Source organism: Cannabis sativa, chromosome 2 (assembly GCF_029168945.1).
Source record: "Cannabis sativa cultivar Pink pepper isolate KNU-18-1 chromosome 2, ASM2916894v1, whole genome shotgun sequence".
Lineage (NCBI taxonomy): Eukaryota > Viridiplantae > Streptophyta > Magnoliopsida > Rosales > Cannabaceae > Cannabis > Cannabis sativa.
Window position 1 is genome coordinate 15,552,541 of NC_083602.1, and position 71,208 is coordinate 15,623,748.

Genomic DNA, 71,208 nt, shown 5'->3' on the forward strand with positions numbered 1-71,208 from the left:
GCTGAGAAGCCTGCTAGCTGAGATTCCTTTATGGGAAAAACATATTCCAGCTGTGTTGATCCATTGCGATAGTACCGCGGCTATTGCAAAAGTTCAGAATCGTTATTACAACGGTAAGAGACGACAAATACGTCGTAAGCACAGCACTGTTAGAGAGTTTCTCTCAACAAGAGCTGTTAGAGTGGATCATGTACGCACTGATGATAACTTGGCTGATCCTTTGACGAAAGGTTTAGCTAGAGAGAAAGTCCATAAAACATCGAAAGGAATGGGACTGTTGCCCTTAGATTGATGAATCACTCATAATGGAAACACGACCTATAGACTTGAGATCCCAAGAAATAGGTTCAATGGGTAATAACAAGTTATGAAGTGATAAAAGTAAGATCATGCTATAATTATACGAAAAGAGAAGCATGAATTCCTGAAGCGATTTAAGGCTGAGTTAATAGAAACTCTTAATGAGATCTATACTCCAAGTGGAGTGGAGTACCGAGCTACGGGAGTACTCTTGATAGACTCACCTATGTGAATGTGGGAGTGGGGTCGCTTCCTATGAAATTCTGGGCAAAATTTCTAGAGCGTTCACTATACTGGGATAGACGTGCATGGCCATTAACGCACGGGCTTTTGATTACACCCTTGAAAAGGTTGTTGCGTGGTACAATGTTAGAGATAGAGTTCAAGACTACGGGTCACTCTAGTAAAATCTAAATCGTATTCACTACGCAGAGGTTCAAATAGAAAGATACCTTTGTTTATGCTCAATCTTATTGTTGAATGATACTAGTAGATGGAAATATTTTTTTAAAAAAATTCAAGTGGGAGATTGTTGGAAATGTTGTGAATGTTTTAACAAAATATATAAGTGTCTTAGTGTGTGTGAGTTGGAAAGAGTCCCACATGGGATATGAACCCTCATTTACAAGGGTATAAAGAGTGCAACTTTGGCATTTGGGTTTGGGCTACAAGGATATGAACCCACCACACACGCGCGCTGTCCGTCCGAATCGGGCCGAGCCGGGTTGGTTGGTGTGGTGTGACACTATATTATTTTTTACAAAAAAAATTATTTAATAAAATAATTATTTTTTTATTATTTAATTTAATTAAGAAACGTGTTTAATTAAACTGATTACTTAGTCGTATCAGTTAACATGACACGTTCAAAACAAACTGATCACCCCACTTCAGAAAACGTTATTCTTCCTGTTATGTTTATTCAATCCATTCGCCTATATAATGCGATTGAACTGATGGGAAGAACACATCTCTTTCGTATCAGAAAAATACAGTTTTCATAAAATTAAAATTTCCATCTGCGATATCAACAATTTTCTGGGTGTATTCGACGGTGCTCTACAGTGCAGTGGGGTTCCGATACAGTGCGACGACTGGGCTATTTTATCCTTGGGACGACCGGCAATTTCTGACTGCTTGCACACTCCTGGGCAGTGCCGCGAACGTCTTAAGAGAGCGACATAGTCCGCGACTCAACTCAAAATTCCTCATTCGGTAATATCGTTCCTCTTTTATTTTGCTAGCAGTTTACTCAACAGAAAAAAAAGAAGTTTTTTAATGGTAATGTGTGATATAAAATCTAATCTCTTGCTCATGTCTCATTTTGTTAGACGAATATAATTATGGTACAACTGAGTTAATTTACACAACGAGTGATACTTTTTCTTCATTTTTATATTATCATTATCATATTTTGATGCATAGAAATTTTTTTTGGACTTTAGAGATCATAGTGATCTCTCTCGTTATCATTTATAAAACATTTCAATATTCTTTTTATTGTTATTAATATAAATATTCACTCCCAGGAATGTTTTTTATTGTTGAGAAAATTGGTAATAGTATTTTAATTATGGAATGAGGCCTTGCCGCTCTGGACTTACATTTCCTTGAATAATTTTCTCTCATTGGAAATGAATTTTCTTTTTAAAAAATAAATAAAAAAATAATATGTATATGTTCTGTGATTGGGAATCATCCTTTATATACAATTAATAACTATAAATGAGATAGCTTTTTTTTTCCCCATAAACTAATTAATGATCATATATGAGTACTATTAATGTAATAAATACATATATATAGTCATGATTACATTCAATACCTTGATTTGAACAATTTCAATAAGATCACGATTCATTATCTCAAACTAATCTAACAATAAAAAATATTAATTAACAATACGAAGTAATATAAGTATAGTATTAGTTAGTAGAGAGAGTATTAATATTAATTGAGGAGAGATAAAGAATATCATTGTTAACATTCTGTTAGTATTGATTTAATGTATGTCAGGTAATAAATAGATGATGCGTCATCAAATAAATATGATTATATGAGATATTTAGAATTGATTAGAGCAAAAAATATGGACTAGTCTCAGTCTAGTAGAGATATTTAGAATCCATTAATTAGAGCAAATGCTCAAATTTAAATAATATGAAGCCAAAACTGACTCCAAAAGAGATAATATATGCCAAGATCGATCGAAGCTTTATATATAGGATAACCTTAAGAACTAAAGATGTTCAAATCAACAAGACCCTGAACAGTTCATATATAGTTACGAATAAAAGATAAAACTCCCAAAGCAGAAGATAAAAAGGTAATAACCCAAAAAGTAACTAAAAACATAGCAAAGTTAAAGGAGCTCCCAATTAAACAGACTGAAACCCATGTCATCGTCACTCTCTTCCTTAAATTCAACACTAATTTTCTTTACACACTTAAGTTTCTAGTTTTGAATATATTAATTAATTAGGTTATAGTACTATTCGGTTTCCCTCTCCTCACTAGTTTTGAATTATTAATAAATTTCTTATCTACAATAAACCTATAAACCACTAAGTTTTGTCCAATTTTTAAGTAAAAAATATCTGAAAAACAATTAGTATATATAATTGCACAGAATACACTGAAATTAAAATCTCTACTGCTTATATATATTGGAATGAATGATCAACAATTACAATTGACCAAGGAAGATATTATTACAATGACCTAATTATATGTATATGAAAATTACCGGAGTTATATAACTAATTAAAAACAAATTATAAACCCTTACTCAAAAAAAAAAAAAAAAAAAAAACCCTAATCTGATCATAGCAATTAATAGAGAATAATAATACCAGAAGTTGATAAGAATACTGAAGAAGTTGATAAGAATACTAGTCAGAAAGAAGATATTCGGCAACTGACAAATCCAAGGCCACGGCAGTCCTTTTTCTCGTTTCTTCTAATTTCTTCTTCAGCGCCTCAAGCTCTTTCAAGTCGTTGCAGTTCTCAACGTCGAACTCCAGTAAATATCTCAACGAATCGTTAAGGTTGAACACGTCTTCACCTTGAGTCGTCGAAGTCTCCGTCTCCGTCATCGACGAGGTCATCTCATGAGTGGCTTCGGTAGTGGAAGTCGAGGGAGACGATGAGACGAAGGGAGCTATGAGAGACTCGAAGGAAGAGGGAGTGGGGGAGGCTTGAACGTAGGGACGACCGGTCTCGGACAAGATGATAACGGCGATTTGAGCGCCAGTGAGGTGAGAAAGTTGTTTGGCCTTATTGAAGAGACCGGATTTCCTCTTAGAAAAGGAAACCAATCTTCTTTGCTTATCGTCGATTTTCTCAATAGCAATTTTTCTCTTCATTTTTATTTCTTTGGTTTGAATTTGATCACTCTTTTTCTCGTGTGTTTTTCTTACAGAGCTGAACAAAAATATCTGAGGAGCCGTTATGACATATTACACTCTATTACCCTATTTATATGATACTTAGTGCTGAGCTGTCATTTATAATATTCACTGCTGATTGCTGATGTGTCATTTATATTATTATTTATTTGTCTGAGAAGAAAAAGAGAGAGAGAGAGAATGGGCTTATTTATGTGTCCTTCTACTTTGGGAAATTTACACCCACTACTCATTTTTCCCATTTTATTACATTTATACTGTGCCACGCTGGAAACAACATTTATACTGTTTTTTTTTTTTTTTGGCAGTTTACTACCTTGAAACTTTAACCGTGTAAGGGATTTATCATTGCCACTTGTCACGATAGGGTTTTGCCACGTTTATTTTTTTTAAAAAAAAAATATTTTTAATTGTTTGATTTGACGGTTATGTGTTCTGATCAAAAAGTATTGTATTTATGTATTTTTCTTTTATTTTTTTTTATTATTTTCGAATCTAAATTTTGTAATTGGTAATCTCTCTCACCTCAACTGTTCATCTTCTTCCCCATTTTCAGTTTTGTTATACGGTTGTAGTAGTGGGTGGTTTTTTCATTTTAAAAAATTTCAAATCCCATACCACTATCTTAAACTTCCCTCTCATTTTCCCTCCCATTTTTATTATTTTTGTCTATAAATACCTTCATAGTTCTTGATAATGGTCGTTACTCGTTCATCACCATCTCCGGCCAAAGTTACAAAACCCACAAAACAATCGCAGAAAACCAGACCCAAATCAAAAATGGGTAAAAAATGCGAAAGAGAACCCTCCTAGCCCCACTTCCCCTTCTGTTAAAAGAAAAACCATTGCTGGACCTTCGAAGAACACTCGAGGAAAAAGACCTCGAACTGTTGTTGAAAATTCAGACTCAGATTTTGAGTTGGATTCTGAATTTCTTAAGTCGCCTGTTTCTGTTAAGGTATTTTACTATTTATCTGTTGTTGTTTTTCAGGTTTTTTATTTTTTTTGTTAAATTCGATTTTTGAAGTTCATATATCTGGGTATTTGTTTGTTTTTGTTTATGTATTTGTAATTGTTTTATATATCTTGTTTGCTTTATTTATGTGTTTTTGTTAATTTTTTATTTGTTGTTTTGTTGGTGTTGTTTTGTTTTATTTTAGGGCAAGGGTAAATCCCCTGTAAAGGTGTTGCCATCATCAGGTGTTTCTGAAGAAATTCCTGTTAATAGGATTATTGAGGTTTGTCATGTTATGCATTCTGTTCCATGTTTTTTTATTGTTTTTTTGTTGTTGTTATTTTCGTAGTGTTTTATGGTGTTTTATCAGTGTTTTTATTGTTCTGTTTTTTAGGATTGGGAATGCAAGTACACCTGATCTCAATTCTATCATTCTAGAGTAGTAACATCTGGGTATTACTCTGTACTTGGTGACATTAAGAGAATTTTAACTGAAAGCCAATTGGAAATTTTTTCAAAATCTGTGTTTGGTTATTTTCTTCGAATTCCTGAGTACATAATTCATTACCAATTGCTTCATTGTTGCTGCTGAGGGAGGTTCAGCAGCCTAATGGGTTGGAGTTTTGGGTTTGTGTCCAAGGGAAATACCTTAGGTTTAGTATCGAAGAGTTTGCGTTGGTCACGGGGTTAGATTGTCATGTTGATTCTGATTTTTATCAGTTTAAGCAAGATGATAATGAATTGGTCAAACATTGTTTTAAGGGGTACAAAAAAATTACCAAGGGTGCTATTCAGACTGCTTTTATTGCTGACAATCTTAAGGATAACGACGATCTTGCAGTCAAGTTGGTTGTATTGTATTTTGTGCAGTGTTATTTGTTAGGTGGTCCCCCGGGTAAAGTTGTTTCGTCTGAGGAAATAGATGTTGTCGATAGTGGTCGATATAATGAATTTGGGTGGGGCAAGCATTGTTTTGATATCACTATGCATTCTTTGAAGGGTAAGATAGATTCTGGTTATAAGAGGGTAGTTCGTAGTGACGAGGATGGTGGGTATTACAGGTTATTGGGTTTTCCTTTGGCTATTCAATTCTGGTTTTTCGAGTGTTGCCCGTATGTTATTGGGAAACTGTCCTTGTACTCAAATGTTGGCATTCCAAGGATTTTGAATTGACCTAAATTACCCAAGGACAAGGAGGGTATGGTGAGAATGGATGTCATGAACACCCTCATTTTCGATCGGTCTTTGAAAGAGGTAATCCTGTTGTTTTTTATTATCTTTCCACTGTTGTTTTAATGTTGTTTTTGTATACATTATTTATACTTTATGTTTTTATTGTTGTTGTTATTTTATAATTTCAGTTTCATGTGCATATTGTTTTTTGTTGGTTTTTGTTGTTTCAGTTAAAATTAAGAAACATCACTCCAACTTCCGTTGAGAGATTGAGTTTGAGCCTCACTGATTTTTTCTCTGGTGAGACTACTCCCGAGGCTGTAAAATTCAAAATTAAAGGTGGTTCCAAGCCTGCTGGTCAACCTGGCTTGATGGGTTCTTCTTCATCATCTGCTCATGAGAATGTCTCCCGAGTTGAGTTTGAGGAATTTAAAAAGTGTTTATCTGTTGTTGTCGGCCCAGCAAGGGATTCTTATGAAATCTGTTGCTGAGATGAACAAGAAGCTGGACATTCTTATTGAGGTGTTTTTTTTTAATTGTCATTACTTTTTCTGTTATTTTTTTAGTAGTGTTTTTATGTTGTTTTATACAGTTAATTAATTTTTTAATTTTTTATTTTTGTTCTCAGTCATCCCAAGGTGGTCTTACTCACAATGGATCTCAGTCTGAAGATGCTCTTCGTACTTCAGAAAATGAGGATGATGAAGATTCCACTTCGGAGGAAGACGAGGATGATAAATTCGACGATGACAAAGGAGATGATCATCATGACGATGAAACTGATGATGATGATGATGATCTGGGTGGAGATGGTGTTGGTGCTGGTCAGGATGAGGCTCACACGGGCGATGTTCGTAACGATGAGGGTGTTGTTGTCCCCGAGGTTGTTTCGAGGGATGATGATACCGGCAAGGTGGATGATGCCAAGAATTCTGACCCTGTGGAACCTATTGCAGAGATCAAACAGGTGTATTTATTGTTTGGACATCATTTTTTTGTGATTTTTTGTGTGGATTTCTGTGTTTTGTGTTTGTTTTAATAGTTTTTTACTGTTTTTTTTGTTGTCAGCCTGAACAGTCTCAAGGTGGGGAGGACAACATTGATGTTGATGCAACAATTGCATCTGCTGTTAAAGCTGTGGAGAATTTGGTTTGTGTTTCTGTTTTTTTTTTTGTAATTTGTATTTATATGGTATTCTATTGTTGTTTTTATGGTGTTTTTATTGTACTGTTTGAAACTTAAAAAAAATCTTTTTTTTTTTTATCCTTTCTCTTTTTTAGATTGGTTCCTCAACTAATGCCCCTGCTCCTGTTGAGACTTATGAGAAGACTGATCTTGAAATGGTTGTTTTTCAAGAGACTCCTACTTTACGTCCTCAAAAGAGGGATCGGAAGAAAGGAGCTGTTTTGAAATCCCCATTCATTGAGCTTGCTTCTGGTGCATCTAAATCAGGTTCATCCTCAGTTTCTCCTGATGATTCTGTGTATAAGGTCGTTAAATATGTGCGTGGTTTGTGCCCGTTGGACAACAAGATTGGTGAACCTGTCGATCCGCAATTGGAAGCTGAGTTTGTCAAGTGGGTTGATACAGGTCTTAGAAAGCATAAATCTAAGTAAGTATTTTTGTAGGTGTTTTCAGTTATATATCTGTTATCGTTTTCCAGTTATTTTTTATTTTTTTATTTGTGTTTTGATATTTTTTTATTTGTTTTTTTTTAGCACAACAACTAATGTGTATTGTAAGGGTAAGGACACAATATTTCCGCCATTTCGTTTTGGTGTTGAGGACATCAGCAACAAGATGTGGTTTCACAACCTTGCCTACCCTAATTGTTTCCTTACCAATTCTGTAAGTTTTTATTTTATTATTATTATTATTTTACATATTGTTTTTTTGTTTATTTTTTTTAATGTTTTTAAGTGTTGTTCTGTTAGTTTTTTATAAGTTTGAATGTTTTTTTACTTACTTTTTTTTTCTTTTTGTTCAGCACATTGACATCATTTTCTATTATCTTCGTAAGAAAATAATGTACTCAGCCGAGCCGAAAATCAAAGTCACCACAATTGATTGCCTGTTTTGTTCTAGCATAACAACTTTGTATGAGAAGTTTGTTGAGAAAAACAACGATATATCGGTGTTGTCTCTTTCTCACAATGTGGCCCAGTACATTCAAGGTGGTAAGATATTATGTGTCACTCCTTGGCATTTGGTTGATCATGTTGTTATGCCTATCAATGTAAAATTACAGGATCATTGGATTTGTGGTCGTCTTAACATAGTTGACAGGCGCATATATCTGTACAATTCATTGCGTTCTGGGAGGTATATGACAGCTGCCAAAGAGGCTTGCAAGTCTTTCTCTGTTATTTTACCATATTACTTCTCTATGTTAGACTTCAAAGGCCTTCGCAACGAAGCTAAGTTTAGCACTATGGAACCTTTCCCTATTGTTGCTGTTGATGGTTTACCCGAGCAGGTCACAGCGTAAGTTTTATGTTTAGTGTTCAATGTTTTTCACTGGTTGTTTGTATTTTTATTTTTTTGTTATGTGACTTTGTTTTTTATCAGTGTTCTCATAGTGTCTTTTTTTGTGTTTTCTTGTTGTTTTTTTTTCCAGTGATTGTGGTGTTTTTGTTGCATCATTTGCTGAGTATTTCATTGATGGCAAACCCATCCCATCCTCTGATTTTGATGTGGAAATTCACCGCGATCGTTTGGCTGTGTTATTTTATCAATATGGGATGAAGAAGCAAACTGAGAACATTGAAAGTGAATCCAAGGCCCCTCCCAGCCTTCCCAAGAAGTGATTTGTTTTTTCAATCAGACTGTCATTGTTCTTATAGTTTTTTAATGTTGTTTTAATGTTTTTTATGCTGTTTTTCTTAAACAAACATTGGTGTTCTGTTGTGTTTCCTTACGTTTTGTGTGGACAACATGTAATCTTTTTATTTTTGTATGTTTTTTCTTATTATTTTTATGTACAAACAAGTTAGTATGTTAAAGTTGTTTGTTTTTTCATTTCACATCCCTTCTTTTTTTGTTTTTTTTTCTTATAGTTTCTCTGTTTTTTTGAATACAAATATTAATTTCAGTATTAAAAACACAAACTGTTTCAATAACAAACTTCATATATATATTCAATTTAGTATCCAACATCTTTTAATATCCAATCTAAAGTATCAACAATTCCCAATGTAATCAATGTTTTTCAAATAAAAAATGTATTCCCTTTGTATTTCAGAAATTTAAATTCCTCAATATCTAATTCTCAAAACGTATGTGTAGTTTTCTTTTATTTTTCCACTGTTGTTCTGTTGTTGTTTTTATTCCCTTCTACGTCTTCTGCTGCATGTTCTTTTGTTATGCCCCAGTTCACCACATTTGCTGCACTTGTTGTGTTGATCCTTTTCCCATCCAGCCTTCCTTCTTAATGTTTTTGGTCTTCCTGATTTTACTCTTTCATGTGGAGGCAAGACTATAATATTCTTCACTTCTTCCGGTACCTCCCATTCACTTTGGTGTCCTATTGGGTAAACTGTCCCTGAATAAGTTGCCAGCCAATTTTTTTTTTGTGTAGTAATCTGAACAGTAGGTGTACGGGTCCATGTTCATCTCCCTCATCACGGCCACTGTGTGCCCGCATGGCATTTCATCTATTTGGAACATGTTGCACGTGCATGTTCTTTTTTCTAGGTCTACTTCCCACGATTTTTTCATTCTTGTTACCTCAAACAAGTAATCTGTTGTTGCTTTAACCTGTTTTAAATTTTATTGAAAAAAAAAAAAATCAAACATAGCTGTAATTCCAACAACAACAATACAAAACTATTAAAACAACACTACAACAACAACTTTTACTTACTGTTTATTTTTTTTTTTTTTACAAAAAAAAAAAAGAAGCATAATTAATATTTTACCTCCAGATTCAATGAGTATGTGTAATTTTTCAACAGTATGTCTTCTCCAGTTGGTGATAGCTTAGTGAAGGTGTTGTGTGCTTTTGTCTTATTAGTATGCGTCCATTGTTGCACCAATGCTCTCAAGCATTCTAGCAGTGTTGTAATTGGTAGCTCCCTTGCTGCCAAATTTGCAGCGTTCAGTGATTCTGATATGTTTGAGGTCATTGTGGAATACCTCTTGTTTTGGCTATGAATTCTTGACCACTTTTCATACCCGATTTTTTTTAGGTAAGGTCTTATGCGTTTGTCCAATCCATCCAATTCAGCCATGTTGAACTCGAATTGCTTTTCTGTGTAGGCTTTGACTGCTCCAAAGAATGGCAGATTGTATTTGGCAGCATGTTGTTTGAAGCTTGTTTTAAGGTTGCTCAAAATGTGGTAACCGCAGTAACTGTATGTAATTTCTGGATAGATTTCTCTTGCTGCTTTGATGAGGCTTTCATTCCTGTCTGAAATTAGGCATTGGTGTTCCCGTACCCCATACGCTTCTTTAAATTTTTTGAAGAACCATTTCCAAGATTGGTCATTCTCAGAATCTGCAACACAAAACGCTAGTGGAAAAATATGACCTGCTGCATCTTGTGTGCATGCGCACAACAAAGTTCCCCCATAAGCTGCTTTGAGGAACGTTCCGTCCACAACAACTATCGGTCTGCATGCTCCCCACCCTTTTATGGATGCATCCAACGCCATGAAAACAAAGAGCAAGCTGTTGTCTTCTGCCGTTTTCAGATCGACAAATGATCCAGGGTTTGTTTTTTCCACCATGTGTAAGAAACTCGGTATTAGGCTGTATGAGTCACTAGCATTACCTCTCAAGTCGTTTACTGCATGCTCCTTACTTCTCCATGCTTTCATATAGTTCATTTTGATGCCAAATCTGTATTTCAACTCCCCTTTTATGTCCATCGCTGTTGCCTTGGTCTTTATGTTCAAGAACTTCGGTTTTATGCATTCCCCTATCAGTTTCGATGTTGCTTGCCTTTGGTCTTCATGCCTAATATTTATGGGGCATGTGTGCATATTTGAGAACCTATTGAAACAAAAAAACAACAAAAACAACATTAAAAAACTATTAAAACAAACCTGTTGCAGATACCAAACATGTGTATTTCAGTACAAATTGTGGAAACAGGGCATTTGTTAAGGCTGACAACAAAAACAACATTAAAAAACTATTAAAAAACCAACCTCCTGATTATGAATGTGTTTGTTGGGCCATTTCTCGATGCTCTTAGTGACCAATTGCAGCTTTCGTAAACACATTTCAGACTGTACTCTTGAGAGCAGGACTTCCACACTTTGTACTGAAAGTTGTTTTTGATTGCGTAGTAGCTGAGGACATTTTTTAGAGTTTCTTTGTCTTTGTATGCCTGTCCTTTTTCCACTTCGGGGTGTTGCTTGTCTGTTATTAACTTTGCATTGTTGATGTCGAATTCTGGATCCAGTTTTTTACTGGTGTTTTCAAGTTGTTCTACCATTTCTTCAAAGAACCGCATTTGCATAGTCAATTATGTCGAATTTGTCCTCCTCATCTTCTATTGTTTCTGACTTTTCCCCTTCTTCTGTTTGCTGTCCCGTTGTGTATGATTCTGTTGTTGTTATGTTGTTTTCAAGCGTTGTTGTGTTGTTTTCGATCATTGCCACATTATATTCATTCGGTGTTGTTGTGGATATCGAATTTGGTGTTGCAGCAGGTGTTGTGTTGTTGTTTTGCTGGTTGACACATAGTGGATATGTCGTGAAATCTGTTTCCTTCATTTTCAATTCCAAGTAAAAGTAGAGGCTTCGATCGTTGCATATTTTGATCGGTGGTATTCCTTCTTTAGCTTGGTACTGTATTTGTAGTGTTGTGCTGGTGTTTTCGCAACCCAATGAAGTAAGCAGTATTTGCAGTAGCTCTTCGTACTTGCATTTTGTTGGTATGAATTCTCCACTAGCCACATAGTTCACATAATTGTGATCTTCATTCCATTGTCCATTGCTCTTGATGAGTACTGGTAGACGTTCCATTACCTGTCATTCCAGGGTCTTATTTAATGTTAAAACAATAGTACAACAACAATAAAACAATAGCAAAACAACAAAAAAAAAATTAACAAAAAAAAAACAACAACGATAAAACAACACAAAAACAACCAAACAGAAATACCCATTATATTTTTTGTTAGTTTTTATTATTATATTTGTCTGATACATATATGTATGAATGTTTTTGTATTACTAACCGCAAAACAACATTAGAACAACCCTAATGTTGTGTTTGAATAATTGTACTATTTTATCAATTTTTTTTTTCGAAATCATTTTGTGTTACAAACGTCAAATTAACAATAGAACAACCCTCATTTATGTTTTTGCATCATAAATTAAAGAATATCACATTTGTGTTTTCGTTTTTTTTTTAAAACTTCAGATCTAAATCTTGTTTTTTTTATTTTTTATTTTTTTTTGGGTTTCTTAAGAATTAAATTATTTTTTGGGTTTTGTTGTGTTTACCTCTGTTATTTTGGGGGGACAGTTTTCTGTACGTCTTGTTCTTCAATTCTGATTCCTTTTCAAAAAACTCTTTTCAAAAAACTCTTCGCCGGATTTAATGGTTTTTTCTTGGTGATTTCCGTCTCCGGCGTCTCCCCACACACGAAGAAGGTTGTTTCCCGTGTGTTTTACTGTTCACATTATAAATGAAATGATGTTGGGCTTGGGCAGTACAAAAGTAATGAAATTGGGCTGGGGCAGTAAAAATGTTGTTTTTGCCGTGTCCCAGTATAATTGTAAAGTTTTGGTCCAAAAGCAGTATTTTTGTAAAATTCCCTCTACTTTTACAAAATACAATCAGACCTCCTATTTCAAATATTCCATATATGACCCCATTTTTACTAAAATAGTCCTTTGGACGATTTAAAGTCAAAAACATATTTTTAGCATGATAAAAATACCATCTTTCTGTAATATATATATATATATATATTTTAAAATAGTGTTATCAATATAAATTAGAAGAATTACTTTTAAGAACATGATATTTTACATTTAAAATAAGTAAGAAAAAAATATTACCAACTCACACTATTTTTTTTTTTTTTTCTGAATGCCCAACTCACTATTTTTAAAATGCCAAAATGAGGTTTATTTTAAAGCAATTTAATATTGCTTTGTTACACTTTTTTCTTAAAAAAAAAATCCATCAATGAAAGGAAAATCAAGTCTTGTGCTTGCTTGATGGGTAGCATTTTGAATCCATCATCCACCTATATTCACTAAATAAACAAACTAAGGTGGCATTTTGTAACACTTTTTTAATTAGTTTTCTGTTTTTAAAAGTACAAAAGTGAAAATATTTTTCAAAAACATGTTCTATAAAACTGTTTTTACTTTTCAATTTTATAATTAGAAATCAAAATTTTAAAAATAAAAAAAAAATCACTTTCAATATTTTTTTAAACAGTTTTTTTTCTTAATCAATCTTTTGAATTACAACCAGACTCGGACTCAAATCCCCTCCCCACAGCCCTGGCGCTGAACCCGGCTTCTGACTTGAACCCGAATCCGACCCCGAACTTAGACCCGACTTAAATAAAATCAAAAAATAAAAATAAAAATAAACTTTACAGAATACACTTTTATTTTCTGTTTTTAAAATTGAAAAACAAAAGTGGTTACAGAACGCATTTTTGTTTTTCAAAAATAAATTTTTTTAAAAACAAAAATTTTACTTTCATTTTGTGATTAAAAAATTAAAAAACAAAAGTGTTACCAAACGGCACCTAAAATAATGATTTTTTTTTTATATATATAAAAGTTAAAATATTTATTTTCTAAGTTTTCCAATTAGGAATTCTAAAAAAAAATATAGCAACAGCCCCTATGAGTTCTAAAAGGGAGTGTTATTAAAACCCAATGTTTATAATAGTGATCACATATTCTTATAACTTTATTTAAAGATTGGTGATGCAAGGTAAGTATTTCTTTAAGAACAATTCCTGTGTGGTCTTAAATAAAGTCTTATATATCCTAGTAGCATTTTTAAGGATGAAGGCTGAAAGTCCTTAGAGTTATATTTGTATTTTTTCAAAAAATAAACTTATATTTGTATAAAACTAAAATTATTATATTTTATAATTTAATATATATAATATCTAAATTACATTTTTTTTAAAAAAAAAGAAGAAGAAGAAAATATAATCAATTTTTTTTATATACACCAAATATTTTGTCAATGGAGTTAAATAGTTATTTAGGTTTATTTTAATGTTTTAGGTTAGTTGCCCATATAATGCTTACTTTTTTTTTTTTTTTTTTTTGACTTTGTAATTAAATGAAACCTTAATTTCTCTTCATTTTTTTTTATTTTTTATTCTTCTCTTCATAAATAATTATTATGGTATCAAAGCAAGATTTATAAGAGTGAATTTCTTAAGCGTAATCACAAGGAATTAAAATGTTAAAGTCAGAACTAGCTTCTCAGTTTGAGATGAAAGATTTGGGCTCTCAGCGTTATTTTTTGAATATTGAAGTTGCCTTTTTTCCAAAAGTTATCTTATTTCTCAGTCAAAGTACAATACTGGTATTATATATTGAGCGTGCTCGCCTATTGATACTAGAGTTGTTGACACTCTATCTGAGTTGAATGTTCAGTATTCTCCTTCTGATGGAACTCCTTTAGAAGATCTTACTTTGTATCGCACCATTGTTGGCAGTCCGGTAAATCTCACTATTACTCGTTTGGACATTGCATATGTTGTTCATATTGTTAGTTGTTGCTTTTCCTACTACTGTTCACTGGGCTATTGTTCTTTGCATTCTACGGTATCTTCGACGTACCATCTTTCAGAGCTACTGCTGCCTTCCACTTCCTCTCTGGAGTTACGAGCTTAGTACTGTAATGCAGATCATGATCGTGATCCCACAGATTGAAAATCTCATTGGTTTCTGTATCTTTTTGGGAGATTCTATTATTTCTTGGAAGAGCAAGAAGCAGCCTGTTGTTTCTCAATCTTTTAACGGAAGTTGAGTATTGTGTCATGACGTCTACCACTAAAGAGATTGTTTGGTTGAGATGGGTGTTACTCACTCTTGTCCTACTCGTATATAATGTGACAATCAAAGTGCCATTTAGATTGCTCACAATTCAATTTTTCATTAACGCACTAAGTATATTGAGATTGATTGCCATTTTACTCATCATCACACCATTACTTTACTTTTTGTTCCTTCATCGTTGCAGCTTGCTGGCTTTTTTACTAAGTCGCATACGCTTTCTTATTTTCGTGTGTTTTTTAAGCAAACTCTCAATCCTTTTTACAGCAACATCGTAAGTTTGAGAGAGAGTTGTGGAAATATGATCCTCTAAACCAACTTATTATCCAACTCATTTAAACCAACTAACTTAACTAACTTTCGGTTATGTTAGTTAGTTAGTTGGTGCTATTCTTGTTTGAGTTGGGGCCTATATATAAGTCTAGTCTTTTCATTTTAAAAGAGAGAGCAGAAGGTAGAAGAGAGAGAATAAGAGAGAGTTGCTTAGGGTTCTAAGCTGAGAGTTCTGTTCTTGAAGAGGGTCAAGAACAAGGGGTGTACTCAGGTTGGTAGAGAGAAAACTGTGACTGTTTTCTCTAGTGTGTGTCGAGGACCATCTGAGCTGTGATTGCTCTGGTTATTGTAATTGTATTGCTGCTCTCTTATTCACATATCAATGAAGAATTAGTGATGTTTCTCAGCTGGAGTATGGCCAGGGATCATGTTGATCTCTAGGACCGGAACCAGGATAAAATCTTGTGTTGTTTTTTGTTTGATTTCGGGTTTGATTCATTGTGTTGATTAATTGGTTTATGTTCATTATTACTGTTCAAGTGTTGAGATTATTGCAGGTTTATGATTGAATCCTCAAAGTTATTTCCGCTGAAATTACAACAAGGGTGTTAAATAATTATTTAGAATTATTTTAATCTTTTATATTAGTTGTCTATATAAGACCTTCTTATCAATTGTATTCTTTTAATTACTTTTAACTTTACAATTGAAAAATTCTAATTTCTCTAATCTCTTTTATTCTTTATTTGTTATTCTCCTCTTCACAAATAATTATCAAATAGAAACCAACAAAATAAAAAGATAATTAGACTTTTTTTATACGAAAAAATCATAAAGAAAAACAATTGAAAAAAACCTGAAATGTTACTCGATGTTTTCAGTAAAAGGTTTAGCCCAAATTTTGCAGTATTCCAATCTGTAAGCCATAATACTCAATGAAATCTAAAAGTAACCCATGTATATATCTGCAGGAACAATCCTTGTACATATCTACAAGAATAACGACAGAAAATTCATAGAACCATTATTATCAAAATAAACAATGGCCTGTAGAACTACACATCATTTTAGATAAAATTTGTCTATCTGATCAGTTTAATTGAAAGTGATTGTTGTGCTTGTGTTTTTATGCACAATCAACCACCATGAGAAAAGAAATAAAACTCCTTTAATTAACAATAAAATATAAGCAAACACCAAGATAGAACAAAAAATACATATCACTATATGAAGAGGCTTCAACAAAATAAAAAGCAATGAACTATAATGTTGTTTGATTGTAGATGTAAATATATAAGAGAACTTTATACTACATACTAGTGGAATTTTTTTCAAAAATACTATATTTTTTATGCATCTTTTCCAAAATAGATATCGCCTATAATGCATCTTTTCCAATATGGATATCGCCTCAAAAGCTATGGATGACATGCCACCATTTCAATTGACATTCTGCGTTGATAAAGATAACCAATTGTTCAATGAACCAATTCAGATCACTGCTGCTTGTTACTGTTTATTAAATGAATTGCGTGAACTCAGTAACAATTCAGAGGTCTCTACTGCTGTTTACTGTCAAATAATTCATAACTAGGAAAAACTTCTTATGTGAAACAAAACAAAACTTTTCCAGTGTTAGTAACTACGACAAAATGGTCAGTCCAAGTTTTAGTACTATGATTTATTCATGAAGCTTAACCGAACTAAAATGGGCCGATCATGAGCTGCTTCATTCATACGAGAGATTTTATCATGGATTCTATAAGAAGACTAAAAACTTAACCCCATTGATTAAACAGAGAAAACAGAGGAAATGACATGTTTAAAGCATAACTGCATAAGCATAGAAACTTGTTTCAATCTCCCTATTAAAAAATATTAAATTCACAGGACTAAAGAGCATATAAGTAATGACAAACACATCAATGTGACTTAATTCAACAATCCACCAACACCAAGTCAAAAAGTATAGAATGTACATTTCCACAAAAGTCACAAGACGTCATCTACATGGAGAAACTCCTACATATATTTATCTATATACATATATATCATTTAAATTTATCATATCTTTTGATTAAAGATGCCTCAACCAGAGAAAACAAATTCATTAAACCAGCATAAAGAATACAAACTAACTTTAGATATAAAACACAAAATAAGAAACAATCTTCACTTGGCTCTGTAATTAAGAAAATAAGAAACAATAAAACCAACATATAAATTGGTACATTACATTATACATTTCTGATTGCATTTTCTTTCTCTTTAAAATACTTTCTTTTTTCTTAATAAAAAATATAATCTTATGAAGAGGAAAGAAGACGAAGATTCATTACAGGTGGTAAAAGAGAAAAACTTGGACAGTGTATAGTATTGAATGAAAGTTTACAAGGGAAAAAAATAAAACAAAAATAACATACGTTGCTTCCAATTGGCTAGTGAGAAAATTATAATTCTTGGTATAAAAAATTTCTCCTTCTCGAAAGGTTATGACCTGATATGAGTTAAAAGAACAATACAATCTTAGCCAGGGATTTAAAAATAAATGAAATCCATATTCAAACCCATCTCATCTTGTGAAATCGCAATATGGGATGGGATCATATAGAATGTAAAAACAAGTGAGCTATGAAGCTATTTAAAACAGATGTCTTCTAGAAATATTAATTTTTTTTCTTCACAAAATGCAATTCAAAAAAAAAAAAACAGCAGTTTTGCTCGAGCAAAAAAAGAAATTCTAAGTCAAGCAAACATACATTTGGGCAATTATAAATAAGAAAATAATAATAATAAAAAAAATAAGACTACTAAGAATAGTCTCAGGGTTGAAATCAAATAGAATTTTCACCTTCAGAACGAGAAATCAGCGATTTTCAAGTCGTGTTATCGTATTTGACCCATTTTATCGGCCCTATAGAAAGGTCGCGTTATGTAGCTGATAGTGGTGTAAGTGGTTTGTTGTCCAGTGAATAACTAGGTGAGGATTGGAGACTTTGTGATGGTATAGATGTTCATTCCTGCAGTGCCACAATTTCCACAACAAACAAAGAAAAAACTAGAGATCTCTAGTGGATAAAAGATTAGAAACAAGATGTAAAATATCAAGAATAGATAACAGGTTATATTTAGTAGTATATTCATAAAAGGCGATTAGTTTCCATACCTTCTAGACATAAATTTTATTTATCAAAGGAAAAATTTGAACTATTTCATAAAAGATAAAGGCCAAAGAAATAATTCTTTAGGATTAAGAGTGAGAGGTCTTAGGTATGCTTTCGTATGCATTAGAATAGACACCTGCTGTTGAATAGGAGTAATGAGTAGGTATCAAATTAATCCAGAAAAGGAAGATTAGAAGACAATCAAATGAATCTTCAGATCAAGAAGATGAACTATATGTTAGTTGATAAGGGTGGTATTTTAATACTCTTAGACTACACCAAATCAGGTTTCTAAACTTGCCTTAGTGCTAGAAAGTCTACTGATGAGATAGTGATTACTTTGGGGGTGGAACAGTGATTTTGAAGAAGTGTAAAAACCTATCTAAAGTCTCTAACTCTACCAGTGAGACTGAATGTTAAAGTTACAAGAATGATACTTATTCAGCCTATAGAAAGTTCTATACAGTTTTTGGCATTGTACTAATAATTTGTTAACTACTAGTGTTACTTTCTGACGAACACAAAAATAGTTGCCAAAAAGTAAAGAATCCAGTATCCCTAGAGGAGTAGACATGTAGAGAGGAATTTCACAATATTAAGGATTTTGTGACTAAAGATATGTAATGGTGGAGAAAGTTTGTATTGAATACAACCTGTCAGATCCTATTACAAAGATAATACTACATACTACACTTGATCTGGATATCAATGTGTTGAGATTATTTGAAATGCACTTTTTGTTTTATATTAGTGCAAGTGGGAGTTTGTTGGATTTTGTGCCATAAATGAAACTCATTTCAATATAATACTAATTAATAAAGATCAAAAATCATTCTATGTTGCATGGTTCACATGATTTATTTCACGATTATGTTTAATGTATAAATTCTATTAAGTCCAGAACATATGTAAATATATACATATATATATTTGTTCATGATTATAGTGTCGCCAGCACAGTGAAATATAATCATGGTTATATGTTTAAAATTTTAATTCCCATCATTTGTCAGTTCACTGGATTTAGACTGACATGATAATTGGCGATAAGGTATACTTACACCTTGGATCTTGGATAAGTGTTATGTCCTTTCCAGGTCATTGGCAAAGTTTACCAGTATCGAATGTATGGAGTATACATTGGAAGGGACCGATATTGAACTTGGATAATATATCATAAACTTACCGTTATATCTTTCTAAGTCAATATCAATGGTTGATCTTAGGTCTATGGATCTTAATCCTGATATGGTTAGGTTCAACTTAGTTGTATTATTTATGTTCTTCAAGTTATTTGTGGATGCTAACAAATGGTTTTGGCGGATTTACATTTTGGGAACATGGTAGTTCAATTGAGTGGGAGCGCTGATCATAGATATGGAATCTATATCTTCTATAAGTATTTAGAAGTGAAACGATGATTTCTTTCGAGCTTGGCTGAATAGAGATAAATGATTGAGACCTCATTTAAGTAATTATATTAGTTTACTGAAATATCATTTACAGGTAGCTAAGTGTTTTAAGGATAAAATACATTGAAAGGTAGAACGGTAAATTTGTCCCTATTTAGTGTAGATCATCTATAGAGGATCTTTGACTATTAGGATTGTAACAATAGATAATCATAATGTATCTATAGCGTGGTACATGTAGAGAGTTCTATATAATTGAGAGTGCTATTCAATTCCAAATCTATAGTGGCGCAAGGCAGAATTAATAAGTTAGAAAATTTACTTGGTAAATTCTAGATCTACTTATTGAAAGCTCAGCTATATAGGTCCATGGTCCCCTCACTAGTTGAGATAATACTGCTTGCAGACTCAGTTAATTGATTTTAATAAATCAATTATAATTCTAAAATTAGACTATGTCTTATTTATGAATTTTCACTAAGCAAGGGTTTAATTGTGAAGAAAAGAGATTTTGGGGTCAATTTATCAATTAAGAGACTTTGTATGGTCTAATTAATAAATAATATAAATGCCAATTTTATTTGATAATTAATTATAATTATTAAATAGTTTTGGCATTTATAGGATTGAATTTGAAAATATGGTATTATTGAAAGAAGAATAAGTGGTTGAAATAAAGTGACAAAATTGTAACTAGAATGTGGTCCAATATGTGGCCAGCCTTAGAGTGTTTTTGCTCAATCTTTTATTCTTTTTTAATCCATATAATTCAGCCCTAAGCCCTAGTTGAAATACTATAAAAGGAGCATGATGCTCTCACTCATCCACTTGATGCCTTCAACCAAATCAAACCTAATTATCTCTGTCAGATAACTAGTAGATGAGAGAGTTCCTTCTACAGTGATCTCACCTACTTCATTGTTCTTCACCATATTTGAACCCTTAGTGAAAGAGTGTCATGCCCACATATAGCAAGTCAAGTACTCAATCATAGTGAGTAAGACGGTGATAACCAAACCCGAAGAAGAGAAAGAGATCCAGGCTCAGATCTTGATAATACTCTGCGACAGAAAGGAACAAAGGTTAGAGATCTGAGTGGAAGGAGTCATTATATTCTGCTGCAACCAATGTAAGGTTTTCTAAACTCTTATGTGTTTAATTTCATTGTTTTAGAGATATTCATATTTAGAACGTTAATCAACATACTTGTTAGTAAATCCAGGGGCGGACCCACTGCCCCCCCCCCCTGAAAAAAAAAATCGAGAAAAAAATGTATATGTATTTTAATTAGTTACAACATATATTTGTATTAAAAGATGATATTTATAGATATAATAGTAACCTTGGTGTAATGGTTAAGGTATTTGGTAAATAGGTTAGAGGGTAAAGGTTCAAACCCCACTAACTACAGTTTATATTTTCTTTTTAAATTTATTTACGCCCCCCCCCCCCCTCACTTTACATTCTGGGTCCGCGACTGAGTAAATCTAGATCCTGGTAAAATATTCCCAACATAAACATTGACCATCTATCCTTTGAACACCTTCGAATAATGTCAGCCATAGTTGGAATGTGTCATCTTGGTAAAAGCAAACTGCTTCTAGATAAGATCAAAAGACGATTGCCATCAGTTATTTTTTTTATCCACATGTTGTAGATGTGAAACATGAGGATTGTCCACGTTTCACGAGTATTTACTTAGATAAAATTAAAGAAGAATAACTGTCATCTTTAAAACCCCTATAAATAGAGACAGAACCTAAAGGGAAAGGGATCCTTCATTTTGGGAAGGAGAAATCCTGTGAGATTGAGTAAAATTCCATAGTTATTCCTTTGTATTCTAAGTATACTCTCAAGAAATATTCAGAAATAATATTGACTCGTGGAGTATGTAGATTTAACTACAAAACTACGTAAAAACTCTTTGTGTTCTACATATATTATTAATTATCAATATTAATTTAGGCTTCATTTATTGTTAGGGAAAATCTAAGTTAACATATAGTTTTAATTACATTTATATCTATTTTCAATAATAGCTACACACAATCATATAAAAATAATTATAGTTGTTGTAATTTGAATAATACTAATATTTTAATTAATAAATAAATATTTATCATTGTTATTATTATCAAATTATTGTACTTTTAATATGTCATGAATCTGTTCGTGCTTACGTGCCGTATTTTTGGGCTTGTCGTGTTGAATTCCATATTTTTTTGTGCTGTACTGTCTCATGCCTAAACACATATTTTTTCGTGCTAGGTCGTGCTTGTGCCGTGTCAAAAAATCCGGCCCATATTTCTAGCTAGGGGTGTTCTTTCAATCCGATCCGCACTATTTTGCTCATAGTGCATCCGATCTGCAGTAAGTGCAGATTTTATATTTTGGATCCAATTCAATCCACATAGTGACTCACATCCAATCCGCAAAAGTGTGGATTGGATCAGTTATTTTAGATTGATTATTTTTTAATATTAAATTATTTAATATTTATTAAAAAAATATTGTTTCACATAATTAACAACAAAATAAAATAAGTTATTAATTGTTGGTTTATGTCTCCAACAACAAATTATAATAAATAAAATAATAAATAACAAATTCAAAAGAAGAAAAAATAAAAATATATATATATATATATATATATATATATAAAATAAGAATAAAATATATATTTGATCTACTAAGTTTTAAAATATATTTGTATCATATGTATTAGATTTTAAAATTACTATTTTCTACATTAAAATATTAATTGTAATATTTTAATAATATCTTCATATGTGTCTATTTAACGGTTTTTGTTGGTTTAACAGAATATTTTAAAGATATAAATATATTCGATTAAATTTAACCGTGTTAGTAGGATTAGTTTTATAAATATATATAAATATTAATATTATTTATTTTAGATTAATTTAAATATATAAATATTAATATGATTTGTTTTAAGATAATTGAATTTATACTAATTTTAGATTACTCAAAATATATATAAATATTAATATATTATTTATAATATTTTTTTGGTTTTAAAAAAATATTATTTTTTTATTATTATTTTAATATTAGGAGTTTTATTTTTGTTTGATTTAATTATTAGAAGTTTTCACTACAATATTAATAAATATTGCTCAATATACAATTTTAATACATTTATTTTAATAAATTAATAAGTATATATTAATACATTTATTTTAATAAATCAATAAGTGGTTTTTTTTTTTTAATTTATAAAATTTTAAAAATAAACATAACAAAAATAATAATTTAAAATATAATTAAATATATGTGCAATACACGTAGTATTAATCTAGTATGTAAATATGTGTGGATTGAATTAAATCGATTATGTTTAATTATCATTCAACATCTAATCCACACAAGTACGAATTTTAAATTTTCTAATCGAATTCAATCCGTACAAATACAAATATTTACACTTTATAAATTGAATTAGACTAGATGGGACATATTAGATTAGATATTGTATAAACATCCCTATTTTTAACACTATATATGTGCATAAATGTCCATTCAAATATAATCATATTATATAAAACAATTTATTTAAATATAATTGACTGTGGATTATGTCATGAATAATTTTGAATGAAACTAAAATAAAATAATTACACAATCCAAATTTAGAAATTTCACAACAAATAAAGCAAACGAAGATTTTATTTTTAATTAGATTCTAGTTTTCATTCATATTAGGGAATTACTAAATAATAAAATCTCTTCATCAATTTTCTTTAATAAAAAGACAGCTTCGATATTTTGGAAAGAAAGAAAAAAAAAAAACAATAATTCAACTTGTTGGTGGACAGTGACATTTCAAATTAAAAATTTAATAACAGATGACCCTAAAAATTGGTCAAAATAATAATTATATTCTGTGTAAATAATTTCTAAAAAACGACGGCGTATCATCCTCACTTTCCAGAAATTGCAAGCCCCAAAGCTTCCAAGCAACGGGTTCTCATAGTTGTATGCTCCGTTCACTACATGCGCATTTTAGCACTCTACACAAACGCAGGAAGCGCGTCGAACAATTTCCGGCAGATCCGCCGCCCTCCTCCATTCTCCGGCAACGGTATCGTACACTAATACCAAGCCCTCCTTCATTCCACGGCCACCCCGTCCACTCCTCCTCAGCAGGTCATCGATGCAGCCGGAGACCTGAACCAACACAACCTTGTCTCCGACCCCGGCGCAGCAGAACCTCACTGTGCTGTCCACACTAATCTGCGCTGGCAATGGCGGACACTTTATCCTACACCACTCGCCGAAACCACCGCCTGAACCGGCTACGGCTTTTCGGCGTGCGTCGAATCTCCAAAACGTGAGCTCCACGGCGTGGCTGGCGAGTACGTAAATATGTCCTGCTGCAGCGCAAGCCGCTACTACGCATCCGCCACCAGGAACGGCTCGGCTTCTGAGCCACGCACGCGCTTCCACATCGTATAAATCCATTGAACTAGCATAGACGTGAGCTTCAATAGAAGCGGCGCGTAATTGATCGTTTCCCGATGCGCCCAATTTCAAACCCCCAATTACGTAGAACACTCCATCTACCGATGCCCCAATGCATCCGTAACGGCTCCTGGACGAGTGAGCAACCACGCGCCACTTATCTTCATCGGGATCGTACTCTTCCACAGCCGTCGTTCTCGGACCACCACCAGCGACGTAGATCTTACCCGAGACAAATTTCGCAATGGCGCGAATTTCTTCCGCGAGATCATCATCGGAGACCTGGCAGTGACCGTACCAGTCCACGTGTCGTAACGGAGAGTCGCATTCCGACCGACGATGTAAATTCTCGGTCCAACAGCGGAGAGGCGCGCGTGGGAGGGGAATCCTTGGTTACCAAGAGTCGAAACAACGTCATCGGGGAGAAAAGCAGAGACTTTCCATGGGCTTTCACTGTTGTTGTTGTCTGATTGGTCTGGGTGAAAACGTAACGTGGCAGCGAAGAGGGCGGAGTCGGCGGCGGAGAGAGCGAAGAGGGTGTGGCGAAGAAGGCCGTGATTGCGGCGGAGATCGGAGAATATAGGGGAGAGGAGGAGACGGGTCCAGCGGCGGCAGACGAGGGAGAGATTGGGTATGGAAGAGGGTGGGACACGAGAGAGGCAATCGATGAGGATGTCGTCTGGGAGTGAAGAGATATTGGAAGAGAGGCAGTTGTTGTTATTGTTGGTAATCGAAGATGAGGATTTTGGGGCGACGGCGTAAACGACAGTGGTGGAGTTGTCGTTTGGATTGGGGTAGCAAGATTTCATTAGCCATGAAAAGTGGCGAGAATTGCAGCTATCTGACATGGGGTTTCAGTTTGAGATTAGAGAGAGAGAGAGAGAGAGAGAGAGAGAGAGAGAGAGAGAGAGAGAGAGGGGTATCAGTGTTGGTACTGGGTTTAGTAACCTCTGTAGTTGGGTCTTAACTGTCCAATCATGATTTTTCTCAAAAAAAGAAAAAAAGAAAAAAAAAACTGTCCAACCATGTGACACTAAATTACAGCATGTGAATTGTTTAATAAAGTATTTCTTTTTTTTTTTTTACACGTTAATTGTTTAATATGAAAATAACTCTTTAATATATAAGATATAAGAATTTATTAAACTGTTCCTAAATATGGTTATTTAGGATTTTGGAAACTTTATGTATGTCAATGAATTTTTTAGCCCATTAAAAATATTTTTTAAATTATTTACAGTGTTTTGTAGTCATTCTGATAAATAAATTGATGATGTGAATGTTTAAACTATTGATCCATCAACACACATGTGTAATTAATTTTTCTATTAATTTAGTTTTATTCAATTTTTTTAATTATTAATTAATTTTTAATTTAATTATATTTTTAAAATACATACTTTTATTTTATTTGATTTTAAATTGTACATATAACGCCAAATTAATAATAATATAAATAGGTACATCTCATCACTTTATTTGTTATTTGCAACTTAATATGAGAGAAGCACTACATTACAACACTTTAAATTAATTAGTACTGGACAAATTCCTAAAAAATAAATGACTTTCAAGGATAATATTTAAAAGAAAAGAAAAATTATTATTTTTAATATCTGCATACTCTTGCTTTATGTAGCAATATAATCTCTACATATACTATTTAATATTTATCAAAGTAAGTGGGTGAGAGTTGATTTTCTTTTACGGTTGGGTAGCAAATAGCAATAGTATTATAATTAACTAGAGTTTAGGTACGTAAATTGAAGTGTACGCAATCAATAAAGATAAAGCAGTACACATTATTATTATTATTATTATTATTATTATTATTATTTATTTGTTTAGAGAATACAATGAAATACATGAAAAGGATAAAGAGGATCACGTGAGGACTAATTTAATCATATATATCCATATATACTGGATATGCAATATAATCTACCATAAAGAATTATATACTTCTTTACAAAGTAAGGCATTTGTATTATATATATATGCATCGTCGGCGTTCACCTTTCATTGTCTATAATTATTCTGCTTAAAAAAAATTATATAGCTTGTATTCTAAGGTCTTAAATTATGCTTTAAAAGCTACAAGAAAATTTTGACTACTTAAAATATTTTTAAGTTGTCAGAGTTTTCTTTTATTCTTTTTCTTTAAAAAAAAAATAAAATTGAAAAAAGTACATTCACATGCATGTATATTGTATTGGTGTAATTTGATTCGAATTAATTAATTTATTTATATTTATTAAGTTAATTTTTTTTGATAATTATTAATTGTGTAAAAGGAAAAATCTTGATAGCTAGTGCATGAATATCATAACTAAAAAAACTGTTTTTTTGTTTTTAAAAACAGAAAATTGTTTTTTGAAAACAATTTGACTTGTTTGGCCTTGTTTTTTTAAAACAGTTTTCAGAAAACAAAGTTACAAAAAAAATAAGAATTTTGAAAACAACAAATATTGTTTTCTGTTTTAAAAACCAATTTACTTTTGGTCAATATTGTTTTTAAAAAACACTAACCAAACATGACTTGTTTTTAAAAACTTCAAAAACTATTTTTTGTTCTCATTTCTAAAAATAATTTTTTGAAAACAAAAAACAGAAAATAATACCAAACATGCTCTTTTTTCCTAAAAATATATATTTTGTGTGTGGGTATGGTGTGTGTAGAGAGAAATAATGAATTGTGAAGAGAGAAATAAGTATGAATTTATTGTGTGGTAAAAATGAGAAAAAAAATAAATTAGAATTTAAGTAGAGAAATTAAGATAATGAGTATGTAATTTTAAAATAAAAGTGAAATATAATTTTTATTGTATAGGTTTGGTAATTTTACCAAACCAAGTTAAATTTCTTTACTTCACTGCGACCACATGTAATGCTGTTGGCATTTTGTTTAGGGAAACTTACAAAAATACTGTTTTTTTACCAAATGTTTTCAAAAATACTGGGACACGGCAAACTTTACATTTTTACTGTCCAAGCCCATTTTTATTTCTTTTATACTGCCAAGGCCCAATATATTTACTTTTATACTGTAAACAGAAACAAAACACAAACGACACCTGTCCTTCGTGGTTAGGGACAGACAAATCAACACTGGAATCATAGAAACATCAGAAAAAAAAAACATAAAATATGGTAAAGAGAAAAAATTACTAAATCAACAATAAATTACTGTTTTGTAGTGTTATTTTACTGTTGTTTTAATATGAAAAAAAGGCCACATAAATGAAATATTGTAAAACATGACAGGACATGGAATCTATACCAGTTCTCATAAAGAGCAATGGACAATGGGAAAAATAACATAATTATTTCAAGAGAATGTGACAATCCTATAAAAAAAATATAAGAAAACACTACTAAAACAACAAAAAAAAAATAAATAACATAAAAAACAAGCATAAAAAAACTCTGGAATGGTAGTATTCTGATCGGGTGTACTTGGATTCTCAATCCTATAAAAAAACATAAGAAAACACTACTAAAACAACACAAAAAAAAAAAATGAAGAACATAAAAAACAAGCGTAAAAAAACTCTGGAATGGTAGTATTCCAATCGGGTGTACTTGGATTCCCAATCCTATAAAAAAAAATATAAGAAAACACTACTAAAACAAAACTAAAACAACAAAAAAAAAATAAAGAACATAAAAAACAAGCATAAAAAAACATTAAAACTAAAATAATGAAATGACAAACCTCAACAATCCTTTTCCTAAGAGTTAACAAAATAAAACCAAAACAAGACACAAAGTCAAACAAATAGAAAACTATAAAATAGGACTAAACAAAAAAAAAACATGCAAAAAAAAAAAGGAAATATAATCAACTTGAAAAAAACCCTAAAACAACACAAGATCAATAGAAAAAAACCTTATCAGATTTGGGAGACTTTGGAACTTTGGCTCAAACTCAAAATCAGAGTCGGAGTTCTCCAACACAGATTGAGGGTATTTTCGATTTAGTGTTCTTTGAAGTACCAGAACCTATATTTGCAAGAACAGATCTAGAAAATCAAAATAAAAAAACCACTCTTTTATTTCCCTCCAAAAGTGTGACTAAAAATTAGAAAAACTAAAAAATGAGAAAAAGATGAAGAAGAAGAACTGAACAAGAAATAAAATAAAAAATTTATATGTTAATGGAGAGAGTAAGAGAACTTAAGAAGGAAGATAGCTAGAAAAAAGATGATAAGTGTATGGATTTTGAAAAAAAAAAAAAACAAACAAAAGAAAGAGACCCATGAAGAAGAAGAAGAACAGAAGAGGAGCAATTACTATTACATGACACCTTAGATGAGTCCACCCATCTTCTAAAAAGAACAAGTACTTCATGTTGTTCTTGTTCTGCAAAAATTTTAGAATAAAAGGTGTTTGATAAAATATTTGTAGATATTTGGGATAGGAGCTGGTGTGTTGTCACTTTCATGGAGTGTGGCTCACTTTCATCAAAAAGTAAAATGAAGACACGTTTTGACTCAAATCTTTATCATCTTTAATTTTAATTTAATAAAAATAAAAATAAACATGTAAAAGAAGGTTTGTTCAACTTTTATCATTATTTTTAATAAATAAATAAAAAAGCTGCCACAAAATTAATCACATCATAATTTTTACACTCATTAAAATAATAAAAAAGAATACAAATAATCCATGGGATAATAAACTTGAAAAAGAAAGTTTGTTCAGCCTTAATCAATCTAATCATAACTTTTACACTCATTAAAATAATAAAAATGAATATAAATAATCTATAGTATGACATGTATCAGTTAAAATGGAATAACAAATTGGTTTAGCAAAAAGTAAAGATACAGTAAAAATGTAATAAATAACGTTTAACAGTAAAAATGAAATAAAAGTAGAAAAGACAGTACCAGGCGTAAATTTCCCTTTTGTTTAATCATAGTGAAGAAAGGACGCCATATAATTTAGCAGTAATGTTAAAAAAAGGCACATGTGACTTACCATAGCAGAATAAAATTGAAAACAACACGAAAAGTAAATTTAAATAAATTGTGAAAGTTATTACTTGTAATAATATGGTCAGGTAATCAAGTGACACTACCTTGAAAATTAAATAATGTAATTTAGGGGCAAATGAAAAAGAAAAAAGAAAAAAAAAAAAGTGAAAGCTAGCTACTACTATTATAAAGATGGCCTTCTTGACTTTTAGGGAAGAAAAAATGGGTTATTATGTGGGTTGTCTTCCTTCTTCTGATAATTATGTAACTTTCTTTAACTGAATCATTTGGTTCCTTGCTTCACATTTACGTTTCATACTCCTATTGGATTGAAGGCAACAAGAATAATAAAATAAATGTAATTGTAGCATATAAAGTTGACATAGAGGCTGGTGTAGTCAATTTTTTTATTAATTAGTTATATTTATTTAAGGTTAATTAGATTTTTTTTTTCTCCGAATTTTAACATGTACCAAATCATGTTCTCTGAATTTTTTTAGTCGTTAAAAATTCCTACTGAAACTATTGAGATTGTTAGATTTATAGGCTTTTGTCTAATTTCATTCAATTTTACTGTTTCAGTGATTGTTTATGTACTAAACCATGCTCTCCAGACTTTGATATCTACCAAATCATGTCCCTCGAACTTTAATATGTACTAAATCATGCCCCCTAAACTTTCATCCATGTTAGAAATTTTTTACTAAAATTGGACAAAAATCCCTAAATTCAACAATCTCAATAGTTCAGGGGGTATTTTTAACGACCTTAAAAGTTTCGGGAACATAATTTGGTACATGTTAAAATTTGGGAGAAAAAAATCCTAATTAACCTTTATTTAAATCACACTTTGTTATAAATAATAGATATTTGTAGAAGTCTAAATCTTTTCAAATTTATGGATTTTGTATAAATAGAGATCACCCCATTAATGAGCATGTGTCTTTAACCAAGATATACTCATTTGACTGAAATACATTCGAGCTAATTACTTTTTTTTATTTTTTATTTTGTTATGAGTAATTATTTATACAAGATAAAGTTTGTACATTATTGATTTTGTAATTCTCAGCTCAAAAGGAGGCTGAGGGCAACATGTTCTATCTATATTCTGATAGGGTATTACAAACACCAATGATAAAGTGACAAGTGACTCTAATGTTGGTGCTAAGGGAACTGACACTAGCAGAAAAGAATAACACTGAAAAGAAAGAAATTAACCACATAATGACCACACCAATACAAAGAGATTAGTACTAAACAGAGTATTCGACTTTCTTAACACCACCCCTCAAATGAGAGGGTGAGTTCTTCACACTGAGTTTGCAAATTAAGTAGTGAAATCTAGAATGAGAGAGGCTTTGTCATACAGTTTGCAATTTGATCTACTAATGGAGTGTACCTGACTTCCAGTGTCTTGTTTAAAACTTTATCTCGAACAAAATGTATGTCCAGCACAATATGTTTAGTGTGTACATCATGTTGGGTTTGGTGCCCTAAATAAAACCCATTACAATCTGATTAGTTATCAATCTAAGAAATTTGACGTGATTTATGTTTGCATAAATTCTTCATGCTTATGGTTTAATATGTTTAATGCAGAAAATATGTTAAGTCCAGAACATATATTCACAATTACAGTATTGTCAACACAGTGGAATGTGATTGTGATTATATGATTCAAAAGACTAAGTCCCTGCTTCATCAGTATTTTGGATTTACACTGATGTGATAATCAGCGATGATGTGTACTTACACTTGGAGTAAGTGTTATGTTCTTTCCAGAACATTGGTAAAGTATACTGGTTTCGAATGTATGGAGTATACATTGGACTGGACCGATATTTAACTTACCGTTGTATATTTTCAAGTCAATATCAGTAGTTGATCTTAGATTAAAAGAATCTAAATCCTGATATGCTTAGGCTCAACTCAGGAGTATTATTCATGTTCTTTGATTTATTAGTTAAGCCTACTTTTGGGTCAGGGTGATACGTATATTTTGGGAACATGATAGTATGATTGAGTGGGAGCGCTGAACATAAATATGGAATCTATAGCTTCTACTGGTGTATAGAAGTCAAGTGATAGTTCCCTTCGAGCTTAGCTAAATAGAAGTAAATGGATGAGCTCTTGTTTCAGTGACTAATTCATAGATCACTAAAACACCATTTACAGGTAGCTAAGTGTTTTAAGGGGCCAAATACATTGAGGGGTGAAAACAGTAAACTTATCCCATCTCGATGTAAATCATCTAGATAGAGGATCTGTGATTACATTAAGATTATAACAATGGTTAAATGAGATAGCATATCTATATCGTGAAACATATAGTATGCTCTATATAAATCTGAGAGTGCAATTCTAAGTTCTAAGAGTGGATTCAATAAGGGATTAATAAGTAGGGATTTACTTAGTAAATTCGGTTCACTTATTGGAAGCTCAGCATATAGATCCATAGTCCCCATTCTAGTTGAGACTATACTGCTTGTAAGACTCAATAATTGATTTGTAATTAATCAAATATAATTCTAAAGTTAGACTATGTCTAATTTATGAATTTTCACTAAGCAGGGGTGAAATTGTAAAGAAAAGAGATTCTAGGTTTATTTATTAATTAAGAGACTCTATATGTCTAATTAATAATTATATTAAATGAAAATATTATTTAATAATCTATTTTAGTTATTAAATAATTAGTTTTGGCATTTAAATGGTTAGAATTGGAAAATTGGCGTTTTTTGAGAAAATAGAAATAAAAATTATGAAAACTGCAAAATCCAAGGCCCATTAACACCTATGGCCGGCCACTTGGGTAAGATTTTCCAATTAATATTTTCATTATTTTAATGCCAAATAATTACTAACCTAAACCTAGTAGTTGCCTATAAATAGAAAGTGATGGCTCAGTCAAACAATAAGTTTTTAATAAGTTTTCAACAAGTTTTCTTCAGATTGCTTTTTTCAAAAACTGAGCCTTCCACTTTCTCTCTCTATATCCGACCCTACCTCTCTCTCTTTTCCTCTTCACAATTTCGAAACCTTAGTGATAGAGTAGTGCCCACACACAGCAAGTGGTACCTCAATCATAGATTGGAAGACTGTGAAGGATCACACACAAAGAGAAGGACGTTCGGGCTCAGATCTTGATAATACTCTGCGACAGAAAGGATACAAAGGTTAGAGATCTGAGTGGAAGGAGACATTATTCCGCTGCCACCAATGTAAGGTTTTCTTAACTTTATATGTGTTTAATTATCGTTTTAGAAAGTTCATATTTAGGGTGTTAAACAACATACTTGTGAGTAGATCTAAGATCCTGGTAAAATAAATTCCAACACATCATACATTGGATTTGAGCCCAGAGCACTAGCACTCATATTATCACACTAAGTGACCAGAGTTGTTGGCAAAGGATACTTGATTTCATTGAGTAGTGATTCAATCCATGATATTTCAGCACTAACATAAGCAAGTGCTCTGTATTCAAATGCAGTGCTTGATTTGGATACCACTGCTTGCTTCTTGGAAGACCAGGACGCAAGTGAATCTCCAAGATACACACAATAGCCTCCTATAGACCTTCTATCATCAGCATTACTGGCCTAATCTGTTAGGTTTTATGCCCTAAATAAAACTCCATTTCAATGTAATTTATTTTATTCAACATCAATAAAGAAACAGAAGTATTTTTCATTCATTTGTGTATGTTTTGGTTCACTTTATCAATTGCTTGTCTAATTGATTTATAAATTCATCTTAAACCCTTTTCACATACTTGATCATGTTTATTGTGCTGTCATCACATTGGAAAGTAAACATGACTATTTGAATAAAGTTTCCTAGATTTATCAGACACAGGGTTTTACTGATATGATAATCTACAACAAGAGTTTACTTGTATTTGGAGAAATACTATGTTCTTTCCAGAACATTGGTTAAAGTAAAGCTCAGGTTGGATGCATGGAGTATGCATCGGAAGGGACCGATATTGAACTTTGATTTAGATTTAATTAAACTTACCGTAAAATCTATTCAAGTCAATATCGCCAAGTTGATCCTAGATCAAATGATCTTAATCCTGTTATGATTAGGCTCAATCTTTAAAGGCTATTCGTGTTCTTTGATTTGTTAGTTAAGCCTACTTTTAGGTCAGGGTGATACGTACATTTTGGGAACACGGTAGTGCAATTGAGTGGGAGCGCTAGCATAAACATGGAATCTATAGCTTCTATCTGGCAAATAGTAAGCAAAGGATGATCTCCTTCGAGCTTGACCAAACGAAAATAAATGGTGGAGATCTCATTTCACATAAGCTGAAATATCATTTATACGGGGTCAAGTGTTTTAAGGATAAAATACATAGTAGGGTGTTACGGTAATTTAATCCCTTTACTGTGTAGATCATTCATATAGAGGATCATTGATCAAATTAGGATTATAACAATGGATAACTAATGATGTGTCTATATGGTGGAACATATAGAGCATTCTATATACTGAGAGTGCAATTCTAAGTTCTATGCGTGGATTCAACGAAGAATTAATAAGTTAGTGAATTTTAGTGCTAAATTCTTAATCTACTTATCGGAAGCTCGGTTTTATAGACCCATGGTCCCCCCACTAGTTGAGATAATATTGCTTGTAAGACTCATGTAATTGGTTTTGACTAATCAATTATAATTCACGAATTAGACTATGTCTATTTGTGAAATTTTCACAAAGTAAGGGCGAAATTGTAAAGAAAGAGTTAATAGGGGCATATTTGTTAATTATGATACTTTGTATGGTTCAATTAATAAATATGATAAATGACAATATTATTTAATAATTATTTATAGTTATTAAATAGTTAGAATTGGCATTTAAATGATTGAATTAGGAAATTGGCATTTTTGAGAAAATCATATACAAAAGGTGTTAAAATTGTAAAAATCAAGGCCCAGTCGACCTAGCCATGGCCGGCCACCTTTATAGGTATTTTAAGTTGATTTTTTCATTATTTTAATGCCATATAATTCAAATCTAACCCTAGTGGAATGCTATAAATAGATAGTGAAGGCTTCAGGAAAATTACACTTTCTGAATCAGAAAAACCTGAGCCTCCACTCTCTCTTCTCTAGTCGCCACTCTCTCTCTTCCTTCTTCCTTTGAATTTCGAAATTACCTTAGTGATTAGAGTAGTGCCCACACACATCAAGCAATACCTCAATCATAGTGAGGAAGATCGTGAAGAAAGATCATCAGCAAAGGAGATTCAGCATCAAGGATTCAGAGAAAGAGATCCAGGTTCAGATCTTGATAATACTCTGCTACAGAAAGGAATCAAGGGTTAGAGATCTGAACGGAAGGAGTCATTTAATTCCGCTGCACCCAATGTAAGGTTTCTTGAACTTTATATGTGTTTAATTTATCGTTTTAGAAAGTTCTTATTTAGGATGTTAATAAACATACTTGTGAGTAGATCTAAGATCCTGGTAAAATAATTTCCAACATAATATGCATTTGAAAACCCAGTGAGATTAAGTTTGTCACTGCAGTAGAGATGAAGCCCTTTTGTGTTGGTTCTTTTTAAGTACCTTAAGATTCTTTTAGTTGCACTCCAATGTAAAGATGTTGGAGCTTTATGGAATTGACTAAGAGAATTAACAGCATAGCTGATATCAGGCCTTGTGTGATTCAAGTACTACAGAGCTCCAATAAGGCTTCTATATACTGTAAGATTATCCATCTATTTGACATCAGAAAGAGACAGTGATGCTAGTTGCTACTAGAGTTGGACAGAGATTTAGGTGCTACAAATTATTTTTCTACTTTGTTTGAGTAAGGTAAACTCCAGTTTCATTCCTTACAACTTCAATGCCAAAGAAGAAGTGAAGTGTGTTGGGCTTTGTGCCCTAAATTAAAATCTATTTCAATGTAATTTTTTCTATTCAATTATCAATAAAGAAACAGCTTTATTTTTCATTACTTATATAAGCACAAATATAAGGGGAGAAATTGGGTCCCCTTGCCTTAACCCCTGCTCACCTTTGAAAGAACCCTGAAACCTTCCATTCATTTGTAAGGAATAAGACGTATTTCTCACACAATTCATTATCCAACTAATAAACTTTGCAGGGAAACAATAAGCCACCAATAACTTTTCAAGGAAATCCCAATTGATCGTATCATAAGCTTTGCTAATGTCAATTTTAATGGTACACCTCGCAGAGCAATTCTTCCTTTTATAGTCCTTCTATATGTCCTGAAGAATTAGTATGTTGTAGGCAATAGACCGACCCTTTACAAATGCACCCTGGTTCTGATCCACTAAACGCGAGAGGACTTTATTCAATCAAGAACACAAGAGTTTAGAGGCACACTTGTAAAGAGTTGAACATCAAGCAATGGGCTGATAATCTATAGCTTGTGAATGGAAATCTATTTTTAGTATTAAAGATAGGGCTGTGTTGTGAAGTTCAGCAGGTCACAGATTGGATTAAAAGAAATGAGAAATAACTTTGTCTATATCTTTCCCCACCTCAAACCAAATAGATTTAAAAAAACCAGAATCAAATCCATCAGGACCTGGAGATTTAGTACTAGGAATACTAAACACCGCATCCCTAACTTCTTTAAGAGAGAAAGGTTTTAATAAATATACATGTTGGTCAAGGTTAAGTTTGGGGCCCATAGCAATGCAATTCTGTTGAATCTAAGGAAGTTGCTCTAGCTCTGCCCATAATGCTCCGGAAGTGATCAAGAAAAAATTAGACAACATCTGGAAAGTGATCATTCAAAGTGCCCTGATCAGTAACAAAAGAAACAATATTATTATCATCCTTTCTCTTCTTTAACATGGCATGGAAAAAGACTGTGTTGCTACCCCACTTTTGGATCCATTTTATTTTACTTCTTTGACTTAGGAAATTCAAGTACATCTTTTCTTGATTGTGGAAATGAACTGTCGCATTGTGCTCTCTATTAAGAAGAGGTCTATATAGGGGATGAGCTTGGCAAAAGAGCTAAGCTTCTTTAAATCGATCTTTAGCTTTCTCATAGGTTTCTCCTATATTTTAAATTGATTGACTATTGTAAGTCGTGAGTTTATGTTTGAGCCTCATGATCTTGAGATAAATCCCTTTTAACCCATGAAAATTCAAAGGTTTGCACCAACTTTTGAGAACAACCTGCTTATACTCAAAGTGGTCAGCCCAAAAATTAAAGAATCGAAACGGTTTGTAACCAATATTCTCTGTAACAACTGAGTGGACAATGCAAAAGTAATGGCCTGAACAAGTTTTCTACGAGAAATGAGCTGAGGTATTTAGAAAATCATCCATCCAAGTCTCATTGTGAAAAACATGATCAATACGAGAAAAAATTATGGCATCTTGCTTGTTAGTCTAAGTAAATGAAGAACCAGTTCATTTCATTGGCCCAACAAAAGCTAGAGCAACCCAACTTGTAGAATCAGCAAGATCAGTAGCACTAATAGGATTCCCCTAGCCTATCATCATGGTGAAGCACACCATTGAAGTCTCCAAGAATAATCCACGCCTTAGTTTCATTGATCATGGATAAGGCAGACCAAAGATCACATCTACCATCTATAGTGTTTGCTCCATAGATGAAAGTAGCATAATAATTTATTTTTTGCCCTATCATTTTAATATGACAATGAACATGTTATTTGGACTCCTCCATAACTTCCACCTGAGCATAGTTCTTTCTCCAAAGAACCAAAATATGCCCCTCAATATCATAACTACTATAGAACTCCAAACTAGTAAAACTACTAGCCATCATCCTCTGTAATTTTCCCCCTTTAACCTTAGTCTCTAAGAGAGCACCAGCTCTTACTTTATTAAGTCTCCAAATATCAGAACCGATTCTTGCTTCTCCCTCTTATTCAAACCCCTCACATTCCAACTACACATGTTGTAAAAATCCATCAACAAAAAGCAAGTAATGGACCCTCATCTCCTAATTCATCTCCCTGCTTCCTATTTAAAATTTCGAAAGAGTTTCGAAGCACTTGCTCTTAAGACTCATTAACCTTTTTATTGACCCAGCTCCTTTAGAAATTCTTGACTTGGGTGATTGCCAATCACTTGAGATAGGACTTAGATTGCTTGCTGAATTTCCCATAGTAACTATTTGAGAACCAAGCTGCTAATCCTTAGATATCTCAGTCAGTGACACTAACCTCTTCCACAACCTGATTCCCTGCAGATTTCAGATCAGCAGTATTACCTTTCTTTGCCTTCACTATCATCTTCACTGTCGAGGTTTCAGTAGGTTTCTCAACCCTTCTACAATTAGCCATAATGTGCTCAAAACCTCCACATTATTTACATTTTACAGGCAGCCACTCATACTCGATACCCTGTTCCACCAATTGGCCATACTCATTTACAAACCAGAAAGATCTATCAGGGTTGTCTGTGATCTCCATTTCGACAAGCACACGAGCAAATTGCACCCTTGTACGATCCTTTGTGTGTTTATCAACTATAATAGGCTTCCCTTAAGAGCACTCAAAGCTTTTTTCCCCCGATATTGAAGCCCTAGATTGTGGAGTCTGATCCAAAGAGGGATAGATTTCACCATTTTAATAGCATTCAAATTCGAAGTCCAAGGTCTAATAATAACAGGTTTCCTATCGAATTGTATCACTCCGTTTTCAAGAACCTCATCACGAGTTGCTTCATCATTAAACTTGACTATAATAAGACCTTTTGTCATTCTAGCAATCTGCATAATACCCAAATGTCCCCAGATTCTACGTATAAACCCTTTCAAAAATAACTGCTGGTACATTACTCCCATTACCATAAATATTACAGCCGACTTCCCATTGGCTTCCTTCAATTTTACCTCTTCCAAATCTATCTGAGCAATTTTCCTACCATCCCTAACTAAAGGTTCAGTAAAATTCAATTTAGCATCAAAATTTAGGCTCTTACCTTCCGTGAATTTCTTCCAGTGGTTTTGAGCTGTCGAACAATGGTTCTCCTCCACCTCCTCAGCCCAGCTCCGACTTTTTGCTGATTTCAGTGACTATTTCATTTCGAGCTTCCTCCTCAACAATTAGATTAGGGCAAAGATCCGCAGTATACAATGTTGCTTCAAATTCCTCACATGTTCTAGCATTGCTCACGATTTCTAATTGTTTCACCGGAGTCCCAATCGTAGCTCTAGTAATCGGCTATCGACCCACTTTCTTCTTCTTTGCCATGGAAGAGAAAGAGAATGAAAGCAAGAAGGATTTGTATACAATTTTAATTATTTTTAATTTTATTTTTTTTTACATTATTTATTTATGCCATATAAAAGTAAACTCTACTACATTTTTTCATATTTACCAAAAAAAAACTCCTAATTTTTTTTAATTGGTTCTTTTAAATCTCCTAACAAACAAGTTTGGGCCTTAAGAGAAAATTGGTTGCATGGCCCAATTATAAACGGATGGGAGCGCTTTGACTCGTCCCGGAAGCCAGTACCCAACGGCTAGAAAATCCCAAAGAAGGAAATCACCTAAGGAGGGTTAAAGCCGTTAGATTAAACATCATCAACGGCCATAATTCAATAAAAATTCGACCGTTGGGAGATGCATCGTTTCGGGCAGCTTCAACAGCAAGGTAAAGCCAACACCAACGGCTTCTTCTTATAAATCAAACATTTCGCAAAATTCCAATTCAAATTCCGCCAAAGAAATCGAACAAGAAGAAGAAGAAAAATACAGTAAGAGAAAATATAAGTGAAGAAGAAGAAAGAGGATTGATTTGGGAGGGAGTGTGCTGTTGAGTGAGATAATCCAAGGGCCGAAGGTGGCGATCGAAAACACCGACGTACAAGGAGGAGGAGGAGGAGGCAGCAGTCGTCTCCAGGTGTTCCTATCTTCGTTGTTTTCAAGCATCGGCGGAGTTTTCGGAAGCAGCGTTCAAGATCAAGATTCGGATATGGCTACCAAAGCTACTCTTGTTGTGCCTCACCAACAACTTCAAAGAGGTACATCAAAGCTACTGCTCTCTTTATTAATTGGGGTTTTCATGTTCTAATATCTATTTCTTTGATTTCTGCTTAATTTTTCGTAATGAGTTCTCTAATTTGATTTTTAATTTTTTTCTAGAGGGAATTAAGCAGAAGATTGTACCCCTTGAAGGAAGAAATAGGAAAGTTCTTAAAGATATTGGTAACTTAGTCAAAGATAGAGCTCCAGAGGGGAAAAACCAAGTAGAGAAGAAGAACAAGGTAGATATGTCTTTTCTGCAAAAATTCTTGTCTAAAACATCTGTTAGGGTAAAAAAATTCTGAATTTTTGAATAATATGATGGGAAATTTTTAATTTGCAGAAACCCATCATCGTTGAAGAAAATGTTGCCTCTAAAAAGGTTGAACAAAAGAATGGAGATGAAGTTGTCAAACCGGTCAGACGATTCAAGGAAGGGATTCCAATAAAGAAGACTTTTACATCCACCCTCAGTGCTCGAAGCAAGGTATTTTACTTCTTTTTTAAATGTTATTTCTCTTATATAATAAATAAACACTCAAAATTTGAATTATGTTAATAAATTCAGGCGGCTTGTGGAATTAATAACAAGCCTAAAGGTGAGATAGTGAATATTGATGCAAAAGATGGTGATAATGAGTTGGCTGTAGTTGAATACATTGATGAATTGTACAACTATTACAAGCAATCTGAGGTTAGTCCATCCTTAGCAGTTTTATTTTTGATTCTGCATATTTTTCTTTCAGCTGTGGTAATATTTATAAATTAATGCTCTCTTTTACAGGATGAAACCAAGGTGAATGACTACATGGGTTTACAGCCAGATATAAACGCTAAGATGAGATCAATCCTAATTGATTGGCTAATTGAAGTTCATCACAAATTTGAACTCATGCCTGAGACCCTCTACCTTACCATAAACATTGTAGACAGATTCCTTTCAATGAAGGTCGTTCCTAGGAGGGAGTTGCAGTTGGTTGGCATCAGCTCAATGCTTCTAGCAAGCAAATATGAAGAAATTTGGGCACCAGAGGTCAGACCATCGTCAACAACTGTTGGTTCAATTGTGGCTTTTCCCCCTTGTTTAATTTCCCTATACCGATTACTGATATTGGGCTCTAAAATTTGCAGGTTAATGACTTTGTTTGCATTTCTGACAATGCCTATGTGAAAGAACAGATTTTAGTGATGGAGAAGGCAATCTTGGTTAAGTTGGGATGGTACTTGACAGTTCCCACACCCTATGTCTTTCTTGTTAGATACATCAAAGCCTCAGTTCCTAATGTTGATGAGGAGGTAGAACCTTGTTATAATAAATCTAGAATTCTGGATTAAGTTTAATAAAGAAATTATTTGATTATTTTTTTTTTTCCTATGCAGTTGGAGAATATGGTGTTTTTCTTTGCTGAACTTGGTGTTATGCACTACTCTGCTGTAATTGCACATTGTGCTTCAACCATTGCTGCTTCAGCTGTTTATGCTGCAAGATGCACACTTAAGAGGAGTCCAGCTTGGACTGAAACTCTTGAGCATAATACTGGATATTCTGAAAATCAACTGATGTATGTAATTAAAATGAACATTGTGTTTTTCTCCTTCAACTACCTAGCTGAATACAAAATGGTAAATCTGATGTTTTTGTGTATATTTGAACAGTGATTGTGCAAAGCTGTTGGTGGGCTTTCATTCAGGTGCAGCAGAGAGTAAGCTGAAGGCAGTGTTCAAGAAATACTCGAGTATAAAGTCTGGTGCTGTTGCACTTTATTCTCCAGCCAAAGAACTTCTGGCTGAATCATCATCAGATCAGTAACAGAGTTGTGGCTATTTCTTTATATAGCTTGGCTTAGTTAGTAGTATTATTATCATGACCAATATTATTGTGGCCAATATTAGTGAGAGATTATTTTGCTGTTATGATCCGTAAAAGAGTTGTGGCTATTTTATTATAGCTTGGCTTCTTAGTAAGTAGTATTATTACCAGGACCAATATTATTGTGACCTATTTTGTTAAAAACAAAGAAATGACATCTATTGTTTGTTTTTGTTGTTGCATATTTGTTTGTGTATATAAAGTAATGACAACATTTTATCTTTCTCTCAACCTCACTTTTTCCCAAAAATACCAATAAATTGCTTATGATGATTTAAAAAGACAATAATTTATCAGCAAAGCCAGAAGAAATAAAAGGAAAGCCCAGTTTGCAGAAGCAGCACAGTTATTGCAGATTAACAAAAGAAATTTTTTCAACTTTTGAGCCCTTCTTATTAAAGAAAAAATAAAGGGAATTTCACCTACACTTTTTTCTTTCTCATATTCTATTAACCTCAACATCTTTAACAAAGCACCTCTTCTCATCATCATTTCCACTTTCATCAATAACCTTCACCTTAGCACCACAACACCCCTTCTTTCTCTCATGCCTATGAACCTCAACTTCTTTAACAGAACAGCTCCCATCATCCTCATTCCCAAACAATCTTCTTTCCAAGAACTCGGAATTCTCCTTCCAAACCTCTCCATTTGAATAAACCTCTTTCTTCCAAATAGGAACCGATGCCTTCACCTCATCAATCACATACTTACAAGCATCCAATGCATCTGCTCTGTGAACTGATGACACTGCAATGAAGACACTCGTTTCACCGACAGGAACTGGGCCAAGGCGATGAGCAACCGCCATGGAATGGAGATTCCAGGATGATCTTGCAGATGAGCATATAGTCTTGACACATTTCAGAGCCATTGGCACATATGCTTCATATCTCAGCTCCACAACATCTTTGCCATCAAAAGTGTCCCTTGTTGTACCAGAAAATGTTGCTATGGCACCAGCTTGTGGAGCACTGACATAATTAATGTATTTGGAGAAATCAATTGGGATGTGCTCCTCTAAGATCTCCACCAGAGTTTGCTCATCACCACCCATATCTGTCAACACAGATTACACAAATATACTAACATCAAAATTACTATTCCACCAGTTTTTGTGACTGACCCAATTGTTGGAATAGCTTGAAGAACATGGTTTAGTGGTCCAAAACTCTTCAAGAGTCCAAAATCATATCAACCATTTAAATTAAAAATTGTCAGTTTCGTAAAAGACTAACTATCTATCTATCTACTGGTCAAACCATTTTCGACTCTTGAAAATTGGAAGAGGCAAGTTACAATCAGTTTCAGCCTTAAAACATATAATCAAAGTATTAATGATGAACAAAAACTAAAATCAAATCTTATACAAAGTTTATACCCATTTCATGTGAAAAAAGTAATTGAGAAAGCAAAAGGAGATACCTTCGTGACCGATGAAGGAGATACTCTTTAAACAGATGGGACCAAAGAAGTCAAAGAAATAGAGATTGAGGGAGGCGGAGGGTGGAGATGGTGAAGGAATCTTGAGGAAGAGTAGAGTTATGGGGGGATTCAAAGAAGAAAGGACGAATCCTGTAAGCGTATAAAAAGGTATTTTAAGTACGTGTTAAACTTTGTCTACTTCCGCTTTGCGCTTTTCTTTTCTCTATTGGGTCAACCTCAACCACTCCACACAAGTCATCAAGTGGTTCGATAATTTTAAAGGGAAGTTACTAATTAGAGGTTCTATGCAGCTATGGGCATCTCTAGACTTCAAAAGACTAAATATAGTGTAGTTTCACAATATATTTATTTCAATAAGACATTAAAATTATTTTTGTCTACCGTGTCTCACCAAATTTAGTGGTGTACTATAAACCACACTATTTTTATTTTTTAAGTTTTTAATAATTAAATAAATACTTTTTAAGAGAAAAAACTAAATAATTATATATATTTACTATTAAAATAATTTTATTATTTAATAAAATTAGAAAATAATAAATAATATAAAATTTGGAGTAATTTTTAGTGTTGTGATTAGAATTGAAAAAAAAATTAGTGTTGAAATAGTAGTTTTTTTGTGTTGATTTTAACACCAAATTTAGATTTTACTATTAGGGCAACTCCAATGGAGAAACCTAAATTTAGTGTTAAATAAACACTAAAAGAATTTCAACATTAAATTTTTTTCCAATGCCAACCACAACACTAAAGATTACACTAAAAATATATATTCTTTATTATTATATTATTTTCTTAAATTATCTCACACTATAATATGTATATAAATATAAAAATTTAATCATAAACATATTATTTTAATGTTAAAAAAAGAAAAAGAAAAATTTAGTGTAATCTATAGTGTCCCACTAAAAATAGTGGGATACTATAGACTCCCATGTTAGACTATATATATAGTGTATGTAATATAGCATATACAATGATATGAAATGCGGAAAATAAACTTTAATCATATCAATAATATATGCAATGAAAGGATCGATGTACCTCCAGTCATTGATCTTTGAGCTTCAATCCCTGCGATAGCTTCGGTATTGGAGTTCGGGCTTCCTCGCTCTCTCAACTCTCTTTAGATGGAATTTGCTGAATGAATTCAGAATGAGTGAGGAGCTCGGGGACCGAGACCCTATATTTATAGGTGAGATACTCCATCAGTATCTGCACCACATTAATTGTCAGAATATTTTGACAATTAATTCAGGAAATCAAATCAGGTAATGAATATAGAAATCTGACCATATATAGAATATTACATAATTGATTTTGTTCAGATTCAATGAATATAAAATATTCATTTATCAGAAAATCAATTATTTATTTATTTCCTTAAATAGAAAATTATTTCCTTAATTAGAAAATAATTTCCATAAATAAAAATATTCTAATATTCTCCCACTTGGTCAGTATTTAAACTAAAATATTCAAACCCAACGTTCCTCATTATATAATAAACATACGAATCATAGCGACATGTCCTCATTATGAATCGAGTATTATCTTCCATGTATTACAATACATTTATTATATAACAATGTACTTTATGTGGCAATGTACTTAAGTGAATAAACCCTAAACCTTATGTTTATTCAGGTCCTCTGAAATTTTTCTCAAATGTAAAATTAAGATGCGCATAAATATGAGAAAATCAAAAATAAGAATTTCATTAATAATAACTTTATTTGTACAAATTACATAAGGGAACCAAGTCCCATGTTCTCTACATGATCCTTGAATTTATGAGGTGGCAAGCCTTTTGTCATAGGATCGGCAATCATCAATTCAGTGCTAATGTGTTGAATGACCACTTTATTTTCCTTAACACGTTCTCTAATAGCTAAGTACTTAATGTCGATGTGCTTGCTTCGACTTCCACTTTTGTTATTCTTAGCCATGAAAACAGCAGCTGAATTGTCACAGAACATCTTTAGCGGCCTTGCAATGGAATCAACCACTCTAAGGCCTGAAATGAAACTCTTTAGCCATACACCATGTGATGTAGCCTTGAAACAAGAAACAAACTCGCCATCCATAGTAGAAGTGGCGGTAAAAGTTTGTTTGTTACTCCTCCAGACACGGCTCCACCAAAGAGCATAAACACGTAACCGCATGTAGATTTACGTGAATCAACCGCAACCGGCGAAATGCGAGTCCGAGTAGCCAACTACTTCTAGATTGTCGGTTCATTTGAACATAAGTTTGTAATCATTAGTACCCTGAAGGTACCTCATTACCTTCTTTGCAGCTTTCCAGTGGTCTATCCTTGGGTTACTCTGACATCTTCCTAACATTCCGACAGAATAAGCAATGTCGGGTGTTGTGCACACCTGAGCATACATTAGGCTTCCGACAGCAGAAGCATAAGGAATGTTCTTCATTTGTTCTCTTTCAAAATCATTCTTTGGGCACTGGCTCAAATTTAATTTATCACCCTTCATAATTGGAGCAACGCTCGGTGAACAATCTTTCATATGAAATCTTTCTAAAACTCTGTTGATGTAGGCTTCTTGAGATAAACCTAAGATACCTCGGTATCTATCTCTATGAATCTTAATGCCTATGACATAGGATGCTTCACCCATGTCTTTCATCTCAAAGTTCTTTGAAAGAAATTGTTTCACTTCACGTAGCAACCCTTTATCATTGGATGCAAGAAGAATATCGTCCACATATAAAACAAGAAAACAGATCTTACTCCCACTTTCCTTCAGGTATATGCATTGATCCATGACATTCTCTTCAAATCCAAAGGAAGAGATGACATCATGAAATTTTAAATACCATTGGCGGGATGCTTGTTTTAATCCATAGATGGACTTCTTGAGCTTGCATACCAAATCCTGACCTTCACTAGAGGAGAATCCTTCTGGTTGTTTCATGTATACCTCCTCCTCTAGATCACCGTTCAGAAAAGCAGTTTTTACATCCATCTGCTCCAGCTCTAAATCAAAATGAGCAACTAATGCCAAGATGACTCTGAGGGAATCTTTCTTTGATACAGGAGAAAAAGTCTCTGTATAGTCAATTCCTTCCTCTTGAGTGAATCCTTTAGCAACAAGTCTCGCTTTGTACCTCTCAGTGTTGCCTAATGAGTCTTTCTTAGTTTTATAGACCCATTTACAGCCAATGGCTCTCGCCCCATTAGGCAACTTTACAAGTTCCCAGACTCTGTTGCACCTCATAGAATTCATTTCTTCATCCATAGCATTGTACCACAATTTTGATTCTCTACTGTTCATAGCTTGTAAAAACGTTTCTGGATCATTTCCAATTCCAATATCAGATTCTAATAAATACACAACATAGTCTTTGTAAATCTTTGGTTTGATAGGTCTAGTAGATCTTCTTAAGACTTCACCAACGAGGCTGCTTGGGAGCGACGGCGGGTTCAGCAGGTTGTTCAACAATTGCAGGCAACTCTTGAACATTTTGATCTACTAGATTATCATTACCAACTTGTGGATCTTCAGTGATTGGTAATGGTTGTTCAACATTCGTTTGAACTACAGGAGTGTTAACCATTATCAATCTTGCTTTTGAAGTGGAAGGTTCTGAAGGATCTTTCTCAGGACCTAAGTCCTTTGATTGATCACTCCCACTGATCAAGGCATTCTCAAGAAATTTTGCATTCCTTGATTCCACAATTCTTGTGCTATGAGATGGACAATAAAACTTGTAACCTTTAGACTTTTCAGCGTACCCTATAAAGAATCCGCTTATGGTCCTTGGGTCCAATTTCTTCTCTTGTGGATTATATATTCTGACTTCAGATGGACATCCCCAAATGCGTACATGATTCAAACTTGGTTTCCAACCTTTCCATAATTCAAAAGGAGTTTTTGAGACTGCCTTTGTTGGAACTCGGTTTAATATGTACACGGATGTCTTTAATGCTTCAGTCCACAAGGATTTAGGAAGGTTAGAGTTGCTACTAAGCATACTCCGCACCATGTCCATTAATGTTCGGTTTCTTCTTTCTGCAACACCATTTTGCTCGGGTGTACCGGGCAAGGTGTACTGGGCAACAATCCCATTTTCTTCAAGAAACTTCGCAAATGCACCAGGTGCTTGTCCATCTTCTGTGTATCTACCATAATACTCACCTCCTCTATCTGATCTCACTATCTTAATTTGCTTGTTGCATTGTTTCTCTACTTCAGCTTTAAATATCTTAAAGACATCTAATGCTTCACTTTTATTATAAAGTAAGTAGATATACATGTAGCGTGAGTAATCATCTATGAATGAGATGAAGTATTTCTGACCATGTGACTCCATATCTGGACTACATATACTCGGTATGTATGATTTCTAATATTTCGGTAACTCCTATGGACACCGGTTTTTGACGGACTTGGAGGTTTGCTTTCCCTTAATGCAATCCACACAAGTATCAAAGTCAGTAAAATCTAAGGTATTGAGTACCCCATCTTTTACCAACCTTTTAATTCTATCAATGGAGATATGTCCCAATCTCCGGTGCCACAATGTACAGGAATCCTCTTTCATAACACATCTTTTAGTGCCCGCGTGAACATGCATAACATTATTAGTGGTATTATTTTGTAAATTAAGGCAGTAAAGACCATCAGACAAAATACCATTTCCAACACATTCAGATTTATAATATAAATTGAAATATTTGTCTGAAAATGTAAAGGAAAAACCAAAGGGTATAAGTCTTGAAACTGAAATCAAGTTTCTAGAGAAACTTGGTACATAAAAGGTCTTTTCTAACTTTAAAATAAAACCATTACTTAAAACTAAATTGCATGTTCCAATAGCTTCCACATGTGAGCCCATCTTGTTTCCGAGATAAGATGCTTTGCTCACTTGCCACTGGCTTCCTTAGATTTTGAATATCCTGCAAGGAATTTGTTATGTGAATTGTTGAACCGGAATCAATCCACCATGTGTTAAGATTAACATTAGCCATATTAGATTCATAACATACTAAGGAAATTGGATTACCTTTGTCATCCATCCATTTCTTGAACTGGTCGCACTCCCTTTTAGCATGTCCCTTTTGTTTACAAAAGAAACATTTGATGGAATCTTTCTTTATGGCAGCCTTGGGAGCCATGGGCTTTTTCCCTTTGTTCTTCTTGAATGGCTTGCGTTTCTTAGGTTGAGTGGTCAAGTGAACACTTTCTCCTTGCTCCTGTAGGAGCCTGGCTTCCTCTTGAACACACATGGTCATCAATTCATTGATAGTCCATTTTTCTTTATGTGTGTTGTAGGAAATTTTGAAAGGCCCATACTGTGGAGGAAGATTGTGAAGGATGTAATGAACCAGGAAGGTATCAGGAATGATAACGTCGAGTTTCTTCAAATGAGCAGTGATGTCCCTCATTTTAGAAATGTGTTCTCGAACTCCTTTAACACCGGTGAGTTTTGTGGACGAGAACTCTTGGATGAGGTTGATGAACAAAGATTTATCTGAAGTGTCAAACTGCTCATCCATAACTTTGATAAAGTCTTTCACCTTCTCAGGTGGCTCCACCGATCCACGCATTCCCATAGGAATTCTGGACATAATGAACATGATGCAGAGACGATTAGATTGCTCCCACTTTTCACGCGAGGCAATCTCGGCGGCGGTGCTAGTATCGGTGATAGCAGTGGTTCATCTTTCCTTATTGCATAATCCATGTCAGTGCAAGCAAGGTGGAGAAGAACTCGTTCCTTCCAGATTTTGAAGTTGTCACTCCTAAGCTCAGGGATTTCACTAGTGATTTCAGCATATTTAAAGGTGGATGAAATAGCTGCAAGAATAGGATTACAAAAAATTTAGATGTTAAAAGAATTGAGGCTTTAATGAATTCATGTTTTACCAATGTAGAAACATGATGAAGATGAAAATTTTATTAAATCTAAAATTGCCTGTGGGCTAAATTTTAAATCTAATAAAATTAGATGAACTTTATGATAGATTTAATGAAGTATTTAATTTAGAAATAATGGAGGAATGAAATCTATCTTTAATTAAAATTTGTGATAACACTATTAATTCAAATCCTCATAACTCCCTGTGGGGTAAATTAAGAGAATTTAACTTAATATATTATCCTAATTAATTATAAAAATATAATAAAATCCATGTTGGGTAAAATTATTATATCCAAATAATTAATTACAAGTTTTGTCCATTAAGGTGAATTTTAATTAATATATAATTTTATATAATTAAAGATGCTGTGGCTACTCCCTAATTATAAAAATTATATTTTCACTTTAGACATTAGGTATTGGGCTCTACCTAAAAGTAATTTCGTTATTAACATAATAGACAATCAACCGAGATTAGTGCTCCTAGTGTGGTCGTCCGAAGATCATTAAAAACCGTTCTAGATATGAGCATTTGTCCCAGGTTCATGTTTTCTTATGTCAAACCACAAAACTACTTACGTTTTATTCATATTTTATTCATTTTATAAAGTTTTATGAATATTTTATGAATAATTTTATGAAGTTTTATGAAACTTAATTGCTAAATAAAATATTCAACCTATCTTAATGTTTGAATATTTCTAAATATATCTAGCACTATAAAAGGAATTTATGTATAGCATTTAAATCATACAAATCCAAATTAATTGCATTAAACATAAATTTGTCAAATAAATACAAAATAATACAATTAATGTATGATCATTAATTAAATGCAAATTCCTTAATATGAAATTAATGGCAGATTTTTCAAAATTAATTTAGACAATAAATTGCAGAAATTTAGCACAATTTTTACATGCCTAAATAAATCATGTAATAAATTACCAAATTTAAACAAATTTCCATTTTCAATTTATACTATATATATGTATTAAACAAAAATGGAAAATTAACTAAATGCAATTTATTGACTAAATTAACACTGAAATGGGAAAATAATTAATATTCCAAAAAAATAAAAATTTATAAAAAAAAATTCTGAATTTTTCCCTTTTTTTTTTTTTTGAAAAATCCATACGCCAAACGACATGTCGTTTTTGCAAAAGGCAAAAACGACACGTCGTTTTTTATATTCGAAGTGTCTTTGAGAAAATATACAAAACGACATGTCGTTTTCCCTAAGGTAAAAACGACACGTCGTTTAATTAATGTAGAGGCTGCCTCAGAAGACGGAAAACGACATGTCGTTTTCCACAATGTGAAAAACGACATGTCGTTTTTCAACAACGACAACTAAATGTAGGCTTTCAAACGACACGTCGTTTTTGACAAACGACACGTCGTTTTGGGCAAACGACACGTCGTTTTTTGGAAAACGACATGTCGTTTGCGTCGTCTTCTTCAGCCAAACCGGGTCGATTTTGACCCGTTTTTCTGCATGCGGGTTCGTCGAACCCGACCCAAACCCGATCGGAAATTGCGTTTCTGACGACCAAATTGCGTGTTTTCAAATCTAAATGGTTTTAAATCAAATAATAAAGAGATCCACATAGATTTTATGCACAAAAACACGAAAAAATATATACTTTAATATCACGAAATTAATCGGGTCCGAAAAAGTTTTAACTGAAAAATTTTTCCATCTTTAAGTTTTTCAATGGATTTTCAATGCTTAGATCGATCTATAATACTATACGAATATAGTAATGTATATAGAATTTGAAATAAACACCGAAAAATGAAAAACGGAAAAATTAAACTTGGACCGATCGTGTTTATATATATATATATGCATGTATATATATATGCATGTATATATCACATAATAAAAATGAATATTATGATTATTATTATGTGATAAAACATATATATAATATACAATATATATATATATATAAACATATATACATATACGTGAAAATGAAAAAATATATATATACAGTATATAAATGTATATAATATATATAAGAATAAAGATATATATATATACGTATGAAAAATTATATATATATATTTAGAATTATATGAATATGTGTATATATATATACACCACGAAATGAACCAAATAAGTATATATATATATGAACAGTATATGTATGTATATATATATGAAACTCAAATAAAATCAAGGCAGAGATAAATCCGCTCTGATACCAACTGTTAGACTATATATATAGTGTATGTAATATAGCATATACAATGATATGAAATGCGGAAAATAAACTTTAATCATATCAATAATATATGCAATGAAAGGATCGATGTACCTCCAGCCATTGATCTTTGAGCTTCAATCCCTGCGATAGCTTCGGTATTGGAGTTCGGGCTTCCTCGCTCTCTCAACTCTCTTTAGATGGAATTTGCTGAATGAATTCAGAATGAGTGAGGAGCTCGGGGACCGAGACCCTATATTTATAGGTGAGATACTCCATCAGTATCTGCGCCACATTAATTGTCAGAATATTTTGACAATTAATTCAGGAAATCAAATCAGGTAATGAATATAGAAATCTGACCATATATAGAATATTACATAATTGATTTTGTTCAGATTCAATGAATATAAAATATTCATTTATCAGAAAATCAATTATTTATTTATTTCCTTAAATAGAAAATCATTTCCTTAATTAGAAAATAATTTTCATAAATAAAAATATTCTAATATCCCACACATATAGGATAGCATTTAGTGTTCTATTGGAATAATTTTAGGGGCGTGGAAATGTGTAAACTGTGTTTGGTTGTGTAGAATAATGTGTATTCATATTCCTGTTAATTAAATTATACTATTTGGTTGAGTAGAGGAATCTTATATATTATTTTAAAAAATTAAAATAAAAATATTTTTTTATTATATCTATTTAATGTTAATTACATATAAAAATAAAATAATTATTTATTAAAGAAATATATTTATTAATTAGTAAATATTAAATTTTATTGTATTTTTTTATTAATTAAAATGAACATTTCTATATATTTTATCACTGTGTTATTTATTTTTGTTCACTATGTCATTTATGTACACCATTCGCATAAAATTCATGTATAATATATATATATGTTATTGCTAATAATATAAAATAACTCAGTTAAAAAAAAAAACTGATCTCACGGACTAAATATTTATATCGTAATATTTTATTTATAATAAATGATAATATTATTGGTATTTAAATTTATTTATTAATTCAAAAATGTTATTCAAAATAATATAATGGAAGGTAATAATCCAATCCTACCTTTTTTTTTAAAGTATGAACATTACTCTCCTCAAGGGTAGTTATATTACTAGGGGAATAACATTTCAAGACTAAACCCTTCAAACAAACAAGGTAATGTTTCACATTACCATTCCCTTACTAGTATTAACCTATTTCAAACAGCCCCTTTGTGTCCAAATTCTACTATTTTTAAGATTTTAGTATCCCATTAGAGAAGTCCTGATACTTGATGTATTATAGATTTGCGCTCAAACAAAAAATTTGTTTACACATTAGTACAGGTTGTTCAATTTAATATCTAATTTTACATATTTTAATAACTATAAAAAATCGCAACCACTCATAAAGTGCCAAAGTGCCACTTATAAGTACATGACAATGCTATTTTAGTTATACGTTTGATTACTTCATTTTCCTAATGCAAAAACAAAAAATCATGAGAATAGGAACTGTTGTTAAAAAATTAAAAATAAATAAATAAAAACTAACAGTGTTTAGTATCATTTCAAAACAACATTCCCAAGCCTCGTAAGATTTTTTTTTTTTTTTTGGGCTATTTACAAAAATGTGGGAAAATAAAAGTAAGTTTTGATATATATGGCAGAAAAACTTAATTACATTAAATATGGCATTTTTTAAAAAAACTTACAAATATGGGAAAAAGTCATGAGTAATGCCATAAAAAACTTTAAATTTGTGTTTCTTTTTATTTATTTTTTCTTTTTTAAAAAAATAAAATACTAAAATAAATAAAAAATGATCTCAACTATAGATATTATTTTTTTTTTTTACAGAAATTAAACTTGTTTTTTTTATTATTTAAACTACTATTTTTTTTGTTAAAAACTAATTATTTCATTAAAAGCAGCAGAAAAAAAAAAAAACCAGTTTCATCAACATCATCTTCAAAAAAAAAAACAATAAAAAAAATTATAATCTAAAAATAATATAAACTTTAAAAATCAGTTTCATCAACATTGAAAGAAACAAATAATTTTATTAAAAGAATAAAAAAATAGTTTCATTATGTTATTAGAATTTTTTTTCAAGTTACTTTTTTATTATTTTGTTTCTAGGTTGGAAATTTATACTTATATTTTGTTATTAAATTATTGGTATGCATTATGTGTTGTTTTGATTATATTTGTGATTAGTATTTTTTTTTTTTTGTATTTTTGTGTATGTATGTGTGTGTGTGTTTTTATTTGATTGTCTGATGAAACTGGTTTCAATTAACTTTATTATTAACATTTGTATTTTGTTATGATTTTTTATAACGTCAAAACTGGTTTCACATGTCGAAATTGGTTTCACAGGTTTTAACTGTTATGTAATGGGGTTGCTCCATTTTTATGATATTATTGTATATTTTTTAGTTTGTATAAAAATAGTTTTATTATTGTATAATATTTGAACAACAATTTTTATTTTATTTTAATTAATCAGTTTCTAACAAACATATTATTTTATTATTTTCATAACTGGTTTTTTTAAGTAACTAGTTTTTATAGCTGATTTTTTTTTATTGTTGTTCATTATTGAGTTTTATTCAAGTTTTTATTAATTTATTTCAATAAACTGGTTTTTATTTGTTTGTTTTTATTTTGGTTGTTTTACTAACTGGTTTCTCACATTCCACTGTTTTTATTTTTTTTATGGTTTTTATTGCATTTTTGTCTCTTTAATTTTCTTTGTTTTTTTTTCTCTTTGATTTTAATTTATGATTCTCTTTGTTATATTTGCTGCATATTGTATGTTTAAATTAAGTTTAATTTTTGAGCAAGAAAATAAAAAATTAAATGTCAAAATAAAGAATGAGGTTAGAAGTTTAATTATTAGGTATTGATATAAAATTTATATGTTCGAAACTGGTTTTTAAATTTAGTATCGTTTGTAAAAGTTTAGTTATTAGGCATTGTGTATTTTTTATTATGTTATTGATGAAACTATTTTTTTTTTTTTGCCTCTTTTAATGAAATAATTCGTTTCTTTTAATATTGATGAAACTGGTTTTTAAAGTTAGTATCGTTTTTAGATTGTAATTTTTTTCATTATCTTGTTGATGAAACTTCTTTTTTATTCTTTAAATGAAATTATCAGTTTCTTTCAATGTTGATGAAACTAGTTTTTAAAGTTTGGATTCTTTTTAGATTATGATTTTTTATATTATTTTTTTTTCAGGATGATGTTGATGAAACTGGTTTTTTTTTTCCTGCTGTTTTTAATGGAATGATTAGTTTTTAACAAGAAAAAACAAATAGTAGTTTAAATAAAAAAAAAAAAACAAGTTTAATTTTTGTAAAAAAAAATGAAATATAAAAATGTACACTTATTATATATATTAAGAGAAAAAAATTAGTTTGAGAAAAAATATTAAAAAAAAAAGAGACACAAAGTGAAATTAGAAAAAAAAAAATAGAGAGAGATAAGAGAAAGAAAAAAAAAAGTAGCAACTAACTTAAAAATTGAAAAGAAAAAAGAAAGCCAAAATTGACTAAAAAAATATATAAAAAAGACAAAAAAAAAAAAAACTTTATGAAGCTTCAATAAGTAAAAAACAGTAAAAAAGAAAAAAAAATTAAGAAAAATATAAAAGTAAAATGTTTTGTCAAATTAAAAATGTAAAGTTTGAAAAAAAATGTAGTATTTGGTGTAAATTTTCCAAATAAAAAAAAACCTTAAATATAAATGTAAAATAAATTAAAAAAAATAAAATAAAACTAATTAAGCTAAAAACAAAAACATAAAATATGGGATTGGATAATAAGTTTATAAAAATATGGCATATCAAATACCATAAAAAATCTTAAATGTTAAAAAATGCCATAGAAGAGTGGCAAACCTATAAATGCCATATTTTTCTAACTTTTTTATGAAATCCCATATTTAATGTAATTTTCACTTTTTTTTTTTTGTAATACAACCAATCAAACAATTCCAATAATACTTTATAGTGTCACATACAAAATCAGCAACTCAACCAAACATACATAAACAATAACAAAGGCAAACAAAAAAAAATGCCTTCATGTTGAAAAAGGACATACAATTAAGTAAGAAAAATTAAATTGTAAGAGGCCTTATCACAATTACACAACGCCACATACTCTACTATTACAAACTTATATAATACATGGTAAAAACTCTGACTAATTACATTAGTGATGCTAAGATCCACGGAGCTCTATTGGGTCCCCAATGGCGCTCTATCATCTGGCCCGGCTAACATGATCTGCCATGTAATAAACTCGTTCTGTTAAGAATTTTCGTGCAACGAGAATGGGGAGAACATTGAACCAGAGTAGTAATTTATAACATAGTTTTAAAATGCACTTACATTGCAATCAAAAGCGAACCGCCTGGCAAGCATGATCGCAGCATTTCGCTCTCTTTCTGATTCAAATGCTAAAACGAAAGAAACCCCTTTCTTTGCTTGCCAAAACAATGCCTGAGCTGCAGCATTCCCACCTCCTCTAACTCCACACAGCTAAAGCATAAACAAAACAGGAGTCGCTTAATTGACCAAGAAAACGAAGTTATATAAAAATGGAATATCAAGTCTTTTATGAAGAGATCTGGTAAATATTCAATTTAAAAGGACAAACTGAAGATTTATTTTCAAAGAAGTTGTGGTTAGATATATGTGCCTCGCTTTGGATATGATGCTTTATTTTAGCAGGCAATTATTGGAAAAAAAAAAGTCAAGAAATACAGTAGTATAATATACCTGCATTGAACTGGAATAGTACTCTTTAGCTATTGTTGTCTTTGCTTTGCACAGTTTTATCCTCATCTTCCCAATGTGAAATGCATGGATAGATTCCGATTGATGATTAACTCCGTTCATCTGAGTAATTACCACCTGCAAAAGCAAGAAATCTTTTAAATACTGCAGTTTTATGGCTCCATAATTCTACATCATTAAGAGAGAGAGAGAGAGAGAGAGAGAGAGAGAGAGAGAGAGAGAGAGAGAGAGAGAGAGAGAGAGAGAGAGAGAGAGAGAGAGAGAGAGAGAACAATTACAGACTTTTTTGCTTGTATGAAAGGAAAAGCAGTTTTTAACTCTATTAAGATAAATGTCTTTTTATCATTCATCCAAACTTGAGCTAAATAGGGCCAATCAAAATTTAACGAGGAATATTGTGAAAACTTAATAGTCTTTAAAAATTAGAAAATTGAATCATTTTCTGTACCACTATGATCACCAATTGCATGTGCAAATGGAAAAAGAATATACAGGGTAAATCTTGAGATTTTTAAGACACAGGCAGTAAAATATTGATACTGACACCGAAATTCAGAAAGATTGATAACATACATTAAACTCAACGTCATGTTTTCGAACAAGTGCCTCCACATAGCTACCCAAACCAGCAGCTGCACAAGTAAAGTCAAATCAGGCCATTTCCACACATTACATAACTAGTTTGCTATGATCAATAAAAAAAATAAACGAAATAAACAGAAAATATCTGAAATCTAAGTTAAATAATCAGAGAATGAAGATGAATGTCAGACCAGGATCAACTGGACCAGTGGTTGTCAGTGTTATTGTCTGGCCTTCTGCAATAATATCAACTTGCAAGACTCGTCCAACATCAAAGGGCTCAGGGGCATAGATTGATTTGGTTGCTCCTGAAATAAAAAAAAAATGATTAAAAGAAGAATAGCAGCTAAACTATTGCGAACTTGATATCACAGGAACATATATTGGTAACCAGTTTGATATCTCAAGAAAAGATATATGACTACACACGTGGGCCCTGACAAAAAAAAAACTACATACGTTGGTGGTCAGATCTAATCATACACTCTAGTTCTCTAAAGATCAACAATTAAGTATACCATTAGATAGATACATTGTGGCTGACAATCTCTAGCACATAAGGATTAAAACCCAAATGCGGAATATTGTTGGAGGTGATCAGTACGAAAGTGACACATGTCAGTGAATCTTCTTTCGTGTTTGGTTAATTAATTGCTTTTGAGACTAGTGAACATTGCACCAATCTTGCTTTCTTTCCCTTTTTTAAGAATCATATTGAACCCCACCTTCAGCAACATATTCATTTTTCCTTCTCAATTAACAAGCCAACACACAAAAGGGAGTGTTAGGAGATTACATAAGCTTTATGCTGGGCCTGTTAATAAGTGCTAAATATAGTTCTTCTGGAACGTGAAGCTACACAAAGTTGCCAAAACAAACTACTTATTTTTCCCCTTTACAAGTCTAGAGAAGTTTTTATAAGAAATAGTTCAAATATTACGGTGTTCATTTAAATCAGTTTACCGTCATACCTGATATAAGCTCCTTTTTGCAGCCTTCAGATGATATACGGTACCATTGAATTGAACATCTAGATAGATCTGGAGCATTATCAGAGCAGGGTTGAATTTGCAAATATGAACCTAAAGCTTCAGTACCATCTATTTCATACAACTGATTATTGTTCTCCATGCCTCTCTTGCTCATTGCCAGCTGAAAGAATTGTTCAGATAGAGAAGGCAATGCAATTAATTAATGCACTAGCAACATTAATACACAAAATAGTACACTCTAAAGAGTAGTCTGAGTGAGGACATCATGTTATTCTCAAGAAAAAAAATCCAGTTATATCCTCTGTCATGCCAAACCACAGTGTGTTACACATTATAAGCAGTCTCATCGACGTAAATATTTTTTTAAATTTTTTTTTCTTCAACTAGTCCCATTACCTTTTTTACTTGCCAATCACAACACCTGAGTTTTTCTATTTATACTCATCACTCAGGTAACTTTCAAGAATAGAAAAAATAAGTACATTTGGACCACAAACTTTAATTAAGCCTATTTAAGGAGCTACTAAGAGGAATGGTAACAAAATTTTAGACAAATAAATTATGGACACTCCATATATTACCAATACTTCACATTGTTAAAATTTCAATGTTTTCCTAACAGGAGCTGCAGAAAAGGGTTTGTGGATAAATATAAACATTTTATTTAAGGAAGAATTAGCACACTGACCCCACTTGTTATCACTACCTCTACCATTAATATTATTGCCTATGGTACTCTTACAGAAAATTAACTTCCCAAAAAGCTTATCATAGGTTCTTTCTCTCCATTGGAACAATAGGGCCGTTATGCTCATTACTAAGCTTGTTGAATAGATGAAATATAACCAAGGTTATCTTTGCGAGACATACCTCTTTCTGAAGCCGAAGATAATGCTTAGACTTCTCTGTGAGCTGTTTCCTCAAAGCTTGAAGTTCATGTTCCATGTCCATAACCTACAAATTGATGTTTAATCCATAAGTACCAACAAAACTCTGTTTATAAAAGGACAAATTAGTTACTACCCTGAAATTTTTGCACAGAGTAGGATATTATTAAAAAATTGTTTCACCACACTACCTTGTTGAAGTCATATGCTGAAATTGTTTTCATTTTTTTCCCTAAAACACAACCATGCCTTGAATCTAACGCAAACAGGAAAAAAAAGTTTGTAGTCCTCATAGATGACCAAACACCTTAACTAAATTTTCTCTTTTAAGCTCTGTTTGGAAAAACATAATATCACAGTTGTTTGGGTGGGAAACAAAAACCTAGTTTAGCCAAATTACAGTCCCCAATAAATCGCTAAAAAAATCTTATAGTTTATGAAATTTATTATTGGGATGGTCACAAGTTGAAGTTGGTAAGAACTTGAGTGTGAGGATAACCTTCAGTTGTAAATAAATTAGCATACTTCAATTGATATAAGCAAAATACCATTAAACACAATTGCAATCAATCAATCAAATGTCCACGAAAAGTTTAGAAAAATCCAAAAAACAAAATCAAGACCACAATCAATCGAACACACACCTTGCTTGGTTGATGCAGCATTTTTATCCGTCTAGCCTCTTGAACCTCCTTCATCAACTCCTCCAAGTCCTAACAGTCCTCATACAAATGTACTTTGTCAGAATACATTTAAATAGTCAGATAAAAAAAGAGCATGTTCATCAAGAAATAAAAAAAAAGTAATCAGAATGCTTGACTGCAAATTTCTCAAAAACTGAAGACTACCAACCTAGATTCCAAGATAACATAAACTGTAAGATAATACCAACTGTTGTAGTATCATATAAAATTGTATGAAATATCAATACATGAGCATAAGAATATCAAAATAATTCATTGATCATATTTTACAAAAAATCCTACGGAAATTAAGAAACTGCCATAAGAAAACTAAAATGAACACAAGATGTAAACCTGCTTCCCTGATGCCCGAGACATTCGCTCTTGGTCTTGAAGAGCCTCTTCTACTCTTTGTACTGCTGCTCTGGCAGCTTCAATTTCAGCACGAGCAAATGCTCGTTCCTCATCAACAAGTCTTCTAGCATCTTCTGAAGCCTACAAAATGATAATACATATTCAATTTCAGATAATATAACCAATGACTAAAGAGGAGTTTGTAGACCAGTGTACCATGAAGAATTGTTTGCTGGAAGCGATCATCAAATTAAGGTTATAACTAATACTTTAGGTCAGCTACATGAAGCCTCTTTTTCTAATGGTATGGAGAAACATAAGGTTACTTCTTGCAAATATTTGTTTTTAGAGCTTCATGTGAATTTATCTTTTCTTACCTTTGAACCTTTTAAATTTTTGGAACTTGCAAGGCTTGTGTTCCCACTAAAATTCTAGTTATCACTAGTACATAATTTGCTGATATTTCTGATGTGGTTGCAACAAGTTTGGTAATTACTGAATGGTATAAAATAAAAACCTAGTTCCCAACGGGCAAAGATGAATTTGATGACTGAAAAGTAAGAAATGCTATCATGTAATACTTCCATGTCTCAATTCACTTAATACACAACGCAACCACAAACGGTTAATCACAAAACCACTAATCTCTCATCAGGTGAGACACTGAGACTGAATTCATTCATCCATGACACCAGAAACTCTCGTTACCCCAGTTTAGCAGTCAAGAAATTATAATTACCTGTTTAAGAAAATTTGCTAGCTTCTTCACCTCTGTCTTTTCTTGCATTAACTCTCCTTCTCTTTGAGTCAACTGAACTGCTAAGGCCTCCACCTGGAGATGATAGATGATATTCCATTTTATTCAAAGATGGGGCGATACCAAATGACATAGCGAAAATGTTCAAACAAACAGTATTAACTCAATCACACCGGAGGAGAGAGGATACATATAATTTATAGCCGCTAAACTGAAGAAGTATGTATCAAATATCAAAATGAAAATGTATTACAAACATAGGAAAGTGAAATACATACAAAGTTAACTCCAAAAGCTATTCATAAAATTAATTAGTTTATTAAAACTTCAAGAGGTAATTAGTTGACTCCCAGACTGAGCACGAGATACTGAGTAAGTGACGTTATTATGAGTAAACAGAGGTGCTGGTGAGATGAGAAGACTGGTACATGTGCTCTACAATTAATACAAGTTGAGGTTTTGCTTAAAAAAAAGGTAACAAATTTCATGGATCTTATATGTTTTCTTTTTCTATTTCAAAATTCATTAGCTCCTATGTTGTACTATCAATCTTTCAAGTTGATACTCCTTTAGGTTATACCATTTTGTTTGCAAATTTATTTCAGCATTTCAATATCACGCAAAATAAATAACCCTTCTAACCCACTTAAAAAGTGAGAAATGTAATAAACTTGCTTAATAGAAAAATCCAGAATAGACAGACTAACCATCGATATTGCTTCTTCTACATCATCCTTGTTTCTACCAGCCACGCGTCCTTTTAAGGATTCCAGTGCATCCCTAAGCTTTTTCAAAAGGACATGCTTTTCCAAGGAAGCTGCCTCTCTAAGTCTTGCCTGCATCATTTCACCCAAAAAAAAAAATAAAATTTTAAATTTGCGTCCAACATATTAAAGTTGTGAAGTCTCTCATGATATTAACTTTCACAACCTCAAAAGGACAAAAAACAACTAAGGAAAGAAGAAAAAGTTAGTATAAAGTTAAAAATCTTTCAATGCATTCACATTTTTGAAAATACACATTGCTTCATAACAAAAAAGTCTTTCAACATATTCACACAACGAAAAAACGGAGTATGAAATAAAAAGACATTAACTTTTTACGTGTTTGAGAATAATAACAAAAACAATCTTATATTCATAGTGAAAAAAGTCTCTATCTTACTTCATAACAAAACAATCTTTCAACAGAGCAAATCACTTATCATCTAGTGGTAAGAAAAAACTCCCTTTTAAATTTTACTTTCAGATTATAATAATAACAAACACCATATGAACATTAACCCTCAATTCTTTTATACCAAGTTACCAACAAAACAAAACACTAGTGTGTAAAATTTTGAATCGCAGGTTATAAAATTTATAAACTTAGGAAAATTGTATAAAAGATTGGTAAAGTAATTTAACCTCTTCAGACAATTTAGCAGCAGCAGCCAAACCCTTCTCAAATTTACTGGCGAGGTCACGAACTGAAAGGCGCTTCTGCTGCTCCAACAGCTGCGCAGTCTCACGTGCAACCACCTCTTTCATTGATAATACTTTGGGATCATCCTTTAACTCAACAATCTGATTGTTCGATCCAATCTTATAATTAGGAAAACGACTCGAAGCAAATATCACATCGGCTGAAACTGCTGGAACAGCCTCTTTTTGCATCGTATCACCAAAATCTCTGCTTACTCTCGTCATTTTTTTTTTGTTTGAACCAGTTACTCTGTCAGGCACCGCAAACTAAAACCCATTCAAAATAAATAAATTAGACAAATATTTTGAAAAAAAAAAAAGGAAAGAAAATCATCATGTTGATTTCAATAACTACTAAATTTGAGCTTAACAACCCATACTGAAGATTGTTAAACCGAAAAAAAAAATAATGATGATAACAAAAACTGAAATCAACTAACTAAAAAGATGAAGCATACCATAAAACACAATGAGAAGCTAAAACCCTAGCTCAAAACTATGGTGTAGAACAAAGAGAAAAATGAGGACAAAAAAGGAAACTTGGAACTTACAGATCATGGAAAAATGGATAAAGTAATAATAATAATAATAATTAACTCAAAATGGACAATGGAGATTCTGGGATCAGATTCAACTCAACCACTCCTTACAAAAAAAATTGTGTCTTCGTTTCTCTCTTATCTAAAATTGATCGAACTTGTTTTGAAATTTTAGAGAGAGAGAAGTTTGCTGAGACAAAAGATGGGTTTTGAGTTTGCTTTTTGAAAAGTAGATAGAGAAGAATGAAAAAGGAAAGAAAGCCGCTCACTGTTGTTACCTGTGACTATTTTTCCTTTTAATAATAATAATTAAAAAAAAAAAAAAAGCAAGAAATCGTTTACCGAATATGGAATGAACGAACGGTTAGGATTAAATGTTAAGGGCATGGGATGTCATGCTTATGCTTTAAACTTCAAACTCTCTTGGCGGGTCCCACTTCGGCCCCCGCCTTTTTTATTTTATTGTTTTATAAATATAAATAAAGAGTCCAAAGAAAAATATTAAATATTATATTTAGATTGAATTAGTGTGATATAGAATTAGGCCGACCAAAATATGTGTAAAATAAAATTGAAAAGAATAATAAATAAATGAATGGGTGTGTGTGTGTCATGTAATAAGTGTTGTTTAGTTGTTACTCTTATTTTAATGTTTTTTTGAATGAATGTGATAGACTGTTAAGGAGGCATAAATATAATCGACCCACCGTTTACCGAATTGAAAAGGACAGGGTGTAATGACGAAATTACCCTCGTAGTAGTTAGTTGACTTTGGAGAATAGAGTTGTTATGAAGAATGATCGAATTGGAAATTAAATATCACACTATCCCAAATCCAAACTAGTGCAATCCAATTAATTGCGAAATCATAGATTAATGCTCAATCTAATTCAATTTCCCGCTCTCAGGTCAAATTTCTATATTTATTTATTTTAGGAACCAAATATCATGCGTGATTATTAAGTAGAATAAATAGGGTAAATATCATTTTGGGGTCTCTATTTTACAAAAATTATCAATTGGACCCTGTATTTTGTTAAATGACAAAATGAACCCTGTATTTTCTAAAATAGTACAAATAGGACCCTGAATTGATTTTTTGTCAAAATAAAGTTTAATTATAATCTGATTTAAAAGTACTATATGACAAAACTGTTTACATTTTTTGTATCTGTTCGTACTAAGCATTGTCTTCAAGTTTGTTGTATTAAAAAAAAAATTATCAAAAATTAAGCTCAGGGTCCTATTTTTACTATTTTAGAAAATACAGGGTCCATTTTGTCATTTAACAAAACACAGGGTCCAATCTGTAACTTTTGCAAAACACAGGATCTAAAATGATATTTACCCGAATAAATATAATGTTTGTGTGTCTATTTTATTTTCGGTAATTCTAGCATCTACTATATAAAAACAAAGAAATCTTTTCTAACGTTTTTCCATAAGAAATAGTCGAGCTTGGAAATGTTCAGCCACATTAAGGAGCGAATAATATATGGAAATTGCTCAAAGCTTGGAAAGAAAAATTATTCTCAATCAGAGGCAAAGAAGTGTTTTTGAAAGCAGTTGTTCAGTAAATACCAACATATGCGATGAGTTGTTTTAAACTTCCGAAAACGTTTTGTAACCAACTTGAGTCTATGATGGCTAACTTTTGGTGGAGTTCAAACAAAAATGGCAACAAGATTCATTGGAAGAATTGGAATCTCCTTTGCAAGTCAAAATTTGAAGGAGGTATGGGGTTTAGATCATTTATTCACTTCAACCAAGCTCTCTTGGCTAAGCAAGCTTGGCGAATTTTCGAAATGCCAAATTCTTTACTAAGTCGATTACTCCAACACAAATACTTTTCTCAATCCACTTTTTTGGATGCTAATCTTAGTCATTCACCTTCTCTAACTTGGCAAGGAATTTGTTGGGGACGGAAGTTACTCATCAAAGGACTTCGATATAAAATTGAGAATGGTTACAATGTCTTTGCTGCAACTGACCCGTGGATCCCTGATGTTTCAAATTTTTGTCCCATTAACTATGTCGGGCCAGCCACTTTGCCAGTTTCCCACTTCATTTCAGAGACCAAAGAATGGAACTTGCCCTTGTTGAAGACTCATTTTGGGAATATAGATGTGGATAGAATCTTGACCATCCCTTTGAGTTTTTTTCCAACTCAAGATAGGCTCATTTGGCATTACACAATTGCTGGAACTTACACGGTTAAATCTGGCTTTCATCTAGCTTCAGATTTGAATGACAAAGAGTTAGATTCTACATCTCACTCACATAGTTAATGGTGGAAGTTTTTTGGAATCTCAAGCTGCCCTCAAAGATTAAAATCTTTGCTTGGAGAGTGATTCATAATGCTATACCGGTGGCTACTGCTTTGGTCCAAAAGAAAGTTCTGACTTCGGCAGTTTGTTCATTGTGTACACAAGCTTGGGAGTCGATTGGGCACGCATTGTTCTGCTGTAGGCATGCTAAGGATGTTTGGAAACAATTTCACTTTCCTATTGATTATGCAAAGGCTCTACATTTGGTAAATGGTGATTATCTTTTCCATATTGCCAATTTGTTTAGTAAGGAAGAGTTTGAAATGTTGATATGCATTATGTGGGTGATATGGACTGACCGTAATAAAATAATACATGGAGATAAGAACAAAGAAGCTACTGCTCTGGCTTTATATGCAACAACTTATATGAACAACTACACTAAAGCTACCAGTACTCAAATTCCTACTGCTACTCTATCTTCACATACTGCTGCAACTCTTTCAAATTCTGCTGCAACAAAGACTCGACCAACAGAGGGCATTCCATGGAAGCCACCATCACTAAACAAACTGAAACTTAATGTCGATGTTGCAGTCAATACTGCTGACAAAATTCTTGGCGTTGGAGCAATTATTAGAAATCATGATGGCCAGGTAGTTGCTGCTTTATCAAAGCCAGTTCAAGGATGCTTTAGATCAGACGAAATGGAGGCAAAAGCTCTATTTCATGCACTAAATTGGATCACGCAACTCTCTCTGGAAATTGATTATGTTGAGACTGATGCTCTTCGTGTTTCATCAGCAATCAATCATGCATCCTCAGATTTATCTGTTTTTTCTGATTTAATTTTAGATGTCTGTTGTCTTCTTTCCTTTTTCCCAGGCATTGTTGTTTCTCATGTTAAGAGAAATGCTAACCAAGTTGCTCATGGTTTAGCAAAATATGCTCTTGGGTTGGATGTAGACACTTGTTGGAGAGGAGAAATTCCTTCTCCTATTTTCTCTGTTGTTGTAAACGATGGTTGATTATAATAACAGTGAAACTTTCTCAAAAAAAAAAAAAAAAAGAAATAGTCGAGCTTTTTTTATTTTCATTTATTTTTTATTTTCTTGATAAATAGAATGAAGGACGTTACTTATAAAAAAAACTAGTCATTAAAACTTGTAATAATCTTTCTATATACTCATCATGACCTTGTCTTTTCTATAATGTGTTATAGTGTCAAATTTCATATTTTTTTTTCAGAAATTTTTATATAGACTACAAATTTTAAAAAATAATAAAATATATTAACACGAATAAATTTTTATTAGTAAACTGTTTGATAATCTTTTTTTTTGTTGTTGTTTTATATTTTATTTGTAATTGTCATGAGATTGGTTTTCTCATTGTTTTTTTGTTGTTTTATAATTTATTTATAGTAGTAAGGTTGATTTCTCGTTATTTTTGTAATTATTTTCTTACTTTTTGCTGAAAAATTTGTATTTTGTAATTTTAAAACTGTGAAAAATATGGTTACAAGTTACCATATAAAAGTTAGTTAAGTTAGTACTAAGTAAGACATGTGGGGTTAACTCGGTTCAAAGTTAGTTAAATCTATTAGGGCTCGTTTGGTACGTTGTGTAAGGGTCGTATTGTATTAAATAATAAATAACAATATGTTTGGATAAAACAATGTATTGTATTAATTATTACGACCAAAATTTATAATACAATGTATGTTGTATTATTCAATACATAACAAATGGTTCGTTTTAGCTTGTATTATAATATTTACAAAAGATTCGAGGTCAACACCAATCTCTAACCTGAACCCAAACTCGAGACCTGGACCTGAACTCGAGACCCGAACTCGGACTTGGGACCCGGACCCAGACCCAAACTCGGACCTAGACCCGGGACCAAGACCTAGGACCCAGACCCGAACTCAAACCCGGACCCGGACCTAGGCCCAAACTTGGGACCCAATCCTAAACCCGAACCAGTACTCGGGACCCAGTATACGGGACCCGAACCCCGACTCGGGACCCCGACTCGAGACTCGAGACTTGGACTCAAACTCGGATCTGAACCCAAGACCCAAACCCATACCCGAGACTCAGACCCGGGACCTGGACCTAGGACCCAAACCCGGACCTGAACCCGTAGTTGGTGTTGGGGTCGAGTGTATTGAAAATATATTATAACTTTACACAATTTATAATACAAGTCAATATCAAACATAGTATTATATTACATAATACTAATACAACACAATACAATACAATAAAACACGATCCAACACAATACAATACGTCGTACCAAACGAGCCTTTAGAGTCTTGAGACATTTGCAAGACTATAAATAACACTTCCCTTTACCTGTATCCCTAATCATTAGTCCATACTTGTATATTCAGAAAAAGATTAAGAGAAAGAGAGGGGAAGTGGAAAGAGAGTTCTACACAAGTGAGATAAGTCATCCTTGTAACTCACTTGTGTTCTTGAGTTGAATTCCTTGTAACCTCTGTAATTTAATCTGATAATGAAGATGATTATGGTTGTTGTTCAACTGAGATGTAGAGCATTACACATGGAGTCGTAAATCCTTGGTGTTGTTTTCTTAGTTTTCTGCATTGCTCTTCCTTCTCATTTTTGGTTTTATTGTTTTGTTGTAGGTTCTTGAAAGTGTTTGTGTGTGTGTGTGTGTGTGTGTGAGAGAGAGAGAGAGAGAGAGAGAGAGTGTGTGTGTGTGTGTGTGTGTCTGTGTGTGTGTGAGAGTGGTTTTTTAGAGCTGCTATGTTGATTAATTCACAACAAACTGGTATTAGAGCTTGGTTCTTAGAATCATGGCAGCTGCTAAGTATGATGTTGAGAAATTTAATGGTTTGAATGACTTTGGGTTATTGAGGATGAGATGAAGGTCATGCTGGTTTATTAGGGGTTGTACGAGGCTCTACTTGGGAAAAAATGCTTGCCTGAGAATATGCTTAAAAAGGAAAAGTGGGAGATGTTAGCAAAGGCTCATAATGTTATAGTCTTGAATCTTGGTGATAAGGTTTTGAGAAAAATTTCAAAAAAAACCCCTTTGTTGGGATTTGGATGAAATTGGAAGAATTGTACATGACAAAATTGTTGGTGAACATGTTGTACTTGAAGTAGGCTATTTATTCATCTAAGATGATGGAGGAGAAATCTGTTGATGAACACATGGATAAATTAAACAAACCAATTCTTGATCTTGAGAACATTGGTATCACCATTGCGATGAAGATCGGGCCTTGTTATTGTTGAGTTTTTTGCCAAAGCCTTTTGGGCATTGCAAGGATACAATGGTGTATGAAAGAGAATCTATTTCACTTGAAAATGTGCAATTATCTCTGAGTTCAAATGAATTGAATCGGAGAAGTGAATTAAGGAACAATGGGAATGGAAAAGGTTTGTTTACCAAAGGAATAAGTGAAAAGAGAGAGAACAACAAAGGTGTAAAAGGGAGAACAAGATCAAAATCTCAATTTGAGTCACAGTCAAAAGACAGGAAGAATCTGAGATGTTACCACTATAAGAAAGAAGGACATATCAGAAGAATTTGTCCAAAAAACAGAAGTATGGTGATGAAAGATCAGAGGGAGATGCAACTGTGATGAGTGATGGTTATGAGTCAGCTAGTGCACTTCTGGTTAGCTCTGAGAATTCAGATTCATAATGGATCTTGGATTTAAGGTGTTCATTTCATATGACACCAAACAATTCTTGGTTCAAGGAATTCAAACCTGGTGATTATGGAATTGTTTAATATTGGTGATAACAAATGTTATCTGTGTTTCTGGAAGGGGATGCGTGGACTCCAGAGAACTATCTAAAGCCCATTAATGGGCCTAAACGACATGAACTGGACTGAACTCAATGTCAACCTGGCCTTCCGAGAAAGCAATTACACTTCTCGCTCAGATGAGTCTTCGCCAAGGCTAGTCCGTATCCAGAAGGATCCTAGCTCTGTGTAGTCGGAAGAACCCTTCAGCGTATACCTGGAAGCCAGTTGAAGTTTCCTATTTACAGTTTCGTGCAGAATAAGGAAATCACTCTCCTCAAATCTCGGTCAAAAAATAATATCAAGCTAAAATAAGAAACAACATAACTGAAGATAAAGTAATCAATATATAATTAATTACCCATAATAATAGGACACACTAATTACAGTTGTGACCATGATCAACATGCTAAGTCAGCATACAGTCACTGCATCATGGGCTGAGCTTTATTTGATAAGTCCAAAGTAATGTATTATCTGTAAACACCCCATTAGATAAGTATGACCAATATTACTCTATAAATACACATTGAATCCTTCATGCAAAGGGTTAGAATTTCTTAACTCACAAGTTTGAGAAGAGAATAGAGTGTTCATATTCATTATATTCCTATAGGCTTTTCCAGCCTATCTCATAATAATATAAACTCGTGGACTAAGGCTCATTAATGCCCCAACCACGTAAAAACTTCGAGTGTTCTCTTTATTTTTATTCTTTTAATCGTATTTTCTTTAGCTCTTACATTAAATATTTTTTTAAAAAAAAAATCTTGGTAAATATTTTGGCACTTTCATTGAGAGCTGAACAAAACAATGATACCATCCCATATTACATTCAGTAGTTATGGTACTCACCTGAACCCAATTTATTCTTCACTATACTGATCCTTAAAAGAGTAACATTGATCCCAGTGCTAAAACAGGAGATGTAAATCTGACTTAGGCGACCATTCGCCACATGAAGGATCATACTAGCAAGAAACCTATTCCTGAAGATCCTATGGCTGAAAACGATAATTTAAGAGAGAATGATTATGATGATATTGGAGATGGTCACCAAGACACACACGAGGATGATCACCAAGATATGCTTGAAGATGATTGCCAAGAGATGCACGTTGATAATGATGCCGAAAAGGAGGAAAATCTAGCCAATCAGATCATGTAATCACCATGGCCAGGAAGCTAAAAATAGCTAAAGAAAAATTATCATTACAAGAGCAATTTTATTTGTTGATGCACAAGAAATTGCGAGAATGGAGGTTGTAATCAAAGCACTAACCGCTACAAGCAGAACCAATCAAACGATTCCAAAAGGTAATATTACCGAGAAGGTTGATCCTAAATATCCTAGAACCTATGATCCTCATAAGGACAAGAGAAAAGAAAAGGTAGGTGAAACTTCAAAGAAAACTGCTCAGGGGTACGGTTCAAACTCTACCAATACTAGTACAGTACCGGTACATAGTGCATGTGGTACAGAGATTGTACCTTTGTTAAGAACGTTCTTAATCATCTGTTAAGCCTTGTGGATAAGTATGTGGGCGTCTAAATACAAGTCGGTATTATATCGTATGTTATATACTTTTCTTATTGAGTTTGTCGACTATAACGGTTATTGCTTGCATGTGTAGGTAGAGGAAAGACTAAGGCTAAGCAGCAATGAGTCTTGAGCTCAAGGATGATTGTACATGTCAAGATGGTATGACTGTTGGAAGTTATTTTACGAGGAACTTAGATCTACTCACAAGTATGTTGATTTAACAACCTAAATATGAACTTCTAAAACGATAGAAAATTAAACACATAAGAGTATCAGAAATCTTACTGTGATTGCAGCGGAATATATGTCTCCTCCCACTCAGATCTCTAACCCTTGATTCCTTTCTGTAGCAGAGTATAATCAAGATCTGAGCCCGATAGTCGTTCTTTGTTGTTTCTAAATTCTGCACAACCTTCCTCACTATGATTGAGGTATTACTTGATGTGTGTGGGCACTACTCTAGCACTTATACATTTCGAAATAGTGAAGGAAGAGAGAGAGAGAGAGGGTGGCGGCTCAGAGAGAATTTTCTGAGAGAAAATTCTGTCAGAATAATGTTGTGAAAAGGTTGTACAGTTGTGTTCAACTCTGAAGCCTTTGCCTTCTATTTATAGAAGACCACCCAGGGCTATGATTGACATTTAGAATTGAAAAAATCAAAGAGAAAAGGAAGCTTAAGTGGCCGGCCTAGGCAATGTGGAAACAAGGCTTGCCACTTTTCCAACTTTCCTTTTCCTACACTGATAGTTTCCTGTTTTGTCAAAAACTGCCAATTCCTTTGTTCAATCACATAAATGTCAATTTTAATTATTTAATAATTAAAATTAATTATCAAATAATATATTATAATTTATTTTATTAATAATGAAACTAATTAAAGTTTCCTAATTAATAAATATGCCCTTCAAAATCTCTATTTACTGTTTTGCCCTTAATAAGTGATAAATTCTCAAACAGACAAGTCTATCTTGAGAATTTTTAATTGATTAATTAAAATCAATTAAATGAGTCTTACAAGTAATATCATCTCAACTAGTGAGGGGACCATGGGTCTATATATCTGAGCTTCCAATAAGCAGATCTAGAATTTACCACTTAAATTCACTGACTTATTAATTCTTCGTTGAATCAACACATAGAACTCAGAATTGCACTCTCAGTATATAGAATGCTCTATATGTTCCACCATATAGACACATCATTAGTTATCCATTGTTATAATCCTAATGTGATCAATGATCCTCTATATGGATGATTTACACTGTAAAAGGACTAAATTACCGTAACACCCTACAATGTATTTTATCCTTAAAACACTTAACCCTGTATAAACGATATTTCAACTAAGTGAAATGAGTACTCAATCATTTATCTCGTTTGGTTAAGCTCGAAGGAAATCACCCTTTGCTTACTATTCGCCAGATAGAAGCTATAGATTCCATATTTATGTTAGCGCTCCCACTCTATCGCACTACCGTGTTCCCAAAATGTATGTATTGCACAGACTAAAGATTAGGCTTAACTAACAAATCAAAGAACACGAATAATACTCTTGAAATTGAGCCTAACCATATCAGGATTTCGATCATGTGATCTAGGATCAACTTATGATATTGAATTGAATAGATGTTTACGGTAAGTTTCAAAATCTAATTCAAAGTTCAATATCGGTCCATTCCAATGCATACTCCATGCATCCAACCTGAGCTTTACTTTAACCTATGTTCTGGAAAGAACATAACATTTCTCCAAATGTAAGTAAACTCTGTTGTAGATTGTCATATCAGTAAAACCCAGTGTTCTGATAAATCTAGGAATACTTTATTCACATAGTCATGTTTATTTTCCACTGTGTTGACAACACAATAAACATGATCAAGTATGTGAAAGGGGTTTGGATGAATTTATAAATCAAATAGACAAGCAATTGATTAAGTGAACCAAAACATACACAAATGAATGAAAAAT

At 32.5% G+C, this 71,208-nt stretch overlaps 8 protein-coding genes and 1 pseudogene across 10 annotated transcripts; 3 read left to right on the forward strand and 6 right to left on the reverse strand.

The window, feature by feature from the left end:
- Positions 1-3,191: 3,191 nt before the first annotated feature.
- LOC133034151 (MADS-box transcription factor 23-like) lies at positions 3,192-3,665 on the reverse strand. Its single transcript, XM_061109183.1, has one exon. It carries the CDS (start codon positions 3,663-3,665, stop codon positions 3,192-3,194), a length of 474 nt encoding a protein of 157 aa, XP_060965166.1.
- A 2,637-nt stretch (positions 3,666-6,302) lies between these two features.
- Positions 6,303-9,095, forward strand: LOC133034784 (uncharacterized). The gene is made up of 7 exons (XM_061110174.1): positions 6,303-6,357; positions 6,464-6,802; positions 6,904-6,984; positions 7,116-7,447; positions 7,554-7,683; positions 7,823-8,319; positions 8,453-9,095. Exons 1-7 carry the CDS (start codon positions 6,310-6,312, stop codon positions 8,640-8,642), a joined length of 1,617 nt encoding a protein of 538 aa, XP_060966157.1. The 5' UTR covers positions 6,303-6,309; the 3' UTR covers positions 8,643-9,095.
- Positions 9,096-9,345: 250 nt separating this feature from the next.
- Positions 9,346-11,275, reverse strand: LOC115719873 (uncharacterized). Its single transcript, XM_061109184.1, has 3 exons — positions 10,986-11,275; positions 9,753-10,827; positions 9,346-9,591 (listed from the first exon to the last, which is right to left on the reverse strand). Exons 1-3 carry the CDS (start codon positions 11,273-11,275, stop codon positions 9,346-9,348), a joined length of 1,611 nt encoding a protein of 536 aa, XP_060965167.1.
- Positions 11,276-11,279: 4 nt separating this feature from the next.
- LOC133034152 (uncharacterized) lies at positions 11,280-12,603 on the reverse strand. Its single transcript, XM_061109185.1, has 2 exons — positions 12,294-12,603; positions 11,280-11,810 (listed from the first exon to the last, which is right to left on the reverse strand). Exon 2 carries the CDS (start codon positions 11,805-11,807, stop codon positions 11,280-11,282), a length of 528 nt encoding a protein of 175 aa, XP_060965168.1. The 5' UTR covers positions 11,808-11,810; positions 12,294-12,603.
- Positions 12,604-14,235: 1,632 nt separating this feature from the next.
- LOC133034153 (uncharacterized mitochondrial protein AtMg00810-like) lies at positions 14,236-14,808 on the forward strand. Its single transcript, XM_061109186.1, has 3 exons — positions 14,236-14,361; positions 14,433-14,546; positions 14,629-14,808. The coding sequence occupies exons 1-3, from the start codon at positions 14,236-14,238 to the stop codon at positions 14,806-14,808; spliced, it is 420 nt and encodes a 139-aa protein (XP_060965169.1).
- An 8,547-nt stretch (positions 14,809-23,355) lies between these two features.
- Positions 23,356-25,203, reverse strand: LOC133034785 (F-box/kelch-repeat protein At5g26960-like; annotated as a pseudogene).
- Positions 25,204-38,624: 13,421 nt separating this feature from the next.
- Positions 38,625-41,196, forward strand: LOC115718744 (G2/mitotic-specific cyclin S13-7). The gene is made up of 8 exons (XM_030647568.2): positions 38,625-39,143; positions 39,265-39,386; positions 39,488-39,631; positions 39,713-39,838; positions 39,929-40,177; positions 40,276-40,440; positions 40,525-40,706; positions 40,801-41,196. The coding sequence occupies exons 1-8, from the start codon at positions 39,095-39,097 to the stop codon at positions 40,952-40,954; spliced, it is 1,191 nt and encodes a 396-aa protein (XP_030503428.2). The 5' UTR covers positions 38,625-39,094; the 3' UTR covers positions 40,955-41,196.
- On the reverse strand, positions 40,732-42,783 carry LOC133034786 (molybdopterin synthase catalytic subunit-like). The gene is made up of 2 exons (XM_061110175.1): positions 42,440-42,783; positions 40,732-42,073 (listed from the first exon to the last, which is right to left on the reverse strand). Exon 2 carries the CDS (start codon positions 42,069-42,071, stop codon positions 41,454-41,456), a length of 618 nt encoding a protein of 205 aa, XP_060966158.1. The 5' UTR covers positions 42,072-42,073; positions 42,440-42,783; the 3' UTR covers positions 40,732-41,453.
- An 11,780-nt stretch (positions 42,784-54,563) lies between these two features.
- LOC115719435 (stomatal closure-related actin-binding protein 1) lies at positions 54,564-61,903 on the reverse strand. 3 transcript variants are annotated; one of them, XM_030648488.2, is made up of 13 exons: positions 61,651-61,903; positions 61,043-61,366; positions 60,344-60,472; positions 59,619-59,711; positions 58,880-59,020; positions 58,487-58,555; positions 57,826-57,909; positions 56,935-57,115; positions 56,155-56,271; positions 55,955-56,013; positions 55,364-55,498; positions 54,974-55,123; positions 54,564-54,868 (listed from the first exon to the last, which is right to left on the reverse strand). In XM_030648488.2, exons 2-13 carry the CDS (start codon positions 61,322-61,324, stop codon positions 54,821-54,823), a joined length of 1,488 nt encoding a protein of 495 aa, XP_030504348.2. In that variant the 5' UTR covers positions 61,325-61,366; positions 61,651-61,903; the 3' UTR covers positions 54,564-54,820. The 3 variants fall into 3 exon arrangements, with proteins under 3 accessions (XP_030504348.2, XP_060966159.1, XP_030504347.2); XM_061110176.1 differs by having other exon boundaries at positions 61,043-61,349; positions 61,651-61,900; XM_030648487.2 differs by having other exon boundaries at positions 61,558-61,892.
- Between the last annotated feature and the right edge of the window lie 9,305 nt (positions 61,904-71,208).

What these genes read in the sequence shown, in the direction of transcription:
- LOC133034153 (XM_061109186.1), top strand. Translation starts at nt 14,236, where the DNA reads ATGTTAAAGTCAGAACTAGCTTCTCAGTTTGAGATGAAAGATTTGGGC. An exon ending in TCAGTCAAAGTACAATACTG is followed by an intron (nt 14,362 to 14,432) that starts GTATTATATATT and finishes TTGAATGTTCAG; the next exon opens with TATTCTCCTTCTGATGGAAC. An exon ending in TTGCATATGTTGTTCATATT is followed by an intron (nt 14,547 to 14,628) that starts GTTAGTTGTTGC and finishes ACCATCTTTCAG; the next exon opens with AGCTACTGCTGCCTTCCACT.
- LOC133034152 (XM_061109185.1), bottom strand. Translation starts at nt 11,807, where the DNA reads ATGGAACGTCTACCAGTACTCATCAAGAGCAATGGACAATGGAATGAA.
- LOC133034784 (XM_061110174.1), top strand. Translation starts at nt 6,310, where the DNA reads ATGAAATCTGTTGCTGAGATGAACAAGAAGCTGGACATTCTTATTGAG. An exon ending in AGCTGGACATTCTTATTGAG is followed by an intron (nt 6,358 to 6,463) that starts GTGTTTTTTTTT and finishes TTTTGTTCTCAG; the next exon opens with TCATCCCAAGGTGGTCTTAC. An exon ending in TTACCCGAGCAGGTCACAGC is followed by an intron (nt 8,320 to 8,452) that starts GTAAGTTTTATG and finishes TTTTTTTTCCAG; the next exon opens with TGATTGTGGTGTTTTTGTTG.
- LOC115719873 (XM_061109184.1), bottom strand. Translation starts at nt 11,275, where the DNA reads ATGGTAGAACAACTTGAAAACACCAGTAAAAAACTGGATCCAGAATTC. An exon ending in AACACATTCATAATCAGGAG is followed by an intron (nt 10,828 to 10,985) that starts GTTGGTTTTTTA and finishes TTGTTTCAATAG; the next exon opens with GTTCTCAAATATGCACACAT. An exon ending in CATACTCATTGAATCTGGAG is followed by an intron (nt 9,592 to 9,752) that starts GTAAAATATTAA and finishes AATTTAAAACAG; the next exon opens with GTTAAAGCAACAACAGATTA.
- LOC133034151 (XM_061109183.1), bottom strand. Translation starts at nt 3,665, where the DNA reads ATGAAGAGAAAAATTGCTATTGAGAAAATCGACGATAAGCAAAGAAGA.
- LOC115718744 (XM_030647568.2), top strand. Translation starts at nt 39,095, where the DNA reads ATGGCTACCAAAGCTACTCTTGTTGTGCCTCACCAACAACTTCAAAGA. An exon ending in TCACCAACAACTTCAAAGAG is followed by an intron (nt 39,144 to 39,264) that starts GTACATCAAAGC and finishes ATTTTTTTCTAG; the next exon opens with AGGGAATTAAGCAGAAGATT. An exon ending in ACTATTACAAGCAATCTGAG is followed by an intron (nt 39,839 to 39,928) that starts GTTAGTCCATCC and finishes TCTCTTTTACAG; the next exon opens with GATGAAACCAAGGTGAATGA.
- LOC115719435 (XM_030648487.2), bottom strand. An exon ending in TAGAAGAAGCAATATCGATG is followed by an intron (nt 59,712 to 60,343) that starts GTTAGTCTGTCT and finishes TATCATCTCCAG; the next exon opens with GTGGAGGCCTTAGCAGTTCA. An exon ending in ATCTTCGGCTTCAGAAAGAG is followed by an intron (nt 57,116 to 57,825) that starts GTATGTCTCGCA and finishes CAATTCTTTCAG; the next exon opens with CTGGCAATGAGCAAGAGAGG.
- LOC133034786 (XM_061110175.1), bottom strand. Translation starts at nt 42,071, where the DNA reads ATGGGTGGTGATGAGCAAACTCTGGTGGAGATCTTAGAGGAGCACATC.